The 72,089-nt window shown below is 40.4% G+C and overlaps 4 protein-coding genes and 1 long non-coding RNA gene across 21 annotated transcripts in view; 2 read left to right on the forward strand and 3 right to left on the reverse strand.

Moving 5' to 3' along the window:
• Positions 1-15,261: 15,261 nt before the first annotated feature.
• Positions 15,262-35,667, reverse strand: LOC307015563 (uncharacterized protein). 7 transcript variants are annotated; one of them, XR_013801586.1, is made up of 15 exons: positions 22,541-22,616; positions 21,612-22,192; positions 21,333-21,408; positions 20,785-21,064; positions 20,654-20,704; positions 20,511-20,564; positions 20,331-20,404; positions 20,147-20,218; positions 19,687-19,888; positions 19,408-19,503; positions 19,156-19,318; positions 17,511-17,604; positions 17,223-17,367; positions 16,198-16,324; positions 15,262-15,891 (listed from the first exon to the last, which is right to left on the reverse strand). XR_013801586.1 is itself a non-coding variant. In XM_079644252.1 (10 exons), the coding sequence occupies exons 4-10, from the start codon at positions 20,959-20,961 to the stop codon at positions 18,920-18,922; spliced, it is 666 nt and encodes a 221-aa protein (XP_079500378.1). In that variant the 5' UTR covers positions 20,962-21,064; positions 21,333-21,408; positions 21,612-22,192; positions 22,541-22,616; the 3' UTR covers positions 18,056-18,919. The 7 variants fall into 7 exon arrangements, 1 of the variants encoding a protein (XP_079500378.1); XR_013801582.1 differs by lacking the exons at positions 19,408-19,503; positions 19,687-19,888 and adding an exon at positions 35,546-35,667 and having other exon boundaries at positions 21,612-21,813; XR_013801583.1 differs by lacking the exons at positions 19,408-19,503; positions 19,687-19,888 and adding an exon at positions 35,546-35,667.
• LOC307015566 lies at positions 23,345-27,101 on the forward strand. The gene is made up of 2 exons (XR_013801589.1): positions 23,345-25,160; positions 25,467-27,101. It is a non-coding gene; the product is annotated as an uncharacterized lncRNA (long non-coding RNA).
• LOC307015562 (uncharacterized protein) lies at positions 25,855-26,829 on the reverse strand (the record flags this gene model as incomplete). The annotated part of the gene is made up of 2 exons (XM_079644251.1): positions 25,855-26,664; positions 26,782-26,829. 2 exons carry the CDS (start codon positions 26,827-26,829, stop codon positions 25,855-25,857), a joined length of 858 nt encoding a protein of 285 aa, XP_079500377.1.
• Positions 35,668-58,140: 22,473 nt separating the features above from the next.
• Positions 58,141-68,722, forward strand: LOC307014218 (uncharacterized protein). Of its 2 annotated transcripts, XM_079642050.1 has the most exons (11): positions 58,141-58,558; positions 59,358-59,591; positions 60,185-60,401; positions 61,694-61,854; positions 62,120-62,194; positions 62,559-62,600; positions 62,705-62,815; positions 63,233-63,331; positions 63,689-63,756; positions 63,859-63,902; positions 64,472-68,722. In XM_079642050.1, coding segments are annotated over exons 4-11 (522 nt in total). In that variant the 5' UTR covers positions 58,141-58,558; positions 59,358-59,591; positions 60,185-60,401; positions 61,694-61,772; the 3' UTR covers positions 64,473-68,722. The 2 variants fall into 2 exon arrangements, with proteins under 2 accessions (XP_079498176.1, XP_079498175.1); XM_079642049.1 differs by lacking the exon at positions 64,472-68,722 and having other exon boundaries at positions 58,142-58,558; positions 63,859-64,290.
• A 165-nt stretch (positions 68,723-68,887) lies between these two features.
• LOC307014466 (uncharacterized protein) overlaps positions 68,888-72,089 on the reverse strand; it is a 4,127-nt gene continuing 925 nt past the window's right edge. For 2 of the 10 annotated variants that reach the window (XM_079642385.1, XM_079642384.1), the window contains 6 exons: positions 70,894-72,089; positions 70,695-70,812; positions 70,414-70,517; positions 70,076-70,193; positions 69,873-69,970; positions 68,888-69,425 (listed from right to left, as the gene is read on the reverse strand). The exon at positions 70,894-72,089 is cut by the window's right edge. In XM_079642385.1, coding sequence (XP_079498511.1) covers positions 69,345-69,425; positions 69,873-69,970; positions 70,076-70,193; positions 70,414-70,517; positions 70,695-70,812; positions 70,894-70,974 — 600 coding nt within the window. In that variant the 5' untranslated portion in view covers positions 70,975-72,089 and the 3' untranslated portion in view covers positions 68,888-69,344. The other 8 variants (XM_079642387.1, XR_013801228.1, XR_013801229.1 and 5 more) reach the window with 8 other exon arrangements.

Raw genomic sequence — 72,089 nt, forward strand, 5'->3', positions numbered from 1 at the left:
TTTGGATGCCCTCCGAATTAACGCCTACCTTGTATCAGGCTTTTCAGCGGTGATGGTGAGATCGTGGTAACCACCATTGAGCATGTAGTGCTTTATCTCAGTATAAAAGCTCTCCATTTCTGTCATGAAAGTTAAGAACAAAAGAAAATATTACATACTACCTATGGCGCGAAAATGTCGCGGTCATTATGGGGAAGCGGAGGGATCAAGATCGGCATGAAGGTGTTCTTTTCACAATAATGACCAAGTCACTGCACATTATCCCGCTTATTACATGGACACATTCTCAACAAAGTAACGATATGACTCCCAATATTAATTGAAATGCTTTTGTGGATTTAGAAAATTATTTTATTGATTCAAAAATAGTTGTATGTATTGATTGAAATGTACATGCATCCGCTAAGAAAAATACTCCGTTGTTACTGTTTGAACTAAAGTACCAACGGCACTGAACATAACAAAAGAACATATTACATATTACCTATGGCGCGAAAATGTCGTATATATACATATTACATGACACCGGTGTCGGTACCAGATGTGTTCGGGGTACCAGATGTGTTCGGGGGCCGTCTCTTACCAATGACGTCACGCATTGTACGCATTTTGATTGGCTGTACGGTAATTTACCCAGGGATGCTCGGGGGGAAATCACATCTACAGATCATGACGAACCGAATTGAAGTATTCCTATACTCCTAGCGTGTGAAAATGTTTGAGAAAAACATGTTAAAAAAACATGAAAACGGAGCAATGGCTGTACGCCATTGGCTGTACGGCAACTCAAGAGGACCATCATACACGGTCAAATTCCGAACATTTAAACATAGCCTACACTTCATTCTTTACTTTGTCCGTTATTATATGTAGAAGATGAACTACCTCTCTGAAAGGTCCCAATGTGTTCATTTTGATGGGCTGTCTTCTGAGTGGTTAAACATCAGGAATGATTTTCTGACTTCTGACTGCTTTGGATATATAATTACACCACAATAAGGTTTTACTATCACAGTGCACTGAGATTTGTGACAAACTGTAAAGCACTTACTCATCACTGTACACTGTAAACCAAGGCGGTTTTGCCATCACTTACTGTACTGAGGCTCAGTCACTGGTACATTTTCATTTACAAAGCCATGTTGGATAAAGTACCATCTTATATCTGCTCCCTGATCTCTCGGCAAATTGAAAGTACTTATTGCCTGAGATCTTATGCTGTGGTTTTATTAAATGTGCCAAGTGCTAGGACTGTCTTAGGGAAGAAAGCTTTTAGATGTGCAGCTCCACTAACTTGGAACAGTCTGCAAAAAGAATGTAAAATTAACAAGCTGGTACCACTACATGTTTTTAAAGCTCGGTTGGATGCTCCACAGTCAGATGCTGTTGGTACCTGTACATGTGGATAGATATGTAAATTGTAATCCCTGTAATTTTTGCTGTATGATGTCCTTTTGTTGTTCTGTTGTTCATGTTTTTATGTCTTCATGTGGAACCTACTGCTGCAGGTCTCCCTTGAAAAATAGATCATTGATCTCAATGGGATTTTACCTGGATAAATAAAGGTTTTGAATTGAATGTCGAGCATTAACTGCAAGTCACTCAAATGCATAAACTGGAGAATAATTATGTTACAAGTGTTACAGAAAACATATCCAAGTGTAACAAACATCCAGCATTAACCTTACTGTTTTTTTACTAACAGTAACCAACTAATAATTTTCATGAAGTGCATATTTATTCCAAACTCACAATATATATATATATATATATATATGTAATAAAACATAATGCACAATGGTACACAGTATCTAAACTCTTTAGGCACTGGTCAGAGGCATTCATGTAAAGCAGATCACCAGAATCCAATACTGGTAAAAACGTTGCAGAGATCAAATGTTTCCTTGTCTGAAAGGAGAAACCTAATTTTAAAACAACATTTTCAGTGTGTGACTTGAAAGATAAGTTCTGATCAATAATAAAACCTAGATATGTGTATGTAGTGACCCTTTCAATGTCAATGTCAGTCCCTTGAACAGTACAAATGTTAGGGAGAAAAGAAGTTAACTTTTTGCCATTTGAGAATGTCATGAGTTTGGAGTTGTCTGCATTTAATACTAACTTGAGTTGAGATAAATGGGATGGAATAACATCAAAGGCAGACTGGAGGAAATGAAGACTTTGCTCTATAGAAGAGGATGAACAATAAATAACAGTATCATCTGCATAAAAATGGAAAGCAGCCTTTGATAAATTATTAGAGATTATTTACATACAGTATATTGTGAAATTATTGGTCCTAATATGGAACCTTGGCGCACACCCTTTCAAATCAAATCAATCAAATCAAGTTTTATTTATATAGCACATTTATAAACGATTTTTGGTCGAGCCAAAGTGCTGTACAAATAATAAAAATACCCTACAGTAAAGACATTTTACAGCTAATACAACAGCAGTTTGTTCAGAATATCAGTATGAGAAGAAAACGACACCCTCTGTCCTTAGACCCTCACATCGTACAAGGAAAAACTTCAAGAGAAAACCCACAGTTTAAAGGGAAAAATGGGAGAAACCTCGGGGAGAGCAACAGAGGAGGGATCCCTCTCCCAGGAAGGACAGACGTGTTATAGATGCCGTGTGTAAATCGAAGAGATAATACATTTTACAACATAGGTAGACCGAATGTTAGGAAATGCATGCGTCTATAATAATAGGATGAATCCACGAAGATGTCAACAATCCTGTGGGAGCCTTCAGGGAGGCAGCACGACGAGACCCAGGCAGGACCGCAGAGACAGGTTCAGCCACGACCCGAAGTCCACGACTTAATCCAGAACTCAGGATAGAGGATCCAGGATGCGGGACCACAGCAAGAGGATCAGCCTCGACTCAAGATCACATCAAGACACAAAAGAAGAAATATTTGGCTGGGTTAATCGGAACATGAGAATACACAGATATAGACAGACGGAAGGAAGAACAAGCACTCCCTTTGGAGTGATTTTTTTTAAATATTGAAGTTAAATGCATCAATCTGGTGCACTTTGAGAGCAAAATGAAGAGATATATGGATACCTCTCAACATCCATATGAAACAACTGTAAACAGATTTACTTTGTCTTTATGGATTCGATTGTGGACTTGATTGTGATTGCTGCACATTATCCCTTACTTAATAAATACTTTTTTTGATAATCTATTATATAGAAAAGTATATCATATTGATATATAATATATAATTTATTGATAATATATAATATAATCAAATATAACAATCAAAACGAAATAAGTAGTATAAAGTATTAGGGCTAAGAAAATATTGTACATGTGAAATAGTTGTATGTATTGATTTAAATTGACATGCATACGCTAAGAAAAATAGTCCGTTGTTACTGTTTGAACTAACGTACCAACGGCACTGAACATATTACATATTAACTACCATATTACGTTATATACTTCTTACCTTCGATTTCTCTTGTTCTTCTCCTCATTCGTCTTTGTTTTTCTTCAAGTTTTATTGTATTTCTTCAAGTTTTTATCTTGTTGGTCGAATGCACTTAAGCGTTAGCTAAATACAATGTAATGTAATGATCAAAAAACCCCTCTATACCCTTGACAGCGTGGGTAAATTACCGTACAGCCAATCACAATGCGTGACGTCATTACGTCGTGACGTCGTGACGTCACTGGTAAGAGACGGACCCCGAACACATATGGCAGTGGTTCCCAACCTTTTTTGAGTACTGTACCCCCAAAGCATTTCAAGCCAACCTAAAGTACCCCCTACTACGCAATCAATCGTGGTGATCCCCAGGATATATTAATAGTCTATATATTGTGGCAGACCGGCTGCGTGTGTGTGTGTGTGTGTGTGTGTGTGTGTGTGTGTGTGTGTGTGTGTGTGTGTGTGTGTGTGTGTGTGTGTGTGTGTGTGTGTGTGTGTGTGTGTGTGTGTGTGTGTGTGTGTGTGTGTGTGTGTGTGTGTGTGCGGATGACCTGGATAAAGTCACATGGTCACACAGGTTGGCAGTTTATTGAAGTAAAGCTTTAGTTCTGAGGTCTGACATCATCACTTCATTCCCATTGTAACATTAAGTTAACAAAGCACTGAGGAATCTGCTACAAAACTAAGATAAGATAAGATGAGATGAGATGAGATACGATGCGATACGATATGATACAATCAGATGAGATATTCCTTTATTGATCCCCTTGGGTAAATGTGGGTGTCATAGCAGCATGGGGGAAGGGGGTATAGGTATGGGCAGGGTAATAGCAGAAATAAATAAATATAGAATTAGATCTGAATATAAAAATGTGAGAGGGATATAATAACCATACACCGTAATAATCAAATGTGTGCGTGTGTCTGCGTGTGTGTGTGTGTGTGTGTGTGTGTGTGTGTGTGTGTGTGTGTGTGTGTGTGTGTGTGTGTGTGTGTGTGTGTGTGTGTGTGTGTGTGTGTGTGTGTGTGTGTGTGTGTGTGTGTGTGTGTGTGTGTGTGTGTGTGTGTGTGTGTGTGTGTGCAGTGGCAGCACATATCAGACCCGGGCCGGGGGGCGTGGCCACATGACCGGGCCCTTTAAACCCAATAAAGCTTGACATTATATCGGGAGTCCGGGGTGGTAATCTGACGCTCGTGCGTAAAAAGTCGCTCAGTCAAGATTACAATTTAAAACAACGTTTGAAAGAAAAGTAACCAAAGAAAAGGTGTAATATTTAAGATTTCGTTTCTACAAAGGGTATAGAAATGAAATATAGTAGAAACGAAATATATATCAGATAATAATATAATATGACATAAAGTCCAACAAACCACAAGGACAACGAAAACATAGCCTAATAATATGACTACATTTCTGACACACCATTCACCATGGATAGCCACCATGAGATGACAGAGCAGTGTATAGTCAAATTGGCACGGCGGCCCACATTAAAATTAGCACGGCGGCCCATACGTGTGTGTGTGTGTGTGTGTGTGTGTGTGTGTGTGTGTGTGTGTGTGTGTGTGTGTGTGTGTGTGTGTGTGTGTGTGTGTGTGTGTGTGTGTGTGTGTGTGTGTGTGTGTGTGTGAAATGTGTGTGAAATGTGTGTGAAATGTGTGCGTGTGAAATGTGTGTGTGTGTAGCTAAGGTGAAACCTGGGAGTGGAAGAAGGAGAGAAGTGACGAGGAGAGATAGAGAAGAGGGGGATATTTTTGTCTGTGTGACCCAATGCGACAATTAATGTGACACTTAAATCATATTCAATCATAACTAATCATATACATTATAATAGCCATTGTTTAAAGACTTTAAAAAAAAAAGGTAAGGTAACTCACCAATTAATGTGACACTTGAGCCTGTTTCTCCCTCATCAGTTTTGTGAGTCTGGGGGAGATTGTTGCAACAGCTGTGACCAGGTTATTCTCCAAGTTGAGTCTGTTCCTGTGTTTAGTCTTGATGTGGGTCATGGCGGAGAATGTCACCTCACACAGGTATGTGGACCCAAAAGGCAACAGTTCATTCAGGGCATTTTTCCCCAATTCAGGATACTCCTTCTCCACACCACAACAGAACTGTGTCCGTGGTGTGCTTCGGTACCTCATCTTCAGGCTCCTATCTGAGGACACATCTATGAGGTCTTCTTGCAGTCTGGCGGGAATGCTGCTGTTAATACACGTCACAAATGGATTACGCACCCAGGCCAGTGTGGATGACTTGTTGTCAATATCAGGGAAGTAGGAGTTGAACTCATTCTTGATCTTGGACAAATGTGTGTGTACTATTTTCACAATTGGAGCTCTGTCACATTCACCAGTAGCAATGTATGCGTTCAGCTGCAGGAAACAACTTGTATCCCCTTTTTCACATTTGCTCTGCCAGAGCTTGATCTTCTCCATGAATCCACACACTTTGTCATACAAGCTAAGAACATTTGTGTCTTTACCTTGAAGAGAGAGATTCAGCTGGTTGAGTTTGCTGAACATATCAGAGGTATCCCAGCCGAGCTACCCAGTCAGCGTCGTCGAACATAGCCACAAGTGGGTGTGTGTGCTCCGACAGAAATGCCCTCACTTCATTGCGTAGCTCGAACAGCCGCTGTAACGTCTTCCCTCGGGATAACCAGCGGACGTCAGTGTGAAGCAGGAGCTGTTTATGTTCTGACCCACCGTCTTCACAAAGTGACTGAAACAGTCTATGATTCAAAGGCCTGGACTGTATGAAGTTGATCACTTTTACGGCATCATTCAAAACATAGTTTAACTCTGGACTCATTCTCTTGCTAGCTAATGCTTCTCGGTGAATCATGCAGTGCGTCCATGTAACGTCAGGGTTTACCTTTTTTATGTGGGCCATTAATCCATTTACTCTGCCGGTCATCGCCGCAGCGCCGTCTGTGCACACATGAGAGCAGGATTTCCAATCCAGCTTGTGTTGAGAGAAAAAATTGTCGATAACGTTAAAAATGTCCTGTCCGGTAGTTCTCCCTGTGAGTTTCTTGCAAAACAGAATGTGCTCGTTCATCTCCAAAGTGTCTTTGTAACGCACAAACGCAATCAGTTGTGCTTCCCCACTGACATCCGTTGATTCGTCCAACTGCAAAGCGAACGTACCAGACGCTTTACATTTTTCCACCACTGGGTCAATAATGTAAATTCCCATGTCGTCGATCCGATGGCACACAGTATTATTTGACAACGGCACTTTCTTCAGGACATCAGCTGCTTTCTTATCGAGCATAGTTTCTGTGAGAATTATAGCAGCAGGCAAGATTAGCTCTTCGGCTCTGGTAAATGGCTTTTTCGATTTAGCAACGAGTAGCGACACGGCATAAGATGCCTCCAAGGCCTTGGTTGAGACCAATGTCGCTTTCTTTAGTTTTTCTTGGCTTCCCTTAAATTCAGCCAGCTTTTGGTGGAAAATCTCTGCAGGCTTACCCACACAGGCGGGATGTCTAGTACTAAGGTGCCGATGTAAATGGGATGGTTTCATGCTATTATTAGAAAGCACGTCGCCACAGATGAAACACATTGGCTGCGGTGGCTCTGTAGTTGTGACCGTAAACCCGGAGAACACATAATGTTAACCAAACTGACGATTCTTCACCTTCTCTGTTTTCATTTTCTTGAGACCGGGTTCTCCTGATTCAGCAGTATCACCTGTGCTGTTGTTTCTGGATGAACCAGCTAGACTCAGCCATTGATCCATAATGATTATGTTAACAGAAATTTTGATCTCAATAAACACCAGCGCATTCACTTGATAGGATGTTGATATTTTGCTAGCTAGCAAGAAAACCAGTGCGCCACTATAATGATGATAAATCAATCAATCAATCAATGTTTATTTATATAGCCCAATATCACAAATGTTACATTTGTCTCAGTGGACTTCACAATTTGTACAGAATATCAGTATGACAATACGACACCCTCTGTCCTTAGACCCTCACATCGTACAAGGAAAAACTTCCAGAGAAAACCCACAGTTTAAAGGGAAAAATGGGAGAAACCTCAGGGAGAGCAACAGAGGAGGGATCCCTCTCCCAGGACGGACAGACGTGCAATAGATGCCGTGTGTAAATTGAAAAGATAATACATTTGCAACATAGGTAGTCCAAATGTTTGGAAATGCATGTGTGTATAATAGGAAGATGAATCCACGAGTATATCCATCCAGGACTTATGATCCAGGACCACAGCCACGACTCAAGATCCAGGACTCGCAATCCATGACACAGGACCGCAGGATCATCCATGACTCCGGATCCCGGCGTATATAGACACCAAAAAGAAAGAAATTTGGGGAAGCTGGGTTAATCGGAACATGAGAGTACACAGGTATAGACAGAGAGAAGGAAGAAGTAAGATGTCCCCGGACAAACTAAGCCTATATCAGCAAAACTAGGGGCTGAATCTAATCAGCCCTAACTATAAGCTTTATCAAAAAGGAAGGTCTTAAGCGCACTCTTAAAAACGGATAGGGTGTCTGCCGTCCGAACACAAACTGGAAGCTGATTCCACAAAAGTGGAGCTTGATAAGAAAAGGCTCTGGCTCCCATTGTACTTTTAGAGACTCTAGGAACAACCAACAACCCTGCATTCTTGGAACGCAATGCCCTAGTAGGACAATAGGGTATAATGAGTTCTTTAAGGTAAGATGGCGCCTGCCCATTAAGGGCTTCGTAGGCGAGAAGAAGAATTTTAAATTCTATCCTGTGTTCTATAGGGAGCCAGTGTAAGGCAGCCAGAACAGGAGTAATGTGGTCCCTTTTCCTAACTCTGGTTAGTACACGAGCTGCAGCATTTTTGAATCAGCTGAAGCGACTTGACTGACTTCTTGGTACACCCTGATAATAAGTAGTTACAATAATCCAGCCTTGAATTAACAAATGCATGGACTAGTTTCTCTGCATCGTTTTGAGGCAAGATATGCCTGATTTTTGCAATGTTACGTAGATGGAAGTAGGCGGTCCTTGAAATTGATTTTATGTGGGTGTTAAAGGATAAATCCTGATCAAATATAACACCAAGATTCCTTACAGTCTCACAGGAGGCCAAATTAATGCCATCCATAGTTAATATATCTTTAGATAATTTGTTTCGTAGATTCTTCGGGCCAAGTACAATAACTTCAGTTTTGGTCGTGTTTAACATCAAAAAATGTAAGGTCATCCACGTTTTTAAGTCCTTGAGGCAGTCTTGAATTTTATTTAGATGATTAATTTCATCAATCAATTCATCAAATGGATAAAGCTAAACTTCCTGAAACTCAACAGCTCCAAGACCAAAGCCATTATAGTTGGCACCCCACATCAGGTTCGGTCATCCACCATCACGACCATCACCTTCTCCGGCCAGGACATTACCCTCTCCTCAACAGTCACCAACTTGGGTGTGAAAATGGACGCCCATCTGACCTTTGAGGCCCACATTAAACAGCTGTGCAAAAACTCCTTCTATCACCTCAGGAACATCGCCAAACTCCGCCCCTCACTCACTCTGTTTGACGCGGAAAAGCTAGTCCACGCCTTTGTCTCCTCAAGGCTGGACTACTGCAATGCACTCCTCATCGGGATCCCTAAGAAAAGCATCCAGAGGCTCCAGTACATCCAGAACAGCGCTGCTAGGATCCTGATGAGGGTGCGCAAATATGATCATATCACCCCCATCCTGAAATCACTACACTGGCTCCCCGTGGAATTGAGGATCGAATTCAAGGTCTCCGTCCTCACACACCAGTGTATCTATGGAACAGCCCCTCCATACCTCAAGGAACTCCTCACCCCCCTTACCTCTGTGCGGACCACCTGCTCCAGCAACTCAAACCTCCTCAAACCCCCGAGGACTAAGCTCCGTACCATGGGAGACCGGGCCTTCTGCTCGGCTGCCCCCAGTCTGTGGAACGCTCTCCCCGACCACATCAGAGCATCACAGACCGTGGAGGTTTTTAAAAAAGGCCTCAAAACCCACCTCTTCAATAGAGCCTTTCCCAAGACCTTTTATTTATTTATTATCACCCTTTTATCTTATTTTATTCTTTTTACTTATTTATTTTTATTTATTGCTTTTCATTCTTTTTACGATGTTAGCACTTCGGGATTTGAATGCAAATATGAAGTGCTTTATAAATTAAAGCCATTATTATTATTATTATTATTATTATTATTATTATTATTATTATTATCAGGCTTGATTGATAAATATAGTTGAGTATCATCCGCATAACAATGAAAGTTTACAGAATGATTCCTTATAATATTGCCTAACGGAAGCATATATAGGGTGAACAAAATAGGTCCAAGCACTGAGCCCTGTGGCACTCCATGGCTAACTTTGGTTTGCATGGAAGATTCATCGTTGACACGTACAAACTGAGAGCGTTCAGATAGATAGGACCTAAACCAGCCTAAAGCAGTTCCCTGTATGCCAACTAAGTGCTCTAGTCTTTGCAATAGGATATCATGGTCGATAGTATCAAATGCAGCACTAAGATCGAGCAAGACAAGAATAGAGACAAGTCCCTTGTCAGAGGCTATTAGAATGTCATTTGTGACTTTAACCAGAGCTGTCTCTGTGCTATGTTGTGTTCTAAAGCCAGACTGAAAATCTTCAAATAAATCATAGTTTTTTAAGTAATCAAACAGCTGTTTTGCGACTGCTTTCTCAAGATTTTTTGAGAGGAACGGAAGATTAGAAATACGTCTATAGTTGGCTAAAACCTCTGGATCGAGGTTGTGCTTTTTAAGAAGCGGTTTTATCACTGCTACTTTGAATGATTGTGGAACATAGCCTGATAATAAAGACATATTCATAATATTTAATAAAGAAGTGCTAATTAATGGAAAAACTTCTTTTAACAGCTTAGTTGGAATCGGGTCTAAGATACACGTTGATGGTTTAGAAGAGAGAATCATTGAATTTAATTGTTCAAGGTTTATGGCTTAAAAGCATTCTAGTTTACTACTAGTAATATTAGAACTTACGTTTCCGGGAGCTGTTGATAACACTATACTGGTCAAAGGCAAGAGGTCATTGATTTTGTTTCTAAGAGTAACAATTTTATCGTTAAAAAAGCACATACAATCATTACTACTGAGTGCTATGGGAATAGAAGGCTCAGTCGAGCTGTGGCTCTCTGTCAGCCTGGCTACAGTGCTGAAAAGAAATATTGCATTATTCTTATTCTCATCTATTAATGAAGAGTAGTATGCTGCTCTCGCTTTACGCAGTGCTTTCTTATATTCATTGAGAGTAATATGCCAAATTAAACGAGATTCTTCAAGTTTAGTGGAACGCCATATCCTTTCAAGTTGTCTCGACTTTTGCTTTATTTTTGCGGGTTTCGGCATTATGCCATGGAGCTAATCTATGTTGTTTTATTTTCTTCTTTTTCAAAGGAGCAACAGAGTCTAATTTTATTCGCAGCGCATCTGTAGCACTATCAACAACATGATCAATTGATGATGATGATGTAACACCTGACAGTCCGGCGGGAAACTGAACGCCGCGCCAATAATAATATATAGCCAGCAAATTATTACTTAATTTGAATGACCCCAATTGTGGTTACATTATTACAGAATATGCATTATTCCTTATTTGGGTACAGTTTTCCTGTAAAAATGTTAATAAAAAAAAATCTAAAATCAAATTATTTTTATTTATTTTTTTACTTTTCAAAATCTTTTCACGTACCCCCTGGGGACCACCCACGTACCACTAGGGTTACACGTACCCCCGGTTGGGAAACACTGACATATGGTACCCCGAACACATCTGGTACCGACACCGGCACTAAAGTACCACGGCACTGAATCCGCCAGGGGGCTAGTGTATGGCGGCAAATCTCTGTCATAAATCGCGAGGGCATATGAGATCCACGCGAGCACAAGTCAAGCAGCCGCGGACATATATCATTTTCGCGAGCACTATAACGGCACTCGCGCGAGAGCAATATATACAAGGAGAGCATCTACATGAGCTCTCCTTGGTCTCCTGCACTCTCGCGAGCAATTCCTGCTCTTCTGCTCTTGAAACTCTGGCCTGCTCTCGCGCGCGGAGAAATGTTAGGAAGTGGGCGTACCGTGTCCCAGTAACGCCAAATCTAATTGGTTACACCCCTCCTCTTTTATGATTGGCCGTTGTCTGGATTTAAACCTAAACCAGGAAGTCCCTCCAACCTCCAACGTGATGAAATATGGCTGTGGAAACGTCTCACGTAAGTTACTTTACTTTACTAATGATTATTTTTAATAAAAGGCAGGCTTCTGTATTCTGTGGTTATTCCACAAGAGCCGTTCTTACTTATAAATGGATTGAGTTTTTTAGATAATACATTTTTATACATATAAAAGTATTTTCCAAAGTATTCAAACAATTCTATTATAAAGATAAGAACCAATTAACTTTTCGGTCTTGACATATGATAATATAAAATGTAGCTTTCAAAAACAGAATTTGGAATTAATAATTTTGATTACTTTAGCAAAATATTTTATTCACAGATGTCGCTTTTTCAAAATGTCCCCACTTTTTATTGCCTTTCTCAAATAAATAATACTATACAAAAAAAGTATAAAATGATGCAAATGTAAAAAAGCCCAAGAATTTTGCAAGTTTCTTGGCACTTTCATTTCTGAATGAACTCTTTTTTTTCTGTTCAAATGCCCTCAGCTTATTTTTTGGAATGTTTATGATGATGTTTATGTGCCTTAGTCTGTATTTGACATAATTTTTTCAATAAAGATTTACCACATTTCTTAAAAATATAATTAAATACTATTTAATACTTTATTTTTCTTCACAGCATATTCTGAAACGGCAGATCCTGGAGAGACTCCTGTCAAAGTTTGAGCTTGCACTCATTCGAGCACCACTTGACCTGGATTTGCTGGAGTTTGCATGTCGCCAGGAGCTGTACCTCCTGCAAGCACTTTCGAGACATGTTGACATACCGCAAGGAATAATCCAAGCTCTTCAAGAGCTGTTTGGACTACTTTGGCTATATTTAGATTCAGAAGCCCCAAATACAGCAGTGGGATCAGTTATTGGTCGAAGAGGACCTCCTAAGTTTGAAATTGAGAGGCAGCAGTTGGTTGAGATGTTGGGGACAAACCTATCGGTGCCTTGCATTGCTAAGCTGCTAGGTGTTTCTTCCAGCACAGTCTTTAGAAGGATGAGAGAGTTTGGCTTATCTGTTTCAGAAATGTATAGCTCCATCAGTGATGAGGGGTTGGATAACGTGGTCATATCCATCAAGAATGACATGCCCACTGCTGGATACCGAATGGTCAAAGGACGGTTGTTATCCATTGGTCTACGTGTACAATGGACAAGAATGGCTGCCTCAATGCATCGAGTGGATTCCATAGGCATCCTCTCCAGACTGGCTAGTCTGGGCTGTGTTGTGAGGAGAACATATTCAGTGTGAGGGCCTCTGTCGCTTGTGCACGTGGATACCAACCACAAATTGATACGGTAGTGGTATTTATATTTCGCTAAGTAATTAAGAAATAATCCCTTTGTAATGTCCCAGTTTTGGAGAATCAGTGTTTCAATTCCAGAGTGCTATAACAGTTTGTTCTTTGGTTTTCCAGTTATAACATTGTCTTATTTGGTGGAGTGGAAGGGTATTCGAGAAAGGTAAGACTGCATTTCACTTCAGTAGACACACATTAAACAAACATGTATTTTTTGTACGAGTTTACGACTAGCTACTTAAAACCACAAAAGAGGTCCCAACGCTGTGTCCTGGCTTTGCTTAAGGAATTTGGTCCAAATGGAGAAAGTGTATGGACTAAAAAGGAAGCAGCAAAGTCAAAGTAGATATAAAGGAGATTTTGTGCATTTCCTATTTTTGCTGCACAAGTATTATGAGTCAGTATACTGTATGTCAGTATTGTTTGCTTATTTCTATTGCAACAGGAATTCTTTAATCTCTGCCTTTTTTTCCCTATAATACACAGTTTAACAGAATGCTTCCTAGTTATTGTGTGTAATTGCCCTATTCTTAAATATTAGAAAATAGATCACTTGAACTGGTTTTCCCTAAACCATGTATTTTCATCCATAGGATTGAGCGTCTTTGGCGTGATGTACGAGTCATTGTCATCAACAACTACTCTGCGATACTGCTTTCCCTCGAAGAGGATGGTCTGCTCGACATCTCATCAACAGATGACCTCTTCTGTGTGCACTACATCATTCTTCCCCGACTTCAGATGGACTTGGGGATTTTTACAGAAGGCTGGAACCATCATCCACTCAGCACTGAACGGAACCAATGTCCAGAGCATTTATTAGACCCTCCAGAAAAACGCGATTCTGCGATCGCAGAATTTACAGCATAATCAGCAAAATGGCGCAGATTTTTAAAAGGCCCCATAATCCCCGCATTTTTACACACAAAGTTGAGAAGAAAAAAAAGTTAACTCGTCTTGACGTGACGTCATCAGCTCGCGCATCACAGAATGTAAACAACACTGTATAGAGCTCATTTACCAACGAACATTTCTACTAAAGACCGGGCAAAACGTGGGGGGAAACTATTCTGCACCCCGTGCAACTGTGTGTTGGAGCATAAGAGAAAATCGACAGTGACGACCCACTTTGATTCATTCAAACATTCGAAAATGCTTTCTGCTGCTGCGGACAAGAAAGCCATTCAACTCACGTTCACCGAGGGATCAACCTCCAAAACCCTTTCGAGGGCTACAAGAAACGAAGTGAGTAGCCTACAAGATTGAAGCTGGTCAGATAACGAACGAGTAAATGAAAACAGAATGAGGCAGAGAAGTGTGTGTGTGTGTGTGTGTGGGGGGGGGGGGGTGAGATTAAAATAGCCCAATTGCTTTTACAATAAATAAACATTGAATGTGTTTAATTGAATAGTAAAGGGGCTTAACGTTAGTGGCAGGTTGTGGGTGAGAATAAATAAGACAGCCCAATATTTAAAAAAATTGTTATTCTTTTCCCCCGCATATTTAGCATATTTCGCAACTTCCCGCAATTTCACCGCATAAAATCACATAAAAACCCCGTATGTTTAATCGCATAATCAAGGATTTTAGCCCGCATAATCAAGGATTTTAGCCCACATAATCAAGGATTTTAGCCCGCATAATCAAGGATTTTAGCCCACATAATCAAGGATTTTAGCCCGCATAATCAAGGAATTTAGCCCGCATAATCAAGGATTTTTGCCCGCGTTTTTCTGGAGGGTCTAAGTTATGGCAACTCGGACTTATGCAGACAAACATTGATCAGCCGGAGAGCCCAGAGGTATTGATCTCGTTTCAGTATTACATTACATGTCACTTGTTAGGCGCTTTTATCCAAAGCGACTTACATACTCAGTACTGTGGGCAATCCCACAATAGTAATTACTTACCATTTACTTTGTGTAATATACATTGTCAAAAGATTACTTTCTTTCCCTACTCTTGGCATGACCATTTTCTGGGCATTTTATTCAGTTTGTGTTATTTTAACTGCAAAAATAACACAAACTATTACTTGATGTCATTGTTCCACATTGTTTATAAGACATTTATTTCACCAAAGTGTTCAAAACCTCTGTTATGGTTATTAGGAGCCAGATGTTGACTGGGAAATTGCTGCTGACCACGATGGAGAAGAAGAGGATGCAGGGATTGTCGTCCCCGAATTCGACTGCCCTTTGAGTCCAGAAGACACAACTGAACGTCCAAGTTCAAGAGTAAAATAAGTAATGATGCCCATTTCAGGATAGAGTAAAGTTACTTGGCACAACTGGTGACTGGGTTTTTATTCCATTAAATTGAAACAATTGAGACAAAATACAGCTCAAAACTATAATGGTTCCCCAACTTCACCATTTGTTTCCAAAACATTTTGACTAGAACAGTATGTCACTTGAACGTTTGACTGTATTCTCATCTTGAACAAATGAAAACCTTGTCAAATAAAGTGTAATAAAGACCGTCTAACCCTAACCCAAAAAACATCGATTCTATGACTCTTATGAGCGGCTAAACTCCCTGCTACTCATAACAGCCTGTGATATGATGCTCAGGAACTCTGGATATGAGTCGAGGTGCCTTGTCGGAAAGGTAATGGAGTTGGAGCATGCATTCACTACGGGAAAGCATACCGTGTGTGTACCATAGCACACGCTGCATCATGGTCGAACTCAATTAAGATTTTAAACATCTCTCTCTCTGTTGAGGTGATGGGGACGTCTGCCTGCCCCGTAAGCCATTGAAGGAAGCAACCAACAGTGATCTTGGGTTTTTCCTTCATCTCCTCTTCATCTTTTGTCGCTTCACCTGTAGACTCTGTCTCTCTTGAGTCTCTTTCATCACTCTCTGTTATCTTCACAGGGGTCCCCCTCTCTTCAACCACGAAGCTCTTTTCTTCCTCTAAAAACAAGTTGAAAATGAATACAAAGAAATGCATATATTCACCGAAGCAATGTCAATAAATATGGCTATTGTTTTTAAATAGTTTTTTTATGTGGATATTTTGAAGAAGAAAACCTCATTAGCCAGTTCTGCTTTAGTTATCATTGTTTCATCGCAACCATCATGATGCAAAGTTGTGTTTAAACTGAGACATGTAAACATGAATAAAAAGGGTATGCAAAGCTGTCATTGAGTTGCCGGTCGTAATCGGGGATAAAATTCAAGAACAAATACGTTTATAAAATGTCAGGGCAGTTGTGTCACCTTCTTCTTCAATGTGTTAGATGAAGTCTTGTAAAAAGTTAAAAATGTTCGATTCCCTCTGGCGTCGCAGCGAGCCCAGCTCGCTGAAGACTGGAGATCTGGCTCCCATCAGGAATTCAGCATCCGGCTTGGAGAGAGGAAAAAACAAAATGATGTATGCTCAAAGTTGGATGAGCTTAACCCTTTAATTGCCAGACCAAGAAAAAAAACTATGGAAAAATTATTTGTTTGCATTTTTTTATCAAATGGGACACATAGCACATTTAAAAAAAAAAGGTATCAATATTGATATTGATATAAAAAGTAATGTTAAGTGTTTTTCATAATTAAAAAAAAACGTGCTCATCTTACTGTAGATGCTGAATTGGCCTAACAGGAAACCACTGGCCTAACAGCACATGTCTATATCCTGTGTTGGCCTAACTTGCTCATCTGTGTGCAACTTTGGGCTGTATGCCATGCATGAAAGCTGCTATATAAATTATTATCACTCTTTCACTCTGAGACTCATAAGGCAGTATAGATGTAGTAATAATGTAATATAAGATGTAGTAATATTACCATGAATCTATGTATTTACCATATTGTATTGGAAAACTTCTCTGAAACTCTGAAAAAGTTATATTGCTAGTTTAGTTTGTTAAAACTTTTTTTGTGCATCAAGTTATCTAATTATGTTCAGTCAGTGCTCTGACATTAAAATATGTCAAAAATGATATGGTTACCTTACAAAAGTTGACCAAAAAGAGTGATTTCTTCAGCAGTGATTTTTTAGCATGCCAACTTTCTCAGTGGAAAGCTGAATGGCTTTCTGTTCTAACCACAGTGACATCTAGAGGTTGTTCTGGGCATAACATGTCAACCAAATGGTAGAGATGGCTGAATCAGCTAGAGTTAAACTTTTAAAACATTTTTTCAACAGGATATCAAGACACAAAATGTACTCTACCAAATGGTGGTGCTGGCTGTTAAAGGGTTAAGGTTTGAAATTCAGTGGTAAAATCAGCTGGAGACATAATACTGACCTTTTCATGAAGGCCAGCGACGAACAGATCCCTGAAATGCTGTGGTTGTTGTACTATCATCTCACACAAGCCATACAGCTTCATGCCTGAGCATATCTGCTGCAGCATTGGTAGAGTGCGGACCGATGAGTGCAAGATAATTGCCCTATAATTCAGTAACAGATAACAGCAATAATATAAAATCATTCATAAAAAAGGGAAAGAGTGACTGCACACTCTATATGAAGTTGATTGATTGGTTTTAAACATGGGTTGTTATGGGTTAAATCACTTAGCATATGTACATACTTTATTATGCATTCCTTCCTCTCCCACGTTGCAGGATGTTGGAGATTAGGAGGATGTTTAAAACCAACCTCGTCTCCGCGTGTCGTTTGGTAAACTGGGTAAATTCGTAAAAAGGAAGGGATTAAGAAACACCAGAATTCAAGTTAAACAATAATCTTGTTTTAATGATACAAAGTAACAATACAAATACAAAGGAAGTACTTCCTGCTCTTTCTCCTGTCTTACTCTCTGGTCAGCCTGAAGAAAAAGAGCGCGAACCAAAGGAAAACACAGGCTTTCATACTAAAACACAGGAGGAGGTGTGTGCGTGCTTTCCCCCAGAGGTCATCTTATTGGGAGAGACCAACACATGGCCTGTCGCACCCAATCAGTGCGATACAGCAGAAGAAACCCGGAAACAAAAAGTCTCTTTCAGTTTGACGAAAACCAGATACCTTTTGGTGTCTGGTACGAACCTGCTCTAAACAACAAGTTTCCTTATCTTATTTCACATCTTGCAGCCAGCACACACACATCCCCTTTATGGCCCTTTGTCCCTGTGTCCATCTTCCCCCGCTCAGGTTACCACACACAAGTTAAAAGTATGTTTTAAGATATAGTTGTTATAGTTGGCTAAATATACGTAATACATGTAAATTACTTTCATATCAATAATAACGAGGAACACATTACCTATGCTCTTAAGCAGTATTAGAGATGCTTTTCAAATAGTCAAACTTCACACAGGCCCAATATAGAGAACACACTCATTTGTCCTGCAGCCTTTCTATTTGTTTGAGCTATTGTTCACATCTTTACTTCAAATAAAAGGTTTCACATTGTATATTTCCAGCTTCCTTTACACATACTGTTATTATTAATACAAAGTAATTAACCACACACCTCTATTTAAAACAAGTAGATTTCCCTGATAATTGACATGCTGAAAATCTTAAGAAGAATGTCCCCTCCCCCAGCTCTCTCGTCCCTATCATAAAAGCTGCTTCTATTTCATATAGAGTAATAAAACATGTTTAAGCTAATTTCTCAACAATGTTTGTAGCCATTTAGTACCCACGCATGAAAGAATAAAAACAGAGGTATATGGTTGAACAGTAATCACGCAGCACATATATTTACTGCAATAAAAACACACACATTTGCCCTAAGCATGTGTAACGCACCCTCTTCTTTTATGAGGGAAACATTCCAGAGTTTTGGAGCTATCCCCAAATAAGGATGTCCCCTGCTCACATCCCTCTCTGAACACAAAGACTTCACCTCAATATATTGGGGAGGGAAAATATACTTTGTCCCTTCAAATTGAACACACATGAATATATATAAGGTGACTTTAAAATGAATATACTAGATTTAACTTTCCTGCCATAACACGGTACTTTAATACTTCAAATAATTCAAATAATTCTTCAAGGACCACTGTACCCGCATGCTGTTATCCGATCCAGAAGGTCGTACATAGCTTCAGGTTCAGCTATCTCAACCTTTGCACTTAGAAAAACAGTATCACACAGTAACTCATGGGAGCCTTAGCTTATTTTAAGAATTAGAAAATATTCACACTACAAAGAGGTGTGTGTGTCAACCATACTAAAACAAACGTCATGTTATATGAAGGAGTATCTGAGGAGAAGACAAATATTACCTCTTCCATAAGCTGGCTGAGCTCTGGATCAGTCACATCTTCCTTGGAAATGGAATCTCTATCAATCTCCCCAGTGGATATGTATCCATAGCACCACTCTCTGAAAAAGTTAGGTGGAGGACCACCTTGTACTATACTGACTGCCATAATCTCTCCAGCTGTCCTGCATTAACAAAGTTTAATCAATACATAGACATTATTAATAAATGAAATAAACATCGAAAAGACATTGCAGAACACAATTCTACATACTTGAAATGCTCTTTGTGGTAGTCGGTAATTGAGTACTTGGGGGTTTTCCCTGTACTCCCTCCCTGAAAAACTTCCTTTCAACACCTGCCATCATTTCTATAAATGAAAGGAAAAGTGGATCAATACATTGATAATCTCAATTTGACCAATGTATATGTTAAAGAACAGCACGCGTCATGCAAAGCCCTTAACCTGTGCAAGCACAGAAATTGCATGCAACCAGAGAACCGCCACACACTGAGGAATATTTTCATTTATTATAAGGAGGTAAACATATACCTGTTAAGAATTCTTTCCTGAGAGCCCCATGATCAATTCCAGACTCTCCAATGAAAGACACTCGGAGGTTTTTTTGGGAGAAGACCTCTGACGTCTCCACTGCCCTAAACCCCTTTCAAACATGTCCTCCCTAGTGACACTAACATTAAAGAGTGTCGTTGTGTCCACTCGTCCACTAAGTGTTTCGATGGCTTCAGCAAGACTTGAAGGAAACAATTAGAAGTTGATTAGACAACTGGATCCAAAACGTTTTCCCTTAAGAGACCCCTTTTGTATCATTGAGTAAACTGACGACCCCTGACTGATGTAAAGTGGCATCTTTTAAATTATATTCAAGGCATAACAATAACAATGCAGGGCAACTGATGAACAGTACAATTAACACAAATAGTGAACACAATAACTGCAGGACGTTTTTTTTTTTAAATAAGCAATTACAGGTACATTTTAAGCATATTACCTTTTCTCTCGCCCTGTCAGTTCTTCACTGGCATGTTCTTCCAAATCGATAATTTGTGTCGACTGCAATGTACTGATGAGGGAAAAAATATTTCAATGGGGCATACCTTAATCATGGTTTACAATATCTAACAATGCAAAGAAAAAAGTATATAAAGAATGTGCATAATAGGAGAAAAAAAAACCTTTCTCTACAAGTGCTGGCATGTATTTCAACCAAATACTCAGGAAATAACTCTGAGCACAATGGACAGGCCACCTTTAAAAATACAGAAAAGCAGAGCAAATATTCAAGTGAATTACTGAGATGCAGAAACCTTCATCATCTGCAATAATGTAATTGATAAATAATGCCCTGATTTTACCTTAATATCGATTTTAGAACAGGAGGTCCTACACGGGAGCACACTTGGAGAAGCCTATAATAAAATGTAGAAAGACTGCCAATTAATGACACATACAATGAAAATTGTTTAGAAACAAACACCTACAATATTAGTGAGCTTACATTCCCAGGATTGCTTGTAGCTGGAGACTCATCTAAATCTGGGTCCAGATCCTGAAAATTGTAACCAGTTAAAAAAGCTGTCGATTCAGGATGATAATGATCCTGCATAGTTATTTGTGGAATAACATTACCGGTTCCAGATCCATGCGGTCAGAACAGCTGCTTGGTTCACACTCTTGTGCATGTAAAGCCAACAGCTGGACAGGCATGCTTAGATGACACGTGGCACATCTGGCTTTTGGCATATTTTCGAACTCCTTCGATGAGTAGGGCAAGGAGAAGGTGTCCAAAGTGTCCTGGATGGGCATTATATAGAGACAGCCTTTTCCACCTAAAGCTTTGGCAAGGTAGGCCCCGTGTAACCCTCTGCCTCAGGTGCCAAAACACTTAATTTCCACTGACCTGATCCTCCTATGTGGGAATACAAACAAGTTGATGTTATTTAATGCACAGAATGTTCTAGGGGAGGCAGTTGATTTTAACAAGATGCACACTTGGAGTGTTAGGCTTTCTCATGGATTGCTAAAAACAAGAGGGTAGGTAAATATGCTAACCATCAAGGGCATTAATGAGCTATTATAAGAGCAGCTATTTTAGGAGAAGATAGAGGGTATAAATAGGATTTAACTGCAGAAATACTAGACCACAGTTGAATTTAATAAGGGAGATTGTATCTTACCAGCAGCTTTATGTAGCATCCAGGCCCCTTCCAATGGTACCATTTTGGAATATGATTCCATAAGTATATATGATATCTATGTGGGAAGAGCAAAACAAGTGTGCAGTTAGAACTATAACCCTCCACACATGTCACCACTGTTGAAGCTGATTTGTGACCAGTAGTACTTCAGTGGATTGGGAAACTACAGTAATACACAAAAAATGTCCCCAAATTGGGATCAATAAAGTGCTTCTTATATTATCTTGACTCCTTCCCTTACTATTTGTTCTATCTTACCTGGGAGTGGTCAGCATTTTCGGGGATATTGAGAGTCCTCCTACCAAGTCCAGCCTGGAGAAGGACCATTTCATCCGATGACTTTGGTGTTCTTTCTGTGCTCTTATTGAGCAGAAAGAACTGGATTGGGGTTGACCTAACAGCCCTTCTTTTGGGAGATGGGGTATAACTTTTACCCGATTTGAGTAGGCCGGGGAAAGCCCTGAGGAGTTGAAAACAATGTGTAAGTGACGCATTTAAGAAGCTGTTATACAATATATTCATTCTAAACAATCTGAAGAGCGTTAATTTCTATGAAAAAATACCCTGAATTATAGTCAATTGCCGAGTTATTACAATGGCAATTCAGTTCAGAATTATCTTTATTTCCTAACGGATCCAAACCTGGCCCAAATTTTGGTCCACTGTATTTCCTGCTGTAGAAGGAAAGCCAGGGGTCCTTTGTTGCTTCTGCCCCTGGACTGCCTGACGCTGCCTTGTCCCAGCCTGCTGCCTGTTGCCAAGAGCAGACTGCTGCTGTCCCTGTATAGTAGGCTGTCTGTTGCCCAACTCCACCTGCTCTCCCTGAACCTGTACTTCATCTGTGAACACAATTTAAAGATGTCTATGATTCCCTAGAATCTATATAAACTGAGTACTAAATACGTAAAGTAGTTAGAATATATAAAGGCTTCATTAATTAAACATTACCCAGATAGTCACAAGCTCTGAAGAATAAATAGAAGAGGAACAAGAAGAAGATGAACCTTTAATTATCCCCCATGGGGAAATTCAGTTTTTCACTCTGGTTTTAATATAGGTTGGTAAAACTGTCACTGAAACACCTCGGCGTGCTTCCGCCGGCCAAGACTGCAGCTGTAATTTTTTGTAAACGACTGACCATGAGATGAATCTGTGAAGACAAGTGATCTACCCCTAGTTTCACTTACGATTTTGAGAAGTTGGTTCAGCCAAGGCACTTCTCAGCAACTCAACGACACGCCTGGCAGCATTTTGTAACTCTATCTGTTAAAATAGATAGCATTTTTCATTTAATCATTTATTTCAATAGGGACAATGCACATAAATGAACACTTTAGACAAATAACGCTTCAAGTGCAAATGGATCATGTCTTCCTATACTGTCTATACTGTCTTGCTGTTTTTAAATTATTGCCTTGTTGTTGCACACTGGCACTTTGAGTCGATGTAATTTCGCTGTACTTTTTACAATGACAAATAAAGTATCTATCTATCTATCTATCTATCTAAAACAGACACAAACAAGAAATAGTCAAATTGATTGTCACAATCACAGTGCAAAGACATGTCGTCTTGTTTATCCAGATCTGCTAACAGTTAACTTTAGCTAACTTTTATTATTGCGGGCTGACAGCTGTGTCACTTTCTTCTTATACCGTGGCTTGTAAATAATGCAATGTCAATATCAGTGATGCAAACACAGGTATGGTGAAAAAAGAGAGAACTATTCGAAGCAGGAAAAAAACAGCGTAATATACCATCTGACAAAGGCCTCTGCTATAATGCTTCAATTAACTGTTCTTTATAATATACTCAGATCAATAGAGACATATATGTTAAGTTATAAATCAAGGGTTTTTATTATTATTTACAGCAGGGGTGGGGAACCTTTTTCCTTTCAATTTTTACAACATCCTCCGAGGGCCGTACAAATTATTGAACTCAACCTCTGCTTAAAAAAAAAAATCACAGCCAATTAATTTGGCCTTTCTTTCATGCTGTGCAAAGGAAAAGCAACCTCTTAATCCAGATATCTTACCATGACTCGCGCATGCATGCATGCATGTGCACGGTGTGGCATGACCACCAAAACAGAAAGATATGGACACAAGATGTGTGCAAATGTATTTAGTATCCATGTGAACATGATTTAAGTGATGGAGACCTAACCTCCTCTAGGGGGGTCTGGGGGCATGCTCCCCCAGGAAGATTTTTTTTTTAAATATTGAAGTTAAAAGCATCAATCTGGTGCACTTTCAGAGCAACATGAGGAGATCTATGGATACATCTCTCAACACCCATTTGAAACAGAACTGTAAGCAGATTTTTCTTTTTGGATATTTTACAAATCACTTATTTTTAAAAAACGTTTTTGTTACTGTCATATAGTATTTTATACCTGTTTTTCATTTAGTCTCTAATGTCTAATTAATAATTATAATGATCATATCAAGGTGTGCCTTAACCTCACTGAGCTGAGGTTATTTGAGCCTCTCAGGGGAGAGCTCTCTTCCACCTGGTTGTAGAAAAGCTCTTTAAATTCGTTAGCATAGCTAGCTATCCAGATGCTAATAACAACAAACCGCCACTGTGCTTACAACTAAAGACACAGCCATGCAAACACTGCAGCATGTGTACGGCTCCTTATGGGTACTGCAATATTTGAAGAGCTGGAGCGGCGTTCCGGTGCTCTCTGTAAGCAAGTCTAGTCTACACTTATGGCGGCAAATCTCTGTCATAAATCGCGAGGGCATATGAGATCCACGCGAGCACAAGTCAAGCAGCCACGGACATATATTATTTTCGCGAGCACTTAAACTGCACTCGCGCGAGAGCAATATTGAAGCCTCAAACCTTAACCCTTTAACAGCCAGCGCCACCATTTGGTAGAGCACATTTTGTGTCTTGATATCCTGTTGAAAAAATGTTTTAAAAGTTTAACTCTACCTGATTCAGCCATCTCTACCATTTGGTTGACATGTTATGCCCAAAACAACCTCTAGATGTCACTGTGGTTAGAACAGAAAGCCATTCAGCTTTCCACTGAGAAAGTTGGCATGCTAAAAAATCACTGCTGAAGAAATCACTCTTTTTGGTCAACTTTTGTAAGGTAACCATATCATTTTTGACATATTTTAATGTCAGAGCACTGACTGAACATAATTAGATAACTTGATGCACAAAAAAAGTTTTAACAAACTAAACTAGCAATATAACTTTTTCAGAGTTTCAGAGATGTTTTCCAATACAATATGGTAAATAGATAGATTCATGGTAATATTACTACATCTTATATTACATTATTACTACATCTATACTGCCTTATGAGTCTCAGAGTGAAAGAGTGATAATAATTTATATAGCAGCTTTCATGCATGCAAGTTAGGCCAACACAGGATATAGACATTTGCTGTTAGGCCAGTGGTTTCCTGTTAGCCCAATTCAGCATCTACACTAAGATGAGCACGTTTTTTTTTTATTATGAAAAACACTTAACATTACTTTTTATATCAATATCAATATTGATACCTTTTTTTTTTTAAATGTGCTATGTGTGTCCCATTTGATAAAAAAATGCAAACAAATAATTTTTCCATAGTTTTTTTTCTTGGTCTGGCAATTAAAGGGTTAAGCTCATCCAACTTTGAGCATACATCATTTTGTTTTTTCCTCTCTCCAAGCCGGATGCTGAATTCGTGATGGGAGCCATATTTCCAGTCTTCAGCGAGCTGGGCTCGCTGCGACGCCAGAGGGAATCGAAGATTGTTAACTTTTTACAAGACTTCATCTAACACATTGAAGAAGAAGGTGATACTACTGCCCTGACATTTTATAAACATATTTGTTCTTGAATTTTACCCCCGATTACGACAGGCAACTCAATGACAGCTTTGCATACCCTTTTTATTCATGTTTACATGTCTCAGTTTAAACACAACTTTGCATCATGATGGTTGCGATGAAACAATGATAACTAAAGCAGGACTGGCTAATGAGGTTTTCTTCTTCAAAATATCCACATAAAAAAACAATTTAAAAACAATAGCCATATTTATTGACATTGCTTAGGTGAATATATGCGTTTCTTTGTATTCATTTTCAACTTGTTTTTAGAGGAAGAAAAGAGCTTCGTGGTTGAAGAGAGGGGGACCCCTGTGAAGATAACAGAGAGTGATGAAAGAGACTCAAGAGAGACAGAGTCTACAGGTGAAGCGGCAAAAGATGAAGAGGAGATGAAGGAAAAACCCAAGATCACTGTTGGTTGCTTCCTTCAATGGCTTACGGGGCAGGCATTACATTACATTACATTACATTGCATTTAGCTGACGCTTTTATCCAAAGCGACTTACAATAAGTGCATTCGACCAGGAAGATACAACCTTTAAGAAAACAGAATCATATAAGTACATCAGGTTTCATAGAGCCAAACATTTCAAGTGCTACTCAACTGGCATTTAGAAAGCCAGCCCTTTATTAGTATATAAGTGCTTTGTTAGTAATTCTATCGCTCGAAGTGGAGTCTAAAGAGATGAGTTTTCAGTTTGCGTCGGAAGATGTGTAAGCTATCTGCTGTCCTGATTTCAATGGGGAGCTCATTCCACCATTTTGGAGCCAGGATAGCAAACCCACGTGTTTTTGCTGACGGGAACTTGGGTCCCCCTCGCAGTGCGGGTGCAGCGAGCTGTTTGGCTGATGCAGAGCGGAGTGCACGTGCTGGGGTGTACGGTTTAACCATGTCCTGGATGTAGGAAGGGCCAGATCCATTCGCAGCATGGTACGCAAGTACCAGTGTCTTGAAGTGAATTCTAGCAGTTACTGGAAGCCAGTGAAGGGAGCGGAGGAGCGGTGTGGTGTGGGAGAATTTGGGAAGGTTGAAGACCAGACGAGCCGCTGCATTCTGGATGAGCTGCAGAGGTCGGATGGCACATGCAGGTAGACCAGCCAGGAGGGAGTTGCAGTAGTCTAGGCGTGAGATGACGAGAGCCTGGACCAGAATCTGCGCTGATGTCTGGGTCAGCTGGGGACGTATCCTCCTGATGTTGTAAAGCGTGTATCTGCAGCAGCGGGTTGTAGCAGCGATGTTTGCAGTGAAGGACAGTTTGTTATCTAGGACCACACCCAGATTCCTTGCAGTCTGAGTCGGGGAAACAACAGAGGTGCCGATGTTGATTGTTAGGTCAAGAGTGGGACAATCTTTTCCCGGAAGGAAGAGCAGTTCAGTCTTGTCAAGGTTGAGCTTGAGGTGATGAGCAGACATCCACCGAGAGATGTCTGCTAGGCAAGCAGAGATGCAGGCACACGTCCCCATCACCTCAACAGAGAGAGAGATGTTTAAAATCTTAATTGAGTTCGACCATGATTGCAGCGTGGGCTATGGTACACACACGGTATGCTTTCCCGTAGTGAATGCATGCTCCAACTCCATTACCTTTCCGACAAGGCACCTCGGCTCATATCCAGAGTTCCTGAGCATCATATCACAGGCTGTTATGAGTAGCAGGGAGTTTAGCCGCTCATAAGAGTCATAGAATCAATGTTTTCTGGTTAGGGTTAGACAGTCTTTATTGCACTTTATTTGACAAGGTTTTAATTTGTTCAAGATGAGAATACAGTCAAACTTTCAAGTGACATACTGTTCTAGTCAAAATGTTTTGGAAACAAATGGTGAAGTTGGGGAACCATTATAGTTTTGAGCTGTATTTTGTGTCAATTGTTTCAATTTAATGGAATAAAAACCCAGTCACCAGTTGTGCCAAGTAACTTTACTCTATCCTGAAATCAGCATCATGACTTATTTTACTCTTGGTACTTAAGTAACACTTTGAACACAGGAATTTTACTTTTACCTCATCTGTGTCCTTCAAGGGAGCTGTATTTCTTAAGAGCCACATCTTTCAGCTATATACTCACGGCAGAGTAAGTACAGTTCCTTGACCGGAGTGTTTGGGTCAATTTGCTGAAATACTGATTGAAGTTCAGTTGTGTCTTCTGGACTCAAAGGGCAGTCGAATTCGGGGACGACAATCCCTGCATCCTCTTCTTCTCCATCGTGGTCAGCAGCAATTTCCCAGTCAACATCTGGCTCCTAATAACCATAACAGAGGTTTTGAACACTTTGGTGAAATAAATGTCTTATAAACAATGTGGAACAATGACATCAAGTAATAGTTTGTGTTATTTTTGCAGTTAAAATAACACAAACTGAATAAAATGCCCAGAAAATGGTCATGCCAAGAGTAGGGAAAGAAAGTAATCTTTTGACAATGTATATTACACAAAGTAAATCGTAAGTAATTACTATTGTGGGATTGCCCACAGTACTGAGTATGTAAGTCGCTTTAGATAAAAGCGTCTAACAAGTGACATGTAATGTAATACTGAAACGAGATCAATACCTCTGGGCTCTCCGGCTGATCAATGTTTGTCTGCATCAGTCCAAGTTGCCATAACTTAGACCCTCCAGAAAAACGTGGGCAAAAATCCTTGATTATGCGGGCTAAATTCCTTGATTATGCGGGCTAAAATCCTTGATTATGCGATTAAACATGCAGGGTTTTTATGTGATTTTATGCGGTGAAATTGCGGGAAGTTGCGAAATATGCTAAATATGCGGGGGAAAAGAATAAAAACAATTTAAAATATTGGGCTGTCTTATTTATTCTCACACACAACCTGCCACTAACGTTAAACCCCTTTACTATTCAATTAAACACATTCAATGTTTATTTATTGTAAAAGCAATTGGGCTATTTTAATCTCACCCCCCCGCGAGCTGATGACGTCACGTCAAGACGAGCTAACTTTTCTTTCTTCTCAACTATGTGTGGAAAAATGCGGGGATTATGCGGCCTTTTAAAGATCTGCGCCATTTTGCTGATTATGCGGTAAATTCTGCGATCGCAGAATCGCGTTTTTCTGGAGGGTCTAATAACTGCTCTGGACATTGGTTCCGTTCAGTGCTGAGTGGATGATGGTTCAAGCCTTCTGTAAAAATCCCCAAGTCCATCTGAAGTCGGGGAAGAATGATGTAGTGCACACAGAAGAGGTCGTCTGTTGATGAGATGTCGAGCAGACCATCCTCTTCGAGGGAAAGCAGTATCGCAGAGTACTTGTTGATGACAATGACTCGTACATCACGCCAAAGACGCTCAATCCTATGGATGAAAATACATGGTTTAGGGAAAACCAGTTCAAGTGATCTATTTTTATGCTGGCCTAGCATGGGTTAAGTGCAAGGTGCTTGGTCTACACATCAGATAAGTTCACCTCACTAATTGAGTTACTAAAGATGCTGCAATTTACCTCTGGTTATGAACACTTTTACCAGAGATGAAGCTTCCACGGTCGGTGCCGCGAACCGAAAACATGAATCTCGCGATCTGTACGTTTTCTACTCCTTGGTCTCCTCTGGCCCTGAAATGTACACAGTTGACCAAAGGACTGTCAAAGAAAATACTCATCCAAAAGTGTCACAGTATTGATCTATTTCTCCAAAGAGTGCTTTTTTCTGTGAATTCACCTTAAAGGCACTCCATGTCTTTGTGTTGCCTCTAAGAAGAAGCCATAGGCTGTTGACGGACAGTTGTTGGTCGAAGCACCTAAGTACATTACCTGCAGAAAAGCAGAGAATATTTAAGAATAGGGCAATTACACACAATAACTAGGAAGCATTCTGTTAAACTGTGTATTATAGGGAAAAAAAGGCAGAGATTAAAGAATTCCTGTTGCAATAGAAATAAGCAAACAATACTGACATACAGTATACTGACTCATAATACTTGTGCAGCAAAAATAGGAAATGCACAAAATCTCATTTATATCTACTTTGACTTTGCTGCTTCCTTTTTAGTCCATACACTTTCTCCATTTGGACCAAATTCCTTAAGCAAAGCCAGGACACAGCGTTGGGACCTCTTTTGTGGTTTTAAGTAGCTAGTCGTAAACTCGTACAAAAAATACATGTTTGTTTAATGTGTGTCTACTGAAGTGAAATGCAGTCTTACCTTTCTCGAATACCCTTCCACTCCACCAAATAAGACAATGTTATAACTGGAAAACCAAAGAACAAACTGTTATAGCACTCTGGAATTGAAACACTGATTCTCCAAAACTGGGACATTACAAAGGGATTATTTCTTAATTACTTAGCGAAATATAAATACCACTACCGTATCAATTTGTGGTTGGTATCCACGTGCACAAGCGACAGAGGCCCTCACACTGAATATGTTCTCCTCACAACACAGCCCAGACTAGCCAGTCTGGAGAGGATGCCTATGGAATCCACTCGATGCATTGAGGCAGCCATTCTTGTCCATTGTACACGTAGACCAATGGATAACAACCGTCCTTTGACCATTCGGTATCCAGCAGTGGGCATGTCATTCTTGATGGATATGACCACGTTATCCAACCCCTCATCACTGATGGAGCTATACATTTCTGAAACAGATAAGCCAAACTCTCTCATCCTTCTAAAGACTGTGCTGGAAGAAACACCTAGCAGCTTAGCAATGCAAGGCACCGATAGGTTTGTCCCCAACATCTCAACCAACTGCTGCCTCTCAATTTCAAACTTAGGAGGTCCTCTTCGACCAATAACTGATCCCACTGCTGTATTTGGGGCTTCTGAATCTAAATATAGCCAAAGTAGTCCAAACAGCTCTTGAAGAGCTTGGATTATTCCTTGCGGTATGTCAACATGTCTCGAAAGTGCTTGCAGGAGGTACAGCTCCTGGCGACATGCAAACTCCAGCAAATCCAGGTCAAGTGGTGCTCGAATGAGTGCAAGCTCAAACTTTGACAGGAGTCTCTCCAGGATCTGCCGTTTCAGAATATGCTGTGAAGAAAAATAAAGTATTAAATAGTATTTAATTATATTTTTAAGAAATGTGGTAAATCTTTATTGAAAAAATTATGTCAAATACAGACTAAGGCACATAAACATCATCATAAACATTCCAAAAAATAAGCTGAGGGCATTTGAACAGAAAAAAAAGAGTTCATTCAGAAATGAAAGTGCCAAGAAACTTGCAAAATTCTTGGGCTTTTTTACATTTGCATCATTTTATACTTTTTTTGTATAGTATTATTTATTTGAGAAAGGCAATAAAAAGTGGGGACATTTTGAAAAAGCGACATCTGTGAATAAAATATTTTGCTAAAGTAATCAAAATTATTAATTCCAAATTCTGTTTTTGAAAGCTACATTTTATATTATCATATGTCAAGACCGAAAAGTTAATTGGTTCTTATCTTTATAATAGAATTGTTTGAATACTTTGGAAAATACTTTTATATGTATAAAAATGTATTATCTAAAAAACTCAATCCATTTATAAGTAAGAACGGCTCTTGTGGAATAACCACAGAATACAGAAGCCTGCCTTTTATTAAAAATAATCATTAGTAAAGTAAAGTAACTTACGTGAGACGTTTCCACAGCCATATTTCATCACGTTGGAGGTTGGAGGGACTTCCTGGTTTAGGTTTAAATCCAGACAACGGCCAATCATAAAAGAGGAGGGGTGTAACCAATTAGATTTGGCGTTACTGGGACACGGTACGCCCACTTCCTAACATTTCTCCGCGCGCGAGAGCAGGCCAGCGTGAACCCGGAAGTGGAAGTGAAGTCGGAGACGCGTGACAGAAAGCTCAGAGAGAATCGGAAAACTCGGATACATACAGAAACGGTAGCATTGGACTGTTATTTTTTGGCGGATTTGCATAAACTGTACATTGAGTGTTTCATCATGTCAACCAGCTCAGATGGTAGCCAAAGAGACGATATGGAATGGATGATATCCAAAGCTGCGAGGAAGAAAAGATCTTTGAAAGAAAGAGATAGTTCAGAAAGAGCTAGAAGGTGGTCGGATTGGTCGGGTGAAGCCGACAAGGCTAATCAAAGCAAAAAATCAAAAATCAGTCAAAGTGTCAGCCAAGCAATGTTGGATAAAGAACTAGAACACGAGTGGAAAGTTGTAATTGAATTCAATCAGGATGGTGGGCATTACCACCCGATTAAACTTACAAAAGCAATTGAAAAAGAGATTGGAAAAATTAAATTCGCTAAATTCATGAACAACAAGCGGGTTTTGATACATGCCAATAACAAACAGCAGCAGGAAAAGATTCTGGGAATGAACTCACTGAATGGGGAGAAAATGAAGGCGCATGTACCAGGAGCAATGGCAAAACTGAGAGGAGTAATTGCAGGAGTACCATTGGACATGTCAGTGGAAGATATTAAAAGTGAATTAACAGGAGGTAAAATAGTGGAACTCACAAGGCTTAAAAGCAAACGAGATGGCACATTCAAAGAAACATTATCAGTTCTCATTCAGTTTGAGAGAACATTACCTAAGGCAGTACAAATGGGATATTTGAACTTCACTGTTAGGGAGTACATTCCCAAACCTCTCAGGTGTTACGCATGTCAACGAATGGGGCACACAGCGCAGCAGTGTAAAGGGCAGCTAAGGTGTGCGAGATGCGGAGGAAAACATGAGTATGGAAAATGTGAAAAGGATGCAAAGGTTAAATGTTGTAACTGCAGAGGAGATCACAGTGCTGCGTTTGGAGGATGTGAAGTGCAGAGAGAGGCCAGAGAGGTGCAGAGGGTTAAGATTACAAACAAAGTTTCATACGCAGAAGCAATAAAGAAAGTAAGGGGAACAATAACAATCAATAAGACCCCTAGTGTAATGGAGCAGAGCATTACAATACAAAATGGCAGGAACACACCAAAAAGTAATCTTCAAATCCAACCCCACAGCGCCACCAAGAGTAAAGAGGATGATGATGTTCTAGGAGTGAAAAAGGTGAATTTTGTGGTATTCATATGCCATACTGTAAATGTTGCATTACAGTTAAAAAAGAAAAGTGATAGAATCAAAGCCATTGTGGAGGCAGCTGGAAAATTCCTAGACATGAAAGATATTAAAGCAGATCAGATACATGCAATGTTAGCTATAAATGGAGCTTGGGAAAATGAAAATCAGGATGAGGGTTAGATCCTTAATCATGGTTCTGCACATACTACAGTGGAACGCAAGAAGCCTCATAGCTAATGGTCAAGAATTCAAGAAATATATATATGAGCTAGAGGTGGTCCCTGAGGTAATATGTGTGCAAGAAACCTGGTTACGACCTCAATTAGACTTTGTCATTCCAGGATTTAGCTGTATAAGGCATGATAGAGCTAATAGTCAAAATGGTGGAGGGTGTGCCACGTTTCTCAAAGATGGTGTGGCATATAGTGAGGTGAAATCTCCTGATGAAGAGTGTATTATAGTGGAAATTTGCAACCCTAGGAAACAAGATAACATTAGGATAATCAATTTATACAACCCATGTAAAAATCTAACCACTGATATATTTAAAGAAATAGCAGGCAATAAACATAGGAAGGAAGTTTGGTGTGGTGATTTCAATGCACACAACAGTCTATGGGGCAGCAACCATACAGATAGTAACGGAAATATAGTGGAAGAAATGCTGGAGGAAAGAACACTAGTATGCCTTAATGATGGACATGGCACAAGAGTAGATGTACACAGGGGGAAAGTCTCATGCCTGGATCTGACATTAGTGTCAAACTGTTTGGTTCATACATGCGAATGGTTTGTTTTGAATAGCTCCACTGTAGGAAGTGACCATTATCCAGTGCTTACTAAAATGAATACTAATGTATATATGCAGGAAGGAGGTGTAATAACCAGGTGGTGCTTTGCTAAAGCTGATTGGGGGAAATGTAGGATATGGTGTGAGGAGTCGGTACACCTGCTAACATCAGAGGGAAGCATAGAGGTCATTACAAGCCAAATAACGCAACATATACTGAATGCAGCAGAGAACAGTATACCCAAAACAACAATCAAGGGTAGGAAGAAAGTGGTGCCATGGTGGAATGAGGAATGCAGCAGGGCTATTAAAGAGCGAAATAATGCATTTAGAGAATTAAAGAAAAACATGACGCAAAATAATGTTATTGAGTTTCAAAGGAAAAGGGCATCTGCTCGAAGGACAATTAAATATACAAAAAAGAGAACATGGAGAGAATTTTGTTCTACCATTGGCAGAGGAGTTAAATGGGGTGATGTCTGGTCCATGTTTAAGCGGATGAGTGGGAAAAGGAAATCCATTAAAATTCCAGCCTTGGTGGATGGGGAGAGGCTGGCAGTGACAGATAAAGAGAAGGCAGATATGTTAGGAAGGACACTTGCAGCAGTACATAGTGGGGAGCATCTCAGTGATATGCATAGGCAGCAAAAACAGCAGTTACTAGCAGAGAATGAAAACGTGAAGGAGAAGAGACAGGATAATAGGTCGACTCTGTACGTGGAATTTACAATGTCAGAACTCAAAATAGCCTTACAAGGTACAGGATATACAGCCCCAGGACAAGACCAGCTATGCTATGCTATGTTTAGACAATTACCTATGGAAACTATGAAAATGGTGTTGAGTCTTTTCAATATATCTGGAGAGAAGGAGATATGCCAAGTGTGTGGAAAACAGCAATCGTGCTACCATTCAATAAGCCAGGGAAAGATACAGCTAACCCTAGTAACTACAGACCAATAGCTCTTACATCACACCTATGTAAATGGATGGAAAAGATCATTGTCCGTAGGCTCTCACATGTACTGGAACAGAAAGGGCTGCTGAGTAGTTTTCAGAGCGGATTTCGTAAAGGGCGTTCCACAATAGATGCACTAGTAAGAGTGAGTAACGATGTGGAAAAAACATTGAAAATGAAAGAGATAATGGCAATAGTGTACTTTGACATTGAAAAGGCGTATGACTCTATGTGGAGGGATGGGTTACTGATCAAATTGGGTCGAATGGGTATTGGAGGGAGAATGTACAATTGGGTAAGGGCCTTTTTAACAGACAGGACATTTAGAGTAAAGGTTGGAGCAGATATTTCCAACTATTTTGAAATAGAAAATGGTATTCCCCAAGGGAGTGCAGTCAGTCCAATATTATTTAACATCATGATTAATGATATATTTACATGCTTAGACACATGCATACAATCGGCTCTGTACGCAGATGATGGGGCTATTTGGATGAGGGGAAGAAATGCCCCATACGTAATGGAGAATATAGCTAGAGCGATTACAAAAGTGGAGAGGTGGTCATATAACTGGGGATTCAAAATGTCAGAAAGCAAGTCATGCTACATGGTATTTACAAACAAACGCAAGATTGATGGCCAACAGCTAACACTATATGAGCGTCCAATGACAAAGGTGAATGAGTTCAAATACCTAGGACTGTGGTTTGATAGCAAATACACATGGAAAATGCATATTAATCAAGTGGAAACAAAATGCAAAAAAGTATTAAATTTATTGCGAGCTGTAGCTGGATGCAACTGGGGCGCAGATAAACAAGCATTAATAAACATTTACAGATCAATTATGAGGTCCACAATAGATTACGGTTGTATAGTATATGGAGCAGCAGCAAAAACATCGCTTTTAAAAATTGATAGAATACAATATAAAGCATTGCGGCTTTGTATTGGAGCAATAAAATCATCCCCTATTAATGCAGTTCAGATAGAAGCAGGAGAGACACCTCTGGAGATCAGAAGAGAGAAACTTGCTCTGTCATACTGGGTCAGACTACAAGGTAGTGGAGAAGAAAATATTTCAAACAGAATATTACAGGATTGCTGGGAATATGCAAAATTCCAGGGACGTGGGTTTGGCTGGACGAGTAAGGAAAGAACGAGGGCATATGGAGTGGAGAATATCACGTTTGCCAAAGCAACTCCATTTAGCAGTGTGCCCCCATGGCTGTTCCCAGAAGCTAACATAGATATGAATATCATAGAAAGGAAAAAAGAGTGGCAAATAAATGAAGTGGGAATTAAAACAAGTATGTATCTGAACGAAAAGTACTACAATTACCTACAAATGTATACAGATGGCTCTAAGAACAAGGAAGAGCGTGTTGGAGTTGGCATATACATCCCAGACTTTAAAATATCTATTTTAAAAAGAACATCTGATCAATTATCAGTGTATACAGCAGAAATGCTTGCTGTAATAATAGGATTGCAGTGGGTTGAAGAGGTCAGACCAGATAGGGTGGTTATATGTACAGATTGCGGCTAATATGGTCTAGCTGCGGCCGCGGACAGTACACAACAGGCTTGTTTGAGACGCGTTGCGGCTCACCTCGAAAGTAGACGAGAATAGCCGATCGCAGCCGGGGGAGGTCTCAAAAAGCTCGCCTGAAGTCGGACAGCTCCGAGTCGGCTTCTTCTTCTTCGCCTTCTTCTTCTTCGCCTTCTTCTTCTTCGCCTTCTTCTTCTTCGCCTTCTTCTTCTTCTTCTCTCGGTTTTTTGGCGGATTGCAAACAACTTTAAGGTGCATACCGCCACCTCCGGAGTCGGCTTGACTCGGTTTGCATTTATAAAGAATGCACACATGTGTTTAATCGTTAATGTCAGATATGTACTAAGTAAATACATTTGTTCCTGGTCAAGATTAGATTCAACTTTATTGTTATTGCACATATTACAGGTGCTGAGACAACGAAATGCAGTTTAGCTTCCAACCAGGAGTGCAACAAGCAGTAAAATGAAAAGTAATGTACACAATCTACAGAATAAAATATAGAATTAATTGAATGATGAATAAACAGTAAGGGGTATGAATATACAATACTCTGTGAGCAGTATGAACAGTGTGTATGAATATGCTAAGATATATAAAGTATGAAAACGGTAAGCAGTGCAAGTATAGTATAACATATATAGATATTAATTTCATGATGATAAACATTGTGGAACAATTATGAAAAATGTTAATGGAGCGGGCGACGTAAAACTGACACAAAACAACAACAAACTTTTGCCGAGCCAATTGGAGAGTTTCATCACCAGCACGTGGTAAAAACCACCAATGAGCGCTCAGCTCGAGATACCAGCGAGTCGTTTCCCATCAAGCATTTCGCTTCCGCAGCCCGTGGAGAGGAACTGCGCCACCTCGCCGCGCCTCGCTCTGCGGGCGTCTTTGTCCCGCGAGATTTCAACGTCTCATGTAGACGAGCCTCCAGAGCAAGTCGGACAAAATGACTAACCATCATGCAACGCACTAGCAAGACGTTGATCGAAATTGCGCAGGTCTGCGCAGGTCTGCGCAGGTCTTGCTTGTTTCAAACAAGCCTTATTACTACACGACACTACACAACACGCCCACCTGACACGACACTACGGTGGTTGAGAGGCACTACCGTTAAAAGCGAATTGACGAGATTTACATCATACAGCCCATGTAGTATAATATTTTACAAATGATGAATTACAGCAAACATGTGCAATATATCCAATATTACAGCTCCGTGGGCTGGCAGTAAGGCGATATGGTCCGTTGTTATTGTGCATCCATGGGTAAAGAGAAACTCATGTAGTACTGAACACGTAACATGAACGTGCCGGGCGGCGCGGTCCCGTGGGTTAGATGCGCGTTCATAATGCCGAGGAAAATAACTCTCAGAATAACGTTATTAGCACATTTTGCCAGCGGTGGGCCGTCAGGGCCAGCAAGGCCTTCTCTGCTGGCCTAAACATCATCAGAATATAAATTAAATTTTGATATATTTTTTCCACAAATATGTATTAAATTATTCCCTGTAGTCTATTCTCTTCATTTCATAGCTTTCCTCTTGGTTGCGCTGCTTCCAGCCTCAGAACGAGATTTGGAGGGTTGGCCTTTATGTTAGAGCTTTTATCCAATCATATTTCAGCCATAATGTGTTGCCAGGGTCCAAGAAATCTGCCCTTAGGCCTTCAGAATCAACAGTGCGGGCGCCTGTAGATTAAAGTGAACGGAAACAAAACTGTGGCGTTAACCAATCAGATTTTGAGTTGGCGACAACGGGCCAGCTAGCAGGCGTACGATGACGTTAGCACGTGCACGTCTTTTGATTGGATACGCACTATTGAGAGGCAGAGCTATGTAGAGCTAGCAAACTGAACTTGAATTTGAACGAGCTAATTTGTGTAGATTTCTACAAGCTGTTTTTTTTCAACCCACAATGGCTGAAGGAGGAGAAGAGATCGATTTGGTCGCAGATATAATTACAACGCCATTTTCAAGACGAACTTTTCAAGAAAAGCTAGACATCGTGAGAAGAGAACGGCCAACCCCGACGCTAGCGAGCCTATCACAGCGGGGGAAAGGGTTTGTCCGCCACTTTCAAATCACTAACTACGAGCGGTACCCCTGGCTCACAGCCTCCGAGAGGCACTGCAAATTGTACTGCTGGGAATGCCTGCTATTTGCAACTGATCGATTTGGTGTTTGGAGCCACACTGGATTTGCAAACTTGAGTTATCTAACCAAGGCAGCAACGAGACACCAAAGCACAGCTGGGCACTTACAAGCAATGGTGCTTTTGAAAACCTTTGGGGACACCCGAGTGGATCTACAGCTCAACGAACAAGTGCGCCGGGAAACGGAGCTCCACAACGAAAGGGTGAACAAAAATAGGGAAATATTGAAAAGACTGATTGATTGTGTCCTGTTTTTGGGTAAACAGGAACTTTCATTTAGGGGACACGATGAAAGCGCCGAGTCCAGAAACAGAGGAAACTACGTGGAGCTTCTTTCTTTGCTTGCTGAGAACAACACAGACTTGCATTACCACCTGTCCACAAACAAAGTGTTTACTGGGACGTCAGGCAAAATACAAAACGACCTGATTTATGCTATTGCTGAAGTGATGGGAGAAGAGATCAAAATGGAGATTAAAAAAGCACCCTTTGTCGCTGTTATGGTGGACGAAACGACAGACTTGGGTAATGTAGCACAACTGGCACTTGTCCTGCATTATGTGACGGACACAGGTGTCAAGGAGCGGTTTGTCAGATTTGAAGATGCTACAAGCGGCAAGCGAGCTGATGACATTGCCTCTCTTATTTTCCGTTTCATGGAGGAATATGAATGTAGTCTGGATAAAGTTGTGGCACAGTGTTATGATGGCGCAGCGGTCATGGCATCTGGACTAAACGGGGTGCAGGCTAAAGTTAAGGAGAGGGCACCTATGGCCTTATTCATTCACTGCTATGCACATCGACTACATTTAGTACTGACTCAAGGGGCCTCAAAGCTTAAAGAATGCAAGGTATTTTTTGCCAGCCTCAATGGCCTTGCAGCATTTTTCTCCAGATCCCCTAAGCGCACGCAACTGCTGGATGACATTTGCAAGCATCGTCTTCCTAATGTTGCACCAACGTGGTGGCAATATACATCGAGATTGGTCAATGCAGTCTTTGAGAAGAGAGTTTCCCTAAAGGAGGTGTTTGACCACATACTGGAACATCATGAGGAGTATGATGGGGATACTATGCTTAGCGCTGATGGATTTAATGCACGTCTGGATGATTTTGAGTTTTGTTTTTTGCTTGAAACATTCAATGGGATTTTTAAGCATTCAGATGTGCTCTTTGGAATACTACAGAAACAAACATTGGATGTACAATTCTGTCTGACAAGGGTGAACGAGTTTTGTGACACAATTGAGCGAGAGAGGTGCCAGTTTCGTCAGATCTACGAGGACACAGCGCGCATCTCAAGTGGTCCGAGCGCACGCAGAGGCCCACGTACAGCACAAGGAGACCTTCGCGCATACTACCAACAACTCCACAGCAATATTCTGGACAACATTCTTTGCCAGATACGGAGTAGGTTTCAAGACCACGAAAAATTAATGTTTCTCTCCCTCCTGGACCCCCAGCACTTTCAGACCTACCGGAAAAAATTCCCGCATACAGCCTTAGCCAAATTAACACAGAGTCACGGAACACTGTTTGATCTGTCCCGGCTAAAAACAGAACTGACTGTAATGTATGCCATGACTGATTTTGAAGGGAAAAGTCCCATTGATCTCCTTGATTTCCTTAAGCAGAAAAATCTGAGTGAGAGCATGGGGCAGCTTTACACATTGGCATGTGTGGCAGTGACTATCCCTGTGTCCACTGCTTCTGTCGAGCGGTCATTCTCGGCCTTAAAGCGAATTAAAACTTATGCCAGAAATTCTACTGGACAGACTAGGCTTTCATCATTAGCCTTCATGTCTATAGAAAATGACTTATTGGTGGAACTGAAACGCACAGATAAACTGTACAACAGAGTCATTGAAGTCTTCTTGAGGAAAGAAAGGAGGATGGATTTTGTATTCAAATAATCAGTTGTTTTGGTGAGTACAAAGCATTTTATTTTTTATTTTATTTTAATATATTTTTGTCATTTTATGTCGTTAATATTAAATCAATATTAACGAATTAATATATATGTAATTAAAATGACAAATATATAAAAAATAAATGTTTGATGCTTCTGCAAGAGATATAGAGATGTGTGTGGCGCACTGGCTCAGCTGTGCAGTAAAAGTACTCAAGGAGACTTGTTGAATTGTTTTGGTTTAACCTTTATCAAAGTGGACATTCAGTGCTAGGAATACACTTTCACCACTGTCGCAAATATATCCTCATGAACAAATGCAAATTATTTGTTTGTTTTCTTTTATTTTCAGTGAATAGTTTGTGTCTTTATCGTCACGTTTCTTAAATGAAACTGCTTTGGGTGCGACAATGCGCTGTTTAGTGAACAAACTTGGTTTGGTGGACTTAATAAAACTTTGTAGACTAATTCCTTAAAAGCCCCTTTTATTTTTAAGTTTTGACCGTATCCAAGCGATCTTAAAGCTGGTAGTTTTCACTCTTAATTGTAAATGCGGATATATTGATTATAAATGCTTCGGAAATATTAATATAACTCTGTTGTACTTGACTATGTTAAGGTGATGCAACGCCCGGTTATACTGCGTTTCTGTCTAAATGTATAGTTTCTAGAGCCATGGCGTCATAATGATGGTATTAAGAGGTGGAATAATTCAGGTAGGACTGTGTAGGACAGGGATGGCAAACATACGGCCCGCGGGCATGATCCGGCCCGGGAGGCATTTCAGCTTGGCCCACGGAGCTGAAGGACTTTGCTAAGTAGGCAATGAGAGGAGGAAAAAAAAACTGCTATTTTGAATCCTTCCACTAGTGGGCGCACTACCGCACCGGTACCAGTGAGAGCGCAGCCAGACTGTAAAACAAGTGATGAGTAAGAGTAGTGATTGCAGTCAATAACCTCTGACACCCTCATCCCCAAATGTCTCTGTCAAAAAAGAGAAAAGTGGACACGGAGTGCCGAGTTTTCCAAGAAAAATGGACTGCATCCTATTTTTTTACAGAGGTAAATGGAAAACCTGTATGCTTTGTGTGTTCGCAGCAAGTTGCTGTGCTCAAAGACTATAATATTCGCTGCCATTATGAGACTCACCATGGAGAGAAATACGACTGCTTGCAAGGACAACGGAGAAAAGAAAAGATAAATGACCTGCTATCAGGTCTAAAGAAACAACAGGCAGTTTTTACCCGGAGCCGAGATATAAGTGACGCAGCAGTGAAAGCCAGCTATCTCATCGCTAACGAAATAGCATCAGCCTCAAAGCCATACTCTGAGTTTGTGAAAACATGCATGCTGAAGGCTGCAGAAATTGTGTGCCCTGAGAAGCAACAGGCTTTTGCCAACATTAGTCTAACGAGGAATACAGTGAAGGATAGGATTGCCGATCTTTCAGCAGATTTGGATAGCCAGAAAAAAACAAAAGTCAAGTCATTCGTAGCATTTTCAGTTGCAATCGATGAGAGCACTGACATTACAGATGTTGCTCAACTGGCCATATTCATTTGTGGTGTTGATGAGACTTTGACGGTCACCGAAGAGTTCCTTGAGTTGGTTCCTATGACAGACACCACTAAAGCGGATGACATTTTTAGCGCTCTCGTTGAAGCACTGGACAGGGTTGGAGTGGACTGGACCTGTGCTGTCAGTCTGGCTACAGACGGCGCGCCATCAATGATCGGGAAAAAAGCAGGTGTTGCAACGAAATTCAGGGAGAAAGTACAAGCAGCAAATGGAGGAGATCGTTTTTGGACATTCCACTGTATTTTGCACCAGGAGGCATTGTGTTGTAAGTCGTTAAAAATGGATCACGTCATGAAAGTGGTTGTCCAAAAGGTTAATTTCATCAGAGCCAGAGGGCTGAATCACTGTCAGTTCGACAGCCTCCTCAGTAGGGATGGGTATCGTTTGGATTTTATCGATACCGGCACCGGTACCGGTACTGCTTATCGGTATCGGTATTTTTCGATACTCTTATCGATACTTTTCAATAATTTGGTGTTAATAAACTAAAAAAAGACAAGGCGATGTGCCTGCAAGACTGCACCCAGGTAAACAAAACATATTACCCGTGCGCAGCAGCTAACCTGCCTGCGAGCCTTCGCTCAGGTCACATTTACACACGGCGCGGCTGAAGCCCGCTAGCACTATTAGCGCTATTAGCACTAGCAGTATCGCTAGACCGTTTTAGATTCAATGAGTGTCTCGGTTCCAAATGCTTCATTAAGTTGCTTGTGTTACCCCCTTTACAAGCAACTAATTGAGTACATAGATTGCACCTTGCAATATCGCCACTACATTTTTTTCAAGTGCACCCAGACCTTGGATCGCTTTGCTCTGTCCGCCATGCCTGCGGGAGTCTCACAACAATAATAAGAGCGCTGTTGAGAGAGATGACGAGTGGCATTTACAGTGGCCAATCAGAGGGGTCTCAAACCGGATACATCACAAGGGATGAGGCTTCCCAACCAACCAGAATGGTTTAAAGTTAAACTAAGGAAGTAGACTTAACAGATATACCGATAGCAGCACCGTTTGTCCAGCGGCTTAACGGTATACCGATACCGTCCAATCAGGTACCGATATTGACTTAGTACCGGTTCTCGGTACCCATCCCTACTCCTCAGTGATAAAGACATCACCTGTAGCCTACCATATCACACTGAAGTAAGGTGGTTGAGCCGAGGTGCCGTGCTGAAACGTTTTTTCTGATCTACGCGAGGAAATTGGACAGTTCATGGAGAAAAAGGGTAAGCCAGTGCATTAAAAAACCCAGAATGGCTGCAGGACCTTGGATTTATGGTGGATATTTCAGAGCACTTGAATAATCTGAACATAACGATGCAAGGTTGCAAAAAAGTTGTCACAGAATATTATGACAGCATACGCGCATTTAAGTTGAAGCTGGCTTTGTGGGAGACACAGCTGTCAAGTGGTGACCCTGCTCATTTCCCTCATCTAAGAAATGTGAATATGACTGGAGTTACTGCTGACATGAGATGGTACAAAGAAAAAATTACGGAATTGCTGCGGGAGTTTGAGCGGCGGTTTCAGGTCTTTGGTGAGCTTGAGACAGAGTTTGCAGTTTTTCGCTCGCCATTTGCAGTTAAGGCTGCGGATCTGCCCGTCGACATACAACTTGAGATAATCGACTTACAATGTGATCAGGATTTAAAGGACAAATTTGCCTCGTCGGACTTGGGCACATTTTATCGGTATCTTTTGCCAGGATACCCAAAATTGACAGCCCTGGCAGCAAAGGTTTTGAGCATGTTTGGGACCACCTACCTTTGTGAACAGGTTTTCTCTGTAATGAACATTACTAAAACAAAGCTGCGCTCAAGACTCACACACAAGCAGTGTTGGGTGTAACGCGTTACAAAAGTAACGGAGTTACAGTAATATATTACTTTTTGCTGTAACGAAGTAATGTAACGCATTACTAATGAAATGTGGGTAATATATTACCCGTTACAATGCTCAGTAACGCAGTTACTACACATTTTAACCCGAAATTAAATGGTGTTTTGTTTTTTAAGAATGTACTAACATAGCGAGACATTCCGACACCGGACAAATTGTGCGGGTAGATCAGTAAACCTGGTGTTTACCCTTCAGGCTTCGCGTCGAGATCTTCGGGGAAGTTGAACGTTATGCAACCATTCAAAAAAGAGAACGTAGCGAAAAATACTAACAACAAATTGTGTCAGGTGCACGTGACCTGCTCCGCTGCGCGTGCATCATTTCCAAAGTGCTTCCACAGCAGTGACACACATCTGATCTGTGGATAATCATTTATACGAAAATGGTTAAAGCAACCATCACTAAACGCCAGCAACACTGCATCTACTGCAGACAGTAGCAACAGGTCAGATGCGGACATCACGTTACCCTCCGTTGTGGACACTAGCTTACTCCCGCCTGACTCGCCAGCCCCGGAGCAGCAGTCTTCGTCGCCCGAAACTACGCCGCCCCTCTGCGGCCCGCAGGTGCCAGGTATATCTAAACAACTACCCGCCTGTACAGTGGGGTAAGGCGGTCATTTTGCAGCTTGTGGTATAACAATAGACAATGGCTAGAATATTCATGTGAAAATAGTACCATATTCTGACATGCCTGTAGAAATGTTGGGTCAAAAATAATGCATACAATAGCACAGATGCCTTCACCACGAATGGCTAAAAAAATATCTCATATCCCAAGCTTATTATCAACGAGCTGATGTTGCAGCTGAAATGTTCTCCAGGTCACAAAGTCAACCTCACATGATGATGTGATACCAGTTTTCAAGCACAGTAAATATTCTCTTCCCAGCGTATATGATGGGACCAAGGTGATGATGTAGTAGGCTACATGGTTTTAATAATACTTTTGCCTTTCAATGTTTGCCATTTCAAACCATGAGCATGGTTTAAATAATATTTGCCTTGATTTACAATATGTTAACCTTCATTATAGTCCTTGACAGCGGTCTGTACTGCTGTATTAACAATGTGTCACATGTTAAGAATTTACAATCAGAATCGAGTATTCAACTAAGCCCTGTAATACAAGTTGTTAGTAGCCTTCAGGGCCTACACAGTTGATATGCTATACCACATTGCCCTTCACTGGATGCATAATGAGCTGCACTAAACTACATTTTAGCATTTAAAATACCTATCTATTCTTTTGCGGTTATTTTGGTGAAAGTAACTAAAAAGTAACTAAAGTAGTGTAACTCATTACATTTCAGAGACAGTAATATTGTAATGTAACTTATTACTTTCAAAAGAGAGTAATAAGTAATATGTAATATATTACATTTTGGAAGTAACTTGCCCAACACTGCACACAAGTGCCTGAATGAAATAATTAAATTGGCTGCTAGTCAGGATTTTAAGCCTGATATTGATGCCCTTGTGAGGGCTAAAAGATGTCAAGTTTCAGGAGCAAATTAATCAGTTCTGTGACCTCAGTTCTGTGAAAATAAGAACCTACTGAAATATTTGAAAATGTTATATTATTCTGTCACTGAACATTGTGTATTATAATGTCAATCAGCAGCTTCATTAGGCAAAAATAGTTTGATTTGATGTGACACTGTGGCTGCACTGCCAATATAAAAATTCTATATTTTCAAGGCAAGGGAGGTAACTCAAACTCCTCATTTAATAGCTCCCACGTTTTTATTTGTATTTTGTGGTGAGTCAGTTCAGGTGGAAACTGTGATCTGTTTTAAAGAGTTTGTTCATAACGATTTGCGTCTCATTACATGTGGACATTTTCCGAATGTACTTGTAGCTACTTATTTGCACTTAAACAGAAATATTGTCGTTATGTAGGCCCTGTGGGTTATTATGCTATGATGTTACTGGTCTGGCCCACTTTAGATCAAAGAGGGCAGTATGTGGCCCCTTAACTGAAATGAGTTTGCCACCCCTGGTGTAGGACATCACTGAAGGCCTAGGTGTGAAATGCACGGCCCGCCACTGCATTTTGCAACTTGAGGAACGAATGTTTTTAATAAGGGCTATACAAACGTTCATACTGGGTAGTTTATTTAGTTAAAAAAAAAATATCCAACGAGTTACAGACCACTCTTTCCCAATGTAAGTCAATGGGAAAAAGTGTTTCCGGGCCCAGCAACCTAAAGGAAGTGTAGTACCGCCGTTTGGCCACAACGAATATTCTCATCAGACTCCGGCGCACTTCCTGGGGGCTTGGTTCAACCTCCACTGTTTGCGGCCGCAGCTAGATCTTTCTCAGCCACCGTAGTGTCGTGTCAGGCGGGCGTGTCGTGTAGTGTTGTGTAGTGTTGTGTACCATATATAAACACTAGATGGCTCATGGGAGATTTTCCAGCGTAGCTGACCGGCCGCCATCTTGCCACAGTCAACAGTTACTCTGATTCGCGTTATGGTAGCTGTTGTAAGGTGAGTGATCTGCACAAAAATACTCTTAACTCGCTGAAATCTTGATTGATTTACAAACGGTTTGGTTTATTATAAACATTATTAGCATGGCTATGATACAGGAATTGGAAATGTTGAAATTGCAGCTTTTCTTTGTGTATGTGGTATTAGCTGGTTAATAACAAGAGGCTGTGAGACCTAGTATTACAAAGTTGACCCAGTAAGTTTACACCAGTTGGAGAGGCAGAACTGGTCTTTCTTTTCAACATAACTTAAGTTACACATGATTTCTTCCAAGTGGTTTGGCTTGTTAAAAACATCTTGCATTATGATACAGGAATTTGCTGGCTTTGTGTTTACAGAAGTACCTGACTATGCCGGACTTTTGTGCAGCCTACGGATGCTCCAATCGCCGCTGTCTGCCACCTACTATGTATTTATTAAATCTTCATGTTCCATGAGACGCAGCACTATGTTCCCCACATATGTTTATGTTTGCTCAGTCTAATAAACCCATAACATGGTTGTGAAAGAATACCAAAGCTGAGGCTGGACGATGATTTGATTGTTGGTGTGCCATGTGTCACCGTGTGTCTTATTGGTTTTGTGTTATACTGTATTTTATTGTGTGCAGCTGGTCCTTATCTCCAAGACACATTTAAAACAAATAACCTTGAACCTTGAAGCCCCATCTCTCCCCACCTGCTCCTGCTTCCTACATCCCCTCCACACCACACCAAGTTGTTCTTCTTAATAATAATAATAATACATTTATTTTGGCGGGCCGCCTTTCATAACTCCCAAGGACACCTTACAGGGGCATAGGGGCAATATAGGGAACAATTTAAACAGTGGATTTTGTGATATATCAGCCGGGGTGAGACAAGACAAACCACAAATGGACTACAGAAGGACACATGGTAAGTTTATATTATTCTTGGTCTTTTTTCAATAACATATTTCAAAGGTTCTGGATTTGTTTACAAATCTAGAAACTAAATACAAAACTAGGATGATATGAAGATCTCATGTCAAATATAATATAAATGAGACAGAACTGGCCTGTCTTTGAGCACATTTTATGTTGGTTTGGTTCTTCTGATAAAGGTGTGAATATCTAAATAATATACCAACATATGCTATTGCCATTAGTTGTGTCCCTGTTCTTCAAGCTAAGGCATTGCTAAATGAACAACTCTTGGCTTACAGAGTGGTAACATGAGACCGATTTGTATATATAAAATATAAATGTATTTTAATTTTATAATTTATTTTAAATATTAACAATATCATAAAATAAATGGAAATATATACACCGGCAAATATTTAATATAAATACATTGTGTATGTGTGTATAGCTATTGCTTTATCTGATTAATGTTATTTTCATATGAAAGTCTATGATTATAAATATGCAGTATCATAACTACATCTCTGATGTTTATAAAAAAGCAAACCATTTGAAAATTGGTTGAAAATTGAGCAAGCTATGGTTATTTAAATAGTAAACCATAATGTTATGAAGTAGAGAACTGCCTGTGGCAAGATGGCGGCCAAGTGGCAACGTCGGTCTCCTTGGCCAGCAGCGCGGGTGAGTCATCTAGTGTTTATATATATCTATGTTGTGTACTGTAAGTGGCCGCAGCTAGACCCTTCTCTCCGTTGCAGCGCCATATAGATAGAAGAGTTACGACAATGGAAGTCCAAAAACGGTTATCGTCACGTGGTTCATGTAGACGAGGATCGTTCCCCGGAAGTTCATGGCGGGCAATGTGAATGCATTGATAACAGGAGATAGAACTACGATTTTTGGTAATTATTAGTGAATAAAGGTTTTCATTTGCAATATTTATACAACAAATCGATATGTGTATGTATTTACATCAATATATTTAAAAAAATAAAATGTAATTTGCTAATATTAAGTGATAATATTAGGATTAGTGTGAACAACTCGTTTACATGTTAGGCTAACAGTGCCTTGGTTAAAGAGCCTGTTGCTGTTTATTTATAGTTTTGAATTCTTTAAAACCAATATTATCTTCTTAAACTTGTATGGTAGTCAGGAGCTTCATTTTCTAATGTTTATTTATATATTTAGAGGGAGGGGCAGTGTTTCCCCTAGGATGGAGTCATAGCAGCGGTTCTAAGGCACGTGAGCCCAGCATAATGTGAGCGCGGAGCGCGTGGGATTTTTTAGTGTGTGCGCGTGCGAAGTGCGCCCCGCCAATTTGTTTATATGTGTCAGCACAAGAAAGGCTCTTGAAGCCTAGTACCAGGGCCGGTTCTAGACAATTTGCTGCCCTAGGTGAGATTTTAGGCGAGATTTTATGTGTAAAGAATAAATGAAAAAAAGACAAATACACTGCAAAAACAGAAACTTATTGACATAGGTAATAGACGTCAAAATGGCTTCAAATGTATTCAGTATTCTATGAACATGTTTGAATTGGGAGGTGGATGTCACATCCTCTTGGGTGGTCCGGGGGTATGTCCCCCCGGGAAGATTTTTTTTTTTAACATGTTACAGTAAAATGCTTCAATCTGGTGCACTTTGAGCACACAATTACTAGAGACCTGGGGCCGTATTCACAAAGCATTTTAGGAGTGCTCCTAACTTGCGCTAAAACATTTTACGTTGGAGTTTTTTCTTAAAAGTTATTCACAAAGCCGCTGAGACCTACTCATACTAAGGATAAATCACTAAGAGTGAACTAAGAGTGACGCGCCGTTGCTATGGATTACGTCGATTCTCGTGCATGAGTTTAGAAGCGGTCAGTACGGTGATTGGTTGTTCAGAGCAGGCGGTCTCGGTGAAACTCATCCGCAACATCCCACAAACGAGCCCACTAAAACAAGGAAATAGCCTAGGCTAGAAATGTATTCCTATCAAATAGTTATGGACAGTGCAGTTAGCAGAATACACGCATGATGACAAGTTTGTGCAGACCACGATAATGACGTTGTATATGCACGTTAAGAGAGAGCAAACAATAAAAATACGTAAATTGCATTAAATCAAGGAGGCAATTAAAAGCACCCCGCAAACTATTATCCAATGAGCATATTTGCAGCACTTAAACACTTTCAATAACAGCCCATACCGCCGTTAAAGCCCCCCTATCATGATGAATGAAAACAATCTGCGTGTTGATGGAATGTACTTTCTTTCTATTGACGAACACGTCCTCATCTTTTGAGGGCGCAATTATTTGTATGTGCGTCCCGTCAATAGCACCGACCGCACCGGGTATACCTGCAATTGCCATGAAGTTGGCTTTGATCCTGTGTAGTTGTTGATTGTCCAAAGGAAACCGGATAAACTGTTGGATGATATGTGGTCTAGAGCGCGTTGATGGTTTGGTTTATGGCACGGCTGACGGTTGCGATATTCCTAAATCGTCGGCATTGCAAAGTTGCATTTTCCCTGTTGCTAAATATCGTAGTGTTGCCAAACATTTTATTTCCGGACTAATCGGGTTATTCCTGTTAGTCGGGGATGTTATTGCATCCCGCACTAATTCCACAACAAGTTTGATACCCTCACGATTTTGCCTATATCTCTTGATCAATTCACAGTCTTCCATTGTCTCCAAAACATTTCGTCTCGCAGCCATTTTCAGATTCTTTGTGAATAGGTCTTACTGAGTTAGGAGTCCTCTCGAGGACTTTTAAGCTCTCCTAAACTTAGGTGCTACTTTTAGGCCTAAAATACTTTGTGAATTGCTCTTAGTGAATAAAATTAGGAGTCCTAAATTTAAGACTGACACGCCCATTATGCTTAGGAGTTTCTCATAAATTCGCCAGTTAGGAGCTACTTTTAGCCCTAAGATCCTTTGTGAATACGGCCCCAGATCTGGGGGGCATATCTTAACGTCCATATGAAAAAGATCGGTTTACATTTTAATAATGTTGGAGATTTGAAGGATGTTTAAAACCAACCTCGTCTCTGCGTGTCGTTTGGTAAGCTGGTGTTACGTCCCAACTAGGGGAAGAGGAATGCAACACACACCAGTATGTAATTGGTATTAATTATAAGCGTTTATTTAAAAACAGCTGTAAACAAAATAGCAAGCAAACAGCCTGAAACAAACAAAAGAGCCAAAAGGGCACAGGTTGACAAATAACCAACTAAAGGAGGACTCTAAAAAGGGAGTCTAAAGACATACAGGGAAATTACATACTAATATACTAAATAAAGAACGAAACAAAACCTCACTCTAAAAGTGGTACAACTAACAAAGAATCTATACAAAAACACAGCTAAACTAAAGGCAACAGTCACAAATCCTAACTATACTCTAAACACTAACTAAACTACTCTACACTCTAACTAATCACACAAGTTTTAACCCCAGAACAAAGAGCAAGTAGCGAGGCATCTGTCCACCTACAGAGCCTCCAGAATGATGATTGTCCCCAAGCTTTGTAATAATCTCCAGCAGGTGTGCGCCGGCTGTTCGCTGCGATTGGAGTGCGTCGGGCCCGGCGTGCTCCAATCGCAATCTTCAGGGGCGGACCAGGAGATGGGAGCCAATGCCGGGAGGGCAACCGCACAGCTCATTTACATAGAACACACACAGCTGAAAACACTCAGATGACCAGGAAGGCAGCAGCCGTAACACTCCCCCCCTTAAGACACAAACCCACAGGTTTTGTGAACCTAAGCACTCTAACGAAATTCCTAATAACACACATTCATCACAAACTCAACCTGGACAAGCATCGGCCAACACATTCTCTGAACCCTTTAATGACGGGTGTCTACTGTTGTAATCCCGCACAATCAGAGCCCATTGCAGGAGACGCTGGTTGTGCTTGGACGCGCTGGGGCAGAATATTAATGGATCGTAACAGCTAAACACCACAATTGGCCAAAGGCTGGGTCCAACATGAATCTTAAAATGTTGTAGCGCCAACACCAACACCAAGATCCGATGAACTACCTGACGCTCTCTGGTTACCGGGAGTGTCGAGAAGTCTAGAGGCTTGTCTGAGCCGGCGTGTTGCGCTGGTCTCATGACATCCTCACGAGGGGGAGGGGGAGCCACAATTTCTGGCTTCTCCTCGGACACAGCTTCATCTGAAGGCACAGGCACAATCACAGGGTCAGGTAATGAAACATAAGGGTCACGTTTACTCGCCTGTGCGCGTGCGTGTGTAGCCAGGCCAATGCCTTTAGGCGGGGATACATTCTGCCGCTGTTCCTTGCGTTTCAGAGCTGCGCAATTGGCGATGACATGTCCAGGTTTGTGACAGTAAAAACACTCCCTCTCTTCTCTGTTCACGTTACACACATTTGCTGGCTGAGTAAATGGTGCGGCTGACACACGGCGGGATCTCTCCGTAGAGACAGGGGAAAATACAGTTTTATGCATCAGCACATACTCATCAGCTAACACAGCGGCAGCAGAGAGAGAGTTTACCCTTTGTTTGTTCACGTACTCCGCAATGCGATCAGGCAAACACTTCTTAAACTCCTCCAACATGATCAATTCTCTCAGAGAAGAATAATCCGTAGCATTACATGAAGCAATCCACTTAGCAAAACACATTCCCTTTTTCCTAGCGAACTCTACGTGCGTTTGATCAGGACTCTTCCTATAGTGTCTAAACTTTTGCCGGTAAGCTTCAGGAACTAACTCATACATTCTGAGGATGGCACCTTTTACTGATTCATACTGCAGGCTGTCCTCTAACGTGAGAGCCACAACTGCTTCCCGAGCTTTTCCATGTAATTTGCACGTTACCATCAGAGCCCAAACTTCAACCGGCCACCGCAACGCCATAGCAATGCGCTCGAAGGCACCAAAATAGGCATCCACCTCAGTCTCACAGAATGTTGGCACTAGCGAAATGTTGTTACTCACGTCAAAGGCAGGTGGAGGAGGTGGAGATGGCAAGTTTCTTCCGGCAGAGTAAAAAGCACCGGATGCGCGCAGTTGGGAGTCCAGTTCCAGCCGACGCATCTGGATCTGGACTTCCTTATCTGCCTCGATTTTCTTTACCTCCAACTGAAACTGCCTGTCTTGCTCCCTGTCTTATGCTTCCAACTGAAGTCGGGCGAGGCGGACTTTAAGTTTATTCCCTTCCCGGGAATCAGGACTACCAGGAGACGGTGGACTATAGCGAGGCGGCGCAGAAGGTGCTTTACACTGCTCGCTCCCCTCGCTGTCACTACCCTCTCCTTTAGCACGGACATTTGGCACAGTGAGCTCAGCTTGTGCAGGCAGCACCAGAAAACCCCTTTCCACCAACTCATCCACCACCAGAGCCTTTAACTCTTTTTTTAACAATTGTTTTGCCACTGGGAGACCGAAATGTTGCGCTATCTCATATAAGTCGTTTCTACGACACTGAACTAACTGCTCATGAGAAGGACGGACCAAAAACGACTCTAAATCAAAAGTTGCCATACTCAGCTAAAACTGCACACAACCTTACCAAATTGTTTTTAGCTATACAAACCACTTATAACCCCAGGAATTAGTTATTTATCCCGGACGAGCCCCCATGTATGTTACGTCCCAACTAGGGGAAGAGGAATGCAACACACACCAGTATGTAATTGGTATTAATTATAAGCGTTTATTTAAAACAGCTGTAAACAAAATAGCAGGCAAACAGCCTGAAACAAACAAAAGAGCCAAAAGGGCACAGGTTGACAAATAACCAACTAAAGGAGGACTCTAAAAAGGGAGTCTAAAGACATACAGGGAAAATACATACTAATATACTAAATAAAGAACGAAACAAAACCTCACTCTAAAAGTGGTACAACTAACACAAAGAATCTATACAAAAACACAGCTAAACTAAAGGCAACAGTCACAAATCCTAATTATACTCTAAACACTAACTAAACTACTCTACACTCTAACTAATCACACAAGTTTTAACCCCAGAACAAAGAGCAAGTAGCGAGAGGCATCTACAGAGCCTCCAGAATGATGATTGTCCCCAAGCTTTGTAATAATCTCCAGCAGGTGTGCGCCGGCTGTTCGCTGCGATTGGAGTGCGTCGGCCCGGCGTGCTCCAATCGCAATCTTCAGGGGCGGACCAGGAGATGGGAGCCAATGCCGGGAGGGCAACCGCACAGCTCATTTACATAGAACACACACAGCTGAAAACACTCAGACGACCAGGAAGGCAGCAGCCGTAACAGCTGGGTAAATTCGTAAAAAGGAAGGGATTAAGAAACACCAGAATGCAAGTTAAACAATAATCTTGTTTTAATGATAAAAAGTAACAATACAAATACAAAGGAAGTACTTCCTGCTCTTCCTCCAATCCTATGGATCTGGGGCCGTATTCACAAAGGATCTTAGGGCTAAAAGTAGCTCCTAACTGGCGAATTTAGGAGAAACTCCTAAACATAATGGGCGTGTCAGTCTTAAATTTAGGACTCCTAATTTTATTCACTAAGAGCAATTCACAAAGTATTTTTGGCCTAAAAGTAGCACCTAAGTTTAGGAGAGCTTAAAAGTCCTCGAGAGGACTCCTAACTCAGTAAGACCTATTCACAAAGAATCTGAAAATGGCTGCAAGATGAAATGTTTTGGAGACAATGGAAGAATGTGAATTGATCAAGAGATATAGGCAAAATCGTGAGGGTATCAAACTTGTTGTGGAATTAGTGCAGGATGCAATAACATCCCCGACTAACAGGAATAACCCGATTAGTCCGGAAATAAAATGTTTGGCAACACTACGATATTTAGCAACAGGGAAAATGCAACTTTGCAATGCCGACGATTTAGGAATATCGCAACCATCAGTCAGCCGTGCCATAAACCCAACCATCAACGCGCTCTCTAGACCACATATCATCCAACAGTTTATCCGGTTTCCTTTGGACAATCAACAACTACACAGGATCAAAGCCAACTTCATGGCAATTGCAGGTATGCCCGGTGCGGTCGGTGCTATTGACGGGACGCACATAAAAATAATTGCTCCTTCAAAAGATGAGGACGTGTTCGTCAATAGAAAGAAAGTACATTCCATCAACACGCAGATTGTTTTCATTCATCATGATAGGGGGGCTTTAACGGCGGTATGGGCTGTTATTGAAAGTGTTTAAGTGCTGGAAATATGCTCATTGGATAATAGTTTGCGGGGTGCTTTTAATTGCCTCCTTGATTAAATGCAATTTACGTATTTTTATTGTTTGCTCTCTCTCTTTAACGTGCATATACAACGTCATTATCGTGGTCTGCACAAACTTGTCATCATGCGTGTATTCTGCTAACTGCACTGTCCATAACTATTTGATAGGAATACATTTCTAGCCTAGGCTATTTCCTTGTTTTAGTGGGCTCGTTTGTGGGATGTTGCGGATGAGTTTCACCGAGACCTCCTGCTCTGAACAACCAATCACCGTACTGACCGCTTCTAAACTCATGCACGAGAATCGACGTAATCCATAGCAACGGCGCATCACTCTTAGTTCACTCTTAGGGATTTATCCTTAGTATGAGTAGGTCTCAGCGGCTTTGTGAATAACTTTTAAGAAAAAACTCCTACGTTAAATGTTTTAGCGCGAGTTAGGAGCACTCCTAGCGGTAAGATAAAATGCTTTGTGAATACGGCTGCTGGTCAGTTTGAAGAAAAGAAGAGACTGGTCTAAAGAAAACATAGGCTTATATCCAAAAAACCCAGGAGGAGCTATGCGGCTGCCCCCCCCCCCCCCCGAGGGGTCCTCCACTTAGAAAAGACAGCCAATCAGCGCGAGCCTGAGGCGAACCTTACATTCGAGATAACAAACCCCTCCTTGCAAGGTTCACATACTTTTGGCATTTTATAAAGATAGGTTTAAGATATAGTTTTTTATAGTTGGATTATACAAATAACACATGTGAGTTACCTTAACCTCAAACAATAATAACAAGAGGAAAACATCAGCTCTGATCTTAAGCAGTTAAAAAGTACCGCACACTCATTTAGCCTGCAGCTCTTCCAGACACTTGAGCTATTGTTCTTTAAGAATATTCCCTGCAGAATCTTTATTTCAAATAAAAGGTTTCACATTGCATATTTCCAGCTTCCTTTACACATACTGTTATTATTAATACAAAGTAATCAACCACACACATCTATTTACAACAAGTAGATTTCCCTGATCATTGACATGCTGAAAATCTCAAGAAGAATGTCCCCTCCCCCAGCTCTCTCGTCCCTGTCATAAAAGCTGCTTCCATTTCATATAGAGTAATAAAACATGTTTAAGTTAATTTCTCCACAATGTTTGTAGCCCTCCAGTACCCACATATGAAAGAATAAAAACAGAGGAATCAAATAAAACACCAATACAGGAATAGTTGATAAATGATTATACAGGACATATGATCACAGTAAGGAATACACACACATATTCTCTATGAAGTGACCCTTGTTATAGGTCCGAATGTCCTGTCCCCTGAAAGTCATGAGTTTTGGTTGATTAACAGAAGTTTAATTGTTCTTGTGGCTTAATGGCTTCCCTGAACTTCCCTTCACCCCAAAATCAGCTTACTAGGAATGAATACATTTTATTGATAAGCTCAAAAGGACGTTTATCTTGTTTACTGCTGGGTGACCCAAGTCTCAAGGCCTGCAGGATGTGTAGGAGATAAACATTAATTCTACAAGACTTTAACTGCCTTATATCTGAAAATGTATCTGGGAATTCCCCTGTTAATTGCAAGGACTATTGATCATTAACAGAGAGACCCTAGGGGCCTCTTCTTGGTATCTGCTAGGCAGAAGTCACTCAATGCAGAAATCACAAGTTTAACACACATTCTATATATGAGGTGACATTAAAATGAATATACCAGATTGAACTTTCCTGCCATAACACGTTACTTTAATCCTTCAAATAATACTTCAATAACCAAATAAGTATGTGAACATAACCAATAACCTACCATAGCCAATAACAAATAAATGTAGCTTATTTTATTATTGTTGTTCATTCATATCTTATTTTACCTAGTTAACACTTATTTATTTATGCATATTTTTGTATCTCTCCAACTTTAAACGATATTTTTGGTTAACTTAAATAGTATACATTGGAATGATTTAAAACCTGTTTTTATTTATCCTAATAATTATAAAGGAGTGCCTTGGAAATATGTGTTTACATAATTTGTGGTCAAAACGTTTGAGACCCAATGAGATAACTTAGACTAAAATTAACTATCTAAACACTGAGAGTCCTTTACCTCACTGAGCCTCTCAGTCTGACAGGAGAGCTCTCCTCCACCCTGGTTGTAGAAACATCTACTTCTTATCTCCGTTAGCGCAGCAACACCAGATTCTAATAACAACAGCGCCGGTACCGGTGCACCCTCTCCCTTGCTCGCTCTCTGGCTACCACGCTCGCACTTTGGCTGTGAGCTGCGGGCGCCTGATAAGCCAACATCCCCCACTTTCATCACTTACAGCGCCCACCGTACAGGGCAAATTAAACGTGTAACCGGGGTGAAAAGGGTGTTACATTGACTTAATTATGAATGTTGTTAAATCAAGGCCGAACATTTGGATGAGCGCCAACGGTCAAAAATGTTTTTTCCCTCTCAGAGCTACCAGCGCAGCGCCCCCCAGATCTGGCGCCCTAGGCGACCGCCTGTGTCGCCTATGCCAGTAACAAATACTACAAATCCACATAACAAACAATCAAAAATGAAAAAGGATCACCACTTATTATTATTTTAAGAAAAAAAAAAAAAATAAAGAATTTTGGGTACCTGGCTGGCGCCCCCTAGCAGCGGCGCTCATATTTCAGCAGCGGCGCTGCGCCGCCACTATTTGTATATAGGGGAAACACTGAGGGGATCTAAAGGAATGCTTCAAAATTCAGATTAGATTAATTTCTACCATTTTCTTAAATTCATGGTAGTTTCAGTAATCCCATGGTAATTGAGGACACAAGTTATCTAAATGACTAATGTCATCTTTATGGCTTTCAGAAAGGACAGGAGACCGACAGGTGACTATCAAAGGACTAGCAGCAGCAGCACCTAGTGATGGCAGTTTGACACTGAAGCTTCGAACGGAGCTTCAACCCTGGACTTCCTATTCCATAGAAGCAGTGCTTCGAAGCTTGCTTCAAATCACGTGACATGTGACGTCCGAAGCAGCAACTGCTTCAAATCACGTGACATGTGACGTCCGAACCAGCAACTGCTTCATTTCCTGAATGAATCAACTCACTGGTTCGCCGTCCAATCAGGTGATTCAATGCACTGCCTCGTCTTGATTCTGACAGGTGACAGGTTGAAACAGTTTCACATTTGAGCGCTTCAACACTTTATAACCACTCTAAACAATGCGCAATGTGTGGGTTGTTGTCGTAGTTTGCATTGTTGCTGTTGAGTTGTTGTTGGCATTGTATTTTAATTGGATGATTATAGAGCAAGCCAGGAAGATAAATAGGTCGTTCTGGCTCGTGAAACACTTCGAAATGTGAAGAAGTTGTGAACAAAAAGACAATGAGTAATATAAAAACACTTCAATGGTCTAAGGAATTGATAGCCCAGTGGATAGAGCCGGCGGCTAGGATGCGGCGATATCCTCCGCGCAGCTGGTTCAAAGCTTTGAATAGTTCAACTTTTAATTTTAATACTTTAATAACTGATAAAAGGCCCTCTCCGCCCAAATAAATGTCAAGCACTCTCGAGTCTCTTCTCAATAACCCAATACACACTATTATCAATCTTTAATTGCAAATAGAACATGATATTCAGTCTTAGTGTGTGTGTGTGTATCGAATATTTTTCAAGGCAAAGATGCGTTAAACCCACTGCAGCCTTGCACTTCGCCAGGAGAGGTCGCTGTAACTGAAGCTTCGAGAAATGAACCTATTTCCGACACAATTGTCCAAGTGGTTCGACGCTTCATTCAAAGCTTCATTTTGCCATCACTAGCAGCAGCAGCATGATGATGATGATGTTAAATATGTTGTTTTAGGAACATCCATGGAATTCAATAAACATTGAATAGCATATCATGCAGTTTGTCTGTGCCTTTTCCTCCGTGTTGTCCTGGTTGGCTGTGCTGCCTCCTAGTCCAACCCGGTATAACGGCAAGACGTGAACATGTGACGTTTTACCATGCTGGGAGACGTGAATATGTCACGGTTTTGTCCCTTCAAAACGTGACAGTTACACGGTATTGTTAACCCATGTTAACCAGTGGAGAAATACCCGGAAGTACCAAGCAAAGGCTCTACCGCGCCTATTGGTCGGTTTTTATTTTCAAAATTAGATGTTTTTAATTTATATTGTAATCCTCACACTCGATTTCGCCGATGTTCTTGTGGCCCTAGCTGGTCGACACCTCTTTCAGCAGAAACAAAGGCTACATTCATGTATTATATCGATGTTAATCCCCTTCAAGCGTGACAGTTACACGGTATTGTTAACAAGGAGAAATGCCCGGAAGTGCCAAGCAAATGGTCTACCGCGCCTATTGGTCGGTTTTTATTGTCCAAATTAGATGTTTTTAATTTATTTTTTAATCGTCACACTCAATTTCGCCGATTTTCTTGTGGCCCTAGCTGGTCGACACCTTTTTTAGCAGAAACAAAGGCTACGATGTTAATCCATTTGTGTTGTTGTGGAAATACCGGACGTGACGTTGTGTGATTTCTTAGTAACTGAACTCCGTGAAAAATAAACACCACTAAGGTTCAAGGGTCAAGGGTTTTTGTTATCAGATGCTAGCTACAGTGTAATTTTGGCATTTCAAATCTTAGATCCCGAGCTCCTCCAACAGTGCAACATAATATAAATAGGACATAATAAGAAAATAAATAAAGATAGATAAAAAATAGTGCAAAATGTACCACTTTTGGTTCAAATAATGAAACCAGTAGATTCATTCATTTATTTATTTTTGTTGCCCCAGCTAAATCGATGTTAATCCATTTATGTGGTTGTGGAATTACTGTACTTTACATTGTGCGGTCGCGTAGTAAGTGAACACCATGCTACCGATTACTATCCGATGACCATGAACGCACCGGACATCGGCTACAACCTCCTCTCTGTCTGACTTCGCCAAGCAGGTAATTCCAATATTTTAATGTTTATTGCAAGTAAATCAGTTGTAGTTACATATCTTTTTAAAGCATGAGTTAGCTAAACACATATTAGCTTTACTTGACCGGAGATATGTGAGGTGGTGAGTCCTACAACCCGGAAGTGAGTTAGCATTTTACAACTATTGGTTCCCTCGACTCAGAGTCAATGGGATTTCTCCATAGGATTTTGGAAAATAGCTCGAAATAAGATCTGTGGAAAACGAACCTGCTTGATAAATGCACCTTTTGTTCAGCCGGATAATCTCAACATATCTACCCTACTTTTATAATTTTCGAATCATAAATCTAATGGCCAGAAGCAAAATAGTAACGTTATGCTATAAACGAACTACAGACCATGGATGTATATTAAGAACCTTTAGAATAATTACCTTTAGAAGTACACCAAAACATAACTGCTAACAATGTAAATGCTGTGTTGGAAACAAAGTTAATGTAAGAAAATGTTGAGTTAAATACTTTTGGCACTGTATATACAAAGCTTGGAAAAATGCCTATTGTGGCTGTCATACTTGCATACAGTGGCAACTATTAGTATTGTGAAGAAATGTCATGACAACCATCTACAGACTGTTACTGCATGCTGGTTGTTGTGGTCCTATTTAGGACAAAACTTTCAGAGCTATCCTTGTTCCAGTCCGCCCCTGATTGATTAGTGCTTTAACTCTTAAATTACACCCAATGTTAAAGCTTGTTGATGATATGTGAGATTGTAAATTGTCATGCATTCTAAAGTGTTCACTGTATTTTTTTCTCTCGACAGATACCAAACCAAAGCAAGATCAAACAGCACTTTTAAGAGCCTTTTTCAATTTCTTCTCTTCTCCCTCCTCAGAGCTATATTCCTTACATTTCTTCCTGTCTTCTCCCCATTTTTACCATCTTCATCTCTGTCTCTTTACCACTTTCTCTTTTGTACACACACACACACACGCAAACGCAAACGCACACGCACACGCGCACACACACACACACACACAGGTAGTTGTGCCCACAGGTAAGAACTTAAACTTTTCACGATTTATATATAGCATTACAATCGACTAACAGTGTCATATATTTATCTCTTTGTTATGCAAAACTTACAGGGACATTTAAAATGGTCTTATTTGAGCTGGTAACACAGTAGACAACGTTGCAGTGTATTATACTGTAGTACTGCTATAATTCTAGATTATATTATAAAAACAATTTTATATATAGGATTTCAACAGATTAACATTATCATATATTTTCGTCAAATTCAAGATAGTGCTTTTACAGTGCAATGTCATGGTCAAGCTTGTAAGATAGTAGAAGTTGTGTAACCTTACGTTTCGATGACATAATATTTTACCGCTGAATTTTAGCTTTGCTTTGAAATTGTACTAAAACTAAGTAAGGGGCCATTATTGCATTGATACTAAATTAATTTACTCAAATTAAATAAAAATGCAAGTGTTTTTATTCTATTCTAAACAGGATACAGTTTTTGTTGTAGCTTGGGGACTAGACAAAGGAAAATTAGTCAATATTTGTATTTGATTGCATTCTGAATTTGAAACCCAGTTTTAAATGACCTTGTCTTTTATTTGTCTTTATCTCCAAAAGAATGCCAGGACCAGGTTCCACTTCGAGGCATTGCTCAAGCTGCTGCATGTCACTGAATGTGGTATGCAAAACTTGCAAATTCTGCAAGGCGGTTCAGCCCCGCAAACTGCGCCTTAGCAAACGAATGGACAAGTTTGATACGAAAGCAAACACCTGGGTCCAGGCACAAAAAAAGAATAAAACTTCATCCCACCTGAGGGATCGAGCTGCATTGGTGGTATGTGATGGACTTTTTTTTTTTTTGGCCTGCATGCATAATTAATAACAGCCCTGTACTTGTTCATTCTGGATTTGGAAAAAATATTTACATTTGATACAGAAATGTAATATCTGACCATATCTGATCATAATTACGTAATACAAATCTGCTGCTCAAAGCCCTAGGTAGAAATGGGCTTTGAGCTGGTGCACATTATGCAAATGTCATGACCTGCATGAACTGTGTGCCCCAAAAAAATTGTGACTATATGCACATTCAAGTTTTAAAGCACTGTGTCAGAACACAGCTAAATACATTTGCACTATTTCATCATTTATCCAATTCAACTTACATTCGAAATAGACATTTTCATCAGTGTGTCTGCTCCCTGTCAATACAACTACTGTAGACACAGGGATAAGTTATGTTTATTTAACTTTGGCGAATCATCGCTGAATTTGATTCAATGTAATTGAAAGGTACACTGTGTAATAGAGAGGTTTCTAAATTGCAACCAACTGAGTACCTCTCCCTTTATAAGCGTGTACAAAAACCTACAGTGGCCATCCATTGCCATAACAACATGAAAGGCCTTTTCTAGAGCCAGTGTTTTTTTTCTTCCGATTGAATTACTGTAGTAACACGGCAAAGAGAAGAGAGTGAAATAGACCGGCTCGCTATGTATATATGAAGGGCTTATTCTAAGCTAATCACAACAAAAAATAGTTATAGGTGATTATACACATTAATGGAAACCTAATTATGAATACCATAATCAATTATATCTTATAGAACCCCTATAAATACTCCACAGTGTACTTTAGAGATAGAGATATTATCTCAGTACTGTGATTGAGCCTGTGTGCAACACAGAACATCTAGTTGTAAGGCATCCAAGTGAATACTCACCTTCTAGTAGTACAATTACCCCAAGCACAAGAAAAACTACTGCAGGTGATCAAAAATTGCGACGTTTATGTTGTAGAATGGCTCTAAACTTAATCCCACTTAGAATCTATGGCACTGTTCATAAACCACAGTGCTGCTCCACAAACCTAGATGATATATACAGTGTAAATTCCGCCAAGAGAAATGAGAAATGCAATGAATAATGTTCAAAGCTTCTACTTGCTGATCGCAACAGTCTTAAGACTGTCAATGCATGCATAAAAAAAATGTCTTTGTTATTGCATAGGGTTGAATATTTGTGCAAGCAGTGTATGTGATTTATGTTTAACAACTGGTTTTGCCTTTGCAAATAACCAGGGCATAATTGTTCTGAAATAATGTATATTTTGGTTTGTTGGAAGCTGGAAAAATGTCAGGCCCTTGGAGCCAGAGGCGTCTTGTTCCTAGCCCGGCCTGGAATAAAGAAGGACCTGCTAAGTAATGATGCCAAGGTGCAATGTCAGCAGCAATGCCTCCACCTGCCACCGAAGGATGGAGGTGTTATTTGAATTTGTTGTGAAAGGTATTGTTGTCTGTTAAAGTGAATAAAGAAATTATTAAGTAGGTAGTACTGTAACTTACATTTTTGTAGAATTAACCAATAATGTCATTGGAAATGAAATTAGACACTTAGATGTCGTTTTCTTAATAAAGTTTAGGAGGAGCCCATAGGGGTAATTGACAGCAATTAACTTACACCTCTTCCTTAAATCAAGCATACAAATGGGAGAACTAGTGAATTACATGATGTTGTTGATGCTATCCTAAGCTTATTTTCTTTAATCTAGGTTGGAATCATACAGAGCCTGCAGCAGCCTCCGAAACCCCACAGCCTCCTGCGGAAAACTCGCCAGCCACATCAAGTAATTGCAGAAGTCTATTGTACCACTCTTTTTATTGTTTTCTGACTATATTAGTTATATATTCGGATTTTATAAACAGCCAGGAGCTGACCATTCAAAATGACATTTGTTGAACTGCCTAATGAGACAAATAACGCCTAATAACTTAATGTCATTACTTTTATTAGCACTTATGAGGACATTCCTATTGGTGGGGTTAGAGACCAATGTGTCCTTTTTCTGTGGTAAAATTATGTTTGCATGGTGCATTGAGTGGTTGTACTTGATGCAATATACACTTGTGTTATTTTTGTAAGCTTCAAAGTCATTGTCACTTTTAACAGCAATTTGTATGTTTTACAAATTGTAACCTTTTCTTTTTTAGAAGTCGCCATTGCCACCGCAGACACCCCCACCAAGTCCTCTGGTAAGTAGCACAGCATAGTTCATCGCGAATTCCAGTAAAATAGGAGGTTCTGTACATTGAAGAAGGTGGCGTACATCCATTCTACTCTTTCTACTTCTATGTAGGAAACCTATCCGAGGAGATGTACACCCTGACACTCATCCCTGTCCCAGCTGCAAGCACCTATTCACTCCTTACACCATCGGCTGCGTCCCAGCCAGGGAAGAGGAAGAAGGGTTAGTGTTTTGTTTTGTGATTCATTACATTTTAAATAATGAGTGTTGAGTGTTATTTGCCCTCTGGCATCATGGTTTATAATAATAGCACTTGTCATTTAAATGCACCTTTCAAGGAACCCAAGGTCATTTTACATATACAACAGAGAAACAAATACAACACAATTCACAGATATCTTAGGGAAACCGTCTTTCCATAAATAGGGTGTGATTTGTCATAAAGTCACAGCTGGACGCTAACAAAAAATATTATCAAAGTTATTTAAGTTACATAAAAACTTTTGACATACTCCATATTTGAAGTCAGTAGATCAGGAACATGAAGGGCAAAAATCAACTATAGCCCACAGAGGTTGTGATGCTATCTATGCCCCAGTCTCTACCGTCACTCATTTAACTTTCTTACATCTGTCACAGGTTTGCCCACAGAGCGCTCCCCCTCTCCAAGACTTGCTACCTCTGTAGCAAATGGGTGTAGCAGTACCACAGGTGAAGGGATGAAGAAGAAGAATAAGGGTATGTTTTGTTTTTGTGGTAAATCCTACTGAACAAATAAATAGCTGTATACTATTCTCCCATTCACGCGCAAGTCCTTTTGCACACAAGATATCAGATCCAGGTTTCCATAATCCCTCACTTTTTAATAACCATAAAAAACCATAAAGGTTTGCTCAATGACTTGTCTTTATTTATAAGGTGGTTAGAAATGTTGTTTCATGAAATAAAACAAAAAGGAAGTTGGACACAAATAGGCCACATTGCAGATTAGCTAATGTTCTCTTCCTATATGAAAGTCATTAATCAAATATTCGTCTGGAGGATGTCCAAACCTTTTCTTCATTTGTTTATAACTTCTTATTTGCACCATTTCAGGCTGCAGAAAATGCTCAAGGCAGCAGATATTCAACTACAACGGAATAAAAGACAGAAGGGTAGAGAAGGTAAGATGTTGAAACTGACAGAGCATGAAGCAGCAATGCATTTACCCGTAGTCGCTGATATGGCTAACACTTGTTTTTGTCTGTTTGTGTGCCCGTGTGTAGGGAAGAGAGGAGGTAATGGTCTGCTGGCTGCCTTGCGCATCATGGTGAGAACACAGCTCTTTGGTTAGCTTTTTTTTAGACTGCGTTATAAATAAATGTATTACTTCCTAACTAGTTTACTATCAGGCTTCTACAAAACTGACCCTAAGTAATTTGTTGTTCTATGATAACCCATGCATATGAAATTATACGTGTGTGTGTGTGTGTGTGTGTGTGTGTGTGTGTGTGTGTGTGTGTGTGTGTGTGTGTGTGTGTGTGTGTGTGTGTGTGTGTGTGTGTGTGTGTGTGTGTGTGTGTGTGTGTGTGTGTGTGTGTGTGTGTGTGTGTGTGTGTGTGTGTGTGTGTGTGTGTGTGTGTGTGTGTGTGTGTGTGTGTGTGTGTGTGTGTGAGAACATACCGATTTGTTTTATTAAAACATTTCCCTTTTTGCAACATGGAGTCAAATGCTTCAATATTGTGTCATGAGACACTACTACACCACATTTCAAATAGATATAACCCATGAAATAATATTATAAATATTTAGGGATTGAGATTGTGAAATCTAACAAGTACCTTTGTGTTAATCCGAACAATAAACTGGACTGGTCGGATCACTGCTGCTATCTTCAAGAAGAGACAGAGCAGACTGTACCTGCTGAGGAGACAGGTATTTTGGAGTGCAGGGGGCACTACTTCAGACCTTCCATGATTCTGTGATGGCATAAGCAATCTTTTATGATCTGGTCTGCTGGGGCTGCAACATCTCGGCTGCTGTCATGAAAGTTACATGTAGTTTGGTAACAGCACCAGAATGGACAGGGTGTGCAGACACAGGAGAGCCGAGTCAAGGGTAAAGGAGCTTTGCATTAATTGTATTTATATTGACCCGAATGGTCTACAGATTGAACGGGACTTTAGTGGCACTAGATCTAGGAGTAGGCAATGTAATTTTTTCACCTAGTTGTATCCCATAAGTGTGCATTTTACTGAGATTAAGGAGCTAAAACGATATTCCCTAGTCCTTGATAAACCAATCTGACAACATGAGAATTTCTGTTTCAGTTTGTTCTTAATGGCAACATGACCGCAACAAATGCTCTTTGTACCAAAAGGACAAAAATGTAGATCTGAAATATACACCTACATATAACAACAAAACAGTTTGACGTCCAAGCTGACAAAACTCAAACAAAGTCAACACAAAATGCGGTCATTGATCCTCCTGTTGTGTTCGGGTCAAATCTGACCGATTTACTACTTTCATTAATCAAAACTTTTTTGTTTTACATTCGATTGCATTAAGGTTTATGATCTCTTTCACAGTAGACATTTGAACATATACAATTGCTGATCAGCACTTTCATTGAATTTTTGATGATTTAGTCAACTTTTTAACAACAATGACCGCCATAGAGAAATGGAATTAGTAACCATCCGGATCAGATACAACACACATACACTAGATGTGTTTCCCCCCCTTATGTGCCCATCCCCCCATGTGAATCACACCTGGCACACACAAACACATACACACAGAAGTATTCTCTCCGCTATGTTTGACAAACCCCGTGACGAGTCCTCAAGCTCTGTGATTGGATGTTTGAGTGGCAGTGCGCCGTGGGTTACGCCGAGCGCCGAACAGGCAGCACTTTGAAATGGGATGGAACCACGGCAGACTATTCAAAACTGGATTCGGATGGGTCCACCACCCCCCTCCCCCAACCCGTCCCCAGAACTACACATGCTGGCTATTGTGTGTTTCGCAACCATGTTCGCAACATGTTCTATGGCACGTCTCTACTGGGAATTGTAGTTTTAAAAGACGTTTTAAGAACATAATAAGAAGTTGCCAGTATTAAAACTGTGTACATCCCTGGAGGTTTAGGGGATAGGAAACACTCAAATGTAAAACATATAATTAATAAATGGGTGAAAATTGCTTGTGCCCATAATGGGCAGCATTAATATATATATACCCAGGGGTGCACATAAGTGGTACGCAGGTACGCATGCGCGGCAACAATCTGAAATGCGTACCGTCACTTGTGTCACAAAGCGCATTTGTATATGTGAAGCTTTTCCAGAAGGCGGTTAGATCATCGGACGACGGAGTTGGTCTCCGTGTGCACAGACAGGGCTGCTGTTAACGTCGGCCTGTACAGCAGCACTGCGCTAAAACAGCTGATCACAACGTTCACACGCTCTGTGGTCACGAAGCTCTGCACTCTACTACTGTGTTCTTTATTTATTGATTGTTCAATACCTGACAAGGCCGGAAATGAAAAACTTTGGTCGCAGGTTCCTCAACAGTGTATCACAAGACATCTATCAATATGTGTGTATACCTCCACCATTAAACTGTCATATTCTGCACATTTCTTATACTATCTACATACATCTTATATAAGAGTATAATACATATGTATAATATCAGTTAAAATAAGTGCTTACACATACAGTAGTTAACATTGCAGGAAAGCAATATATTAGTACTTTGTCAGGCTTAATATGTATACCCCCAAAGCTTTTTTCTTATTCAAAAGAAGACCTTAACCTAAAGTATTCTTTAATGTTTAAATAAAGCCTTATTAGTGTGTCTGACTGTGTCTCCTATTAATATCTAATAATAAAAATAATAAAATTCAATAACGTGATTTAACCACTAGGTGTCCCTTTCTATCAGCTGTGCACCTTTATGGTGTAAATACAGCCTATCTACCAATTGGATCAAATATAAAAGTCAGCCAAATTAGTATTGATACTGCAAGACGTATTGTGTGAAAAGAAATGCAAGATGTTGTTTAATTGCTGATATATTTATGATCCACGTCACATATTCAGTTTCGGCGGCAGTTCTTCATGTTTGTCTAGAAGTCTTCTCATCAAGGCTCTATAAATAGAGAACTACGGCAGATATGTAATATTTAATCCAGCCGAACCGTGTATTACAATGCCGTTATGTGATGACTTTCAAAGAGAAAAGCAAGCACACTCAGAATAAAGTATTATTTTATTCTTTTAAAATGTTTTCGGATTTCACATCAACAGGAAGTCCGGTTAACTAAAATGTCCGTGCGGAACAATACCCCAACCCATAGATCCGTGGGTGAATAATGTCAATGATAGCAATCACCACATTACACACATTCCTTCACATTTTGATTTACATTAAAGTATTTCGTGAGGCCTTCTAAAATGTTTTTAAATATAATTATATATAATATAATTAATATGTTAGCTTATTCTGTGGTATGCATTTTGTTTAGCTGCTATGCCACTTTAGCTGTAACAAGCGGAAATGTCCCCGCTGTTGGACTAATAAAGGATTTCTGATTCTGATATGAGCCAGTTGAGGTGTTGCACAGGGTGTCGGAACTTGGACACACTTGTATGTTTTCTTATATGTAGCTGAATGCTGTTGTAATGGTACATTCAGAGGGTGTGACGAACATTGAGACTCCTGTGACAAGCTGGTTGATGGAAAATTAGTTTATTTTAATACAATTAGTTATGAGAAACATTAATAAGACAAGATATGAGCCAGTTGAGATGTTGCACATGGGTGTCAGAACTTGGACACAGCTTACATTGCCTCTTATATGTAGACGAATGCTGTTGTAATGGTACATTCATAGTGTGAGAAACATGACAATAAATGTAGTATTTTGTTAACTTGTGTACCTGTTTTACTTTAAGAAAGCCAGGTGAATACCTGTCGGACTATGGGTATTGGATAACATCTGTCCAGTTTGAAGGAAGTGGGCTAAAATAGCATTTATTTAATCAGATAACAGATATGTGAACATCAACAAAGAAATTAGTGAGTTGACATGGTTTGTGAACTTCAATTCATATAGAATTTTTATTTTGTGTGTTTTTTTGCGCATATGTATCCCAGTTCACAAAGGGTAAACAACACACAAGTTCCAGGCCAATCGTTACAGAGTTTTCAATATAGAAGTGATTTAGCCAATCAGAATGCAGATCCTGCAGCACCGGAGGCAGGCTTTACTGCACTCGCAATGTGACAGTGAAGGGAGAGTTCTGCTTCTGAAGATAATAACTCAGATAAAACCGTAGTAACTCAATATAATGTTTTCAACCCTAAACGGCAACACTTTGTAGTTGTAGGTAGGTGTGTGTGTGAGTGTGAGAGAGGGCCTGCTCACGGAAAGCTGGTTGCTGACACAGAAGGACTCCCGAATAGGTGAATTGTGGTTAAGAAATAAAAAATAGAGAAAGTGCATCTCTGTCAGCAAAGCTTCTGTCAGTCAGAGGGTTAGGTAAAGGTTGAGATAGTTATCTTGTGAAGAGAATTAACTAAAATACAATACATAGCAATGTTTGAACCAACCTTAGTCATGGGTTTGTTTTAAATACAAACGTTTACATATTCCTCACAAGCCACATTTTTAAGGATTGTTCAAGGCAATTCATTCCAGAATGTTCACTTAGTTCAAAGAAGCAACATGCATAGTAAGATAACAACTTTTTTTCACATTATTTGAAGTGAGAAGTTGTGTGTGAGAGTGCACACAATGTTATTGTTTGACGATAACTGGCCTCTGGTCTTAATACTGGTAGGAGAGGTTAAGTACATTTCAGTCAATATCATGGTGTGTGACATTAACAAGAATTCTGACTAAGCAGAGGTATGTGTGTCTGTGTGAGGGAGGGTGTGTCTGAGTGTGTGGGTCAATTATTGTAAATGTCGAGATGTTCATGTTCTATGTGTGAGAGAGACTGGCACATAGAGGGAGAGACTGAGGGAGCACACAGAAAGGAGAGAGAGAGGTGGGGGGACATACACCCAGCATGTGTGCCTATCTGTATGATGTGGCTCTTTACAGTAACGCAGGGAAATTATTGGCTCTCAACCTCTAACTGGTTGGCCACCCCTGCTGTACACCCTAGTGTCCTTCAGGGTAGTGTGGGGGAGAGAGGCGCTGTACCCCAGCATCCTTTCCTCAAGGAGGGGGTAGGGTGGGGGAGAGAGGCGCTGTGCCCCAGCGTCCTTTCCTCAAGGAGGGGGTAGGGTGGGGGAGAGAGGCGCTGTGCCCCGGCGTCCTTTCCTCAAGGTGGGGGTAGGGTGTGTGTGATGTCCTCATCAGGGTCTTCCTCACTCATCACTGATGTCACTGTCTTGGTCATGGTTCTCCACAGAATCATCAGGCCATTGAGGGGCACTTGGTCCGATTGCCAGGCTGTAGGCCGAAGAAAGATGCTGGATGTGTGTGTCCACGTCAGCAAGTCTTTTCTTTAGAAGACTAGCTAATCCATCTCTCCCTTCTTGAGTCATGTCTAGGGCAGAACATAGAGAATAGAATAGTGAAAAGGCATCTCATTTTTGTTACTAGTACACACTGTGGATGTTAAGTAGTATCTGGTTATGGCATCATGGAATTTACCACTATGTCCTCCACTTGACACATGTTGCATCTGCATCCTGATCTTGTCAGCCTGACTTCTCAGATAAAGGCAGTGCTGCCTCATCTCCCTCACAATTATGGCCCTCTCCTCCACAAGTCTCCTTTTGCCCATGTAGGCATCAAAGACTTTTTTTTGGGCCAAAATGGACACCGATTCTGAAGAGAGAGGAACAGCAAGCATACCATTACCGACCAAGACATGCACCAGTAGGATAAGTGACCGGTCATAGTCCATTGACTGGAAAGCTGGTGTTATAGGTCTTGCTTAGTGCCAGAAAATAAACATATTATATAAACACAAACAAGAGAAGCTCTTACCATCACTTTGCACTTCCCATGGCCATATTAGACTGTCTGTTGTTTGCTGTTCTGCAGACAGTCTTCTCTCCATCTCTTCTTCCTGGATTTCTCCTTCAGGAGGCTGTCCGGTGTTGTACTGACGTATTGCCGCTAAGAGTTTGGTCTTTTCCTCCCTTAACCTTTTGCGACGCAACTGCCAAATCTTATTGCTGTCTATATGATGTAATTGTAAAAAAGATTACAGAAACAATGTTCAATGGAATTTTTTAATTACATGACTGCAACTGAATAATAATAACTTACCAGTCTGTCTATAGAGAGGCAAGCTTTCTTTTGGCACAGCCCTAGAAATAGCTGCTCAATGGACATCTGGAGAGACTGATTGTCGCCTGATGTGTTGTCTTGGGTAAATAAAAAGAAACACAGTTTGAGGACAAAGAAAACATAGGTGTTAATACTATACGTTAAATAACAATGTTGTCTTATCAAGTTAGGAAACAGCATACCGTTTGTTGCCCAGTCTCTAACATCATTAACCCATTGTTGGACTTTGTCCTCAGGGCATCCAAGCTCTTCGCAGGTGTCCTTCATTTTTTGAGTCTCACCCTCCAACATTGCGATTGTCTGTTGTAAAAAAGATGTTGCCGATACAGATGTATTTTCCAGATTTTCACCCAAATTTCCATACATTTTCATGTCTTGAAAACAGTAATTAATCATTCAAACTTTTCCAGACCTGCGCAAGCACTCAGTATCCAACACTTTACCAGCTTGGACAATTATTTGTTTGTGACAGGTTTGCACATTAGTCTTACAAATCTAATCTTGTCATGCCTATACTTACATGGCCAATTACCTTGACATATCTCTTGGCCAACACGACATGAAGGTTTTCCTGCTTCCGTCTGTTCCATCCCATTGCATGGACAGTCAACATGTGATTGCGAGCTGTTTTTAAAAGTAAAATTGACAAGCAGATAATATAACTTGGGTATTTGGAAATCAACTCATAAAAACTCTAGTACTGTTGAAACAGACTACATCAAAGACAAAGATAAAGTAAAGTAAGAGATGGATAATAACTTCAAGACAGAATTATGTTGGTCTAATGACAAGAGGACATACCTGATTTTGTCATGTACTTAGTTGTGATGGCACAACGTGACAGAAAGCTGTTCACCATCTCCACTTCTTCCCCGGCCGTCGAACCAGCACCCTCCAAATTTCTCCCACTCCACACAATCTAACAAATACACATATATTATATGTCATAGATTAATAAAATAAAATTCTTACAATCACAATAATATAAGAGTGGGCCTACCTCACACTTTGTGGAATGGGCCTCGGCATGCATGACCGAGAGAAACGGTTGCATGCTCCGCAAAGGTCGCAGTTCTGGCATTGTCTTTGCCACTTTCTCGAGGTAGGGCCAGTATTTACAAGCAATATCTGTGAAAATGCACGTTTGTAGCTTGAAACTGCGTTGGAAGGAACAAGAGGTAGGCAAATATTTCTCCTCGGAACATGTTGAGAGCTTTCAGTAGCACTCCATGTCTACATACAGCCACCTCTAAACCCTCTTCATCAAGCCTGCTGGCTCTTCTTGCTGTCTCTCGAGCAGCTGACCACTGGCTGGTACCACATGTACCCCTTTTCCTGGCGTCTACAATTAAAGACATTTTAATGTTACACTCTCAAAACAAGTAAAGGCTAGAAAAATGATAGGAAAAAAAATGTTGTGCTTACACATTTTATATTTGTTCTGACTTTGTCAACAAAGTCTGTGACAGCCGAGTCTTCCATGATGAACGGCCCTTTAAAAAGTGGTTCATCGATCCTAAATTCAAAAATAAATATTCAATTCATTATTATCATCATTGATAGGCTACTTCTTAAATTCAATTGACATACTAAAAAGATGTACCTCTGTGACTGTCGGAAACGGTACTGTTTCCTATTCTCATCCACTGACACGGCCAACATTTTGGGAGTAGAAGCTGGGCATGAGAAGGGTTCCTCACACGTCATTTTCTGGCACTCGTACTGGCAGGCCATATACTCCAGAAAGCTTCTTTGGAAGACATCTTCATGGATTTTTCCTGTCTGGAAGTTTGAGAAGCAAAATTGTTACCTTACACATGTCAGAATAATACGAGGAAACAGGAAGACTTTCACAGTGGTTGGAGGCAAGAGGGGGGCTATTAGGAGTATCCCTAACACACGATATCCTAAAGTGAAGGTCAGGTTAGGATTGGCAGATGCTGGAAGAGAAGGAGCATTATTTCAGCTTTCTCTACAGTACAATACAATACATAATCCTATTTTTTCCCACAGAAGAGCACAATGTTTTTCATCATACAAATTGTGTTCTTCAGTAAAGAACAACATTTGGATTATGATATGTTTGATCTTATACAATATGTCCTACATCTACCAGTGCTAGGTTTTTAGCTCTAATGTAACACTAGTTAAACTACTTTCAGTAACATTGTAAGCTTTTCAATTTAGTTATTTTGA

The sequence above is a fragment of the Notothenia rossii genome, assembly GCF_949606895.1.
Source record: "Notothenia rossii genome assembly, chromosome: 8".
NCBI classification, from domain to species: Eukaryota; Metazoa; Chordata; class Actinopteri; order Perciformes; family Nototheniidae; genus Notothenia; species Notothenia rossii.

Coding starts and splice junctions, on each gene's coding strand:
- LOC307015563 (XM_079644252.1), bottom strand. CDS start 20,961: ATGCCCATCCAGGACACTTTGGACACCTTCTCCTTGCCCTACTCATCG. Junction 20,219..20,330: donor GCCAGCACTTGTAGAGAAAG/GTTTTTTTTTCT, acceptor TTCCCTCATCAG/TACATTGCAGTCGACACAAA. Junction 19,319..20,146: donor CTGACAGGGCGAGAGAAAAG/GTAATATGCTTA, acceptor TTGTTAATGCAG/GACAGCTGGAGAGATTATGG.
- LOC307014218 (XM_079642049.1), top strand. CDS start 61,773: ATGATGCCAAGGTGCAATGTCAGCAGCAATGCCTCCACCTGCCACCGA. Junction 62,195..62,558: donor AAACTCGCCAGCCACATCAA/GTAATTGCAGAA, acceptor TTTCTTTTTTAG/AAGTCGCCATTGCCACCGCA. Junction 62,601..62,704: donor CACCCCCACCAAGTCCTCTG/GTAAGTAGCACA, acceptor ACTTCTATGTAG/GAAACCTATCCGAGGAGATG.